The sequence below is a fragment of the Ovis canadensis genome, chromosome 16, assembly GCF_042477335.2.
Source record: "Ovis canadensis isolate MfBH-ARS-UI-01 breed Bighorn chromosome 16, ARS-UI_OviCan_v2, whole genome shotgun sequence".
In the NCBI taxonomy this organism is placed as follows: domain Eukaryota; kingdom Metazoa; phylum Chordata; class Mammalia; order Artiodactyla; family Bovidae; genus Ovis; species Ovis canadensis.
The window spans coordinates 845,206-914,778 of record NC_091260.1 but is presented as its reverse complement, the minus strand read 5'-3'; the positions used below and the strand labels follow the sequence as shown (position 1 = coordinate 914,778).

Sequence of the window (69,573 nt, the reverse complement as noted above, 5' to 3'; positions counted from 1 at the left end):
GCGCCAGCAACTCTGCCAGATCGGGCCTCTGAGCAGAGCTGGAGCTCTGCCGACCTGGAGGCGCACTCGGCTCCAGCCAAGTAGGGCTTGAGCCAAACGAGGCTGGGCTGCCTCTTCTTCCCTCGAGGGGCCTCGCCTCCCCGCGAGCTGTTCACTCGGCTTCCAGGTGGGGGCGCTCAGCGACTCGTGCAGGTCTTGGCTCAGGGGCTGCTTGCCCTGAGCTGGGGCTGTGGGCGGGTGCCCAGGCACGCTGGGCCAGACCCCAACTAGCTGCACACGTCTCTGCTGGGGAGGAGAGCGCTAGGGAAGCTACGTGTGAGAGGCAGCTGCTGGGCGCCCAGGGGGTCAGCCTCCGGGTGTGCGGGGTTGCAGTCCCCTACCAGGGGCCCTGGGAGCCTGGTGCACTCCGTGCGGCGCTGAGTCTTGGCGGCCAAGCAACCGCTGGAGGAGCCCTGCACTGCCCTTCTCTTCCCTCGCACAGAGCTCTTCCTGCTTGAGCCATTGGCAGTGTGCAAGCCACCGGCCCCTAAGCGCTCCCAAAGGACGCCTGGGGCCTAGGTGCAAAGGCAAGGCAGGAGCGGAGCTGAGGCCAGGAAGGCGCCAGTGGCGTCTCCCAGCCTCGCGCAGCCTGCTTCTTCCGGGCAGGAAGCCTAGCAGCGAGGAAAGTCTGGGCAAGGCTCGCCCAGGGCAGAGCAGCCTCGCGCCAGCAACTCTGCCAGATCGGGCCTCTGAGCAGAGCTGGAGCTCTGCCGTCCTGGAGGCGCACTCGGCTCCAGCCAAGTAGGGCTTGAGCCAAACGAGGCTGGGCTGCCTCTTCTTCCCTCGAGGAGGCTGGCCTCCCCGCCAGCTCTTCACTCGGCTTCCAGGTCGGGGCGCACTGCGCCTCCTGCAGGTCTTGGCTCAGGGGCTGCTTGCCCTGAGCTGGGGCTGTGGGCGGGAGCACAGGCACTCAGGGGCAGGCCCCAACCAGCTGCACACGTCTCTGCTGGGGAGGAGAGCGCTAGGGAAGCTACGTGAGGCAGCTGCTGGGCGCCCAGGGAGTCAGCCTCTGGGTGTGCGGGGCTGCAGACCCCAGCCAGGGGCCCTGGGAGCCTGGTGCACTCCGTTTGGCGCTGAGTCTGGGCGGCCAAGCAACCGCTGAAGGAGCCCTGCACTATCTCTTCCTTTCCCGGGCACAGAGCTCTTCGTGCTGGAGCCCTTGGCAGTGTGCAAGACACCGGCCCCTAAGCCCTTCCAAAGGATTCCAGGGGCCTAGGTTCAAAGGCGAGGCAGGAGCGCAGCTGCGGCCAGGAAGCCGCCAGTGGCGAATCCCAGCCTCGCGCAGCCGGCTCCTTCCTGGGCAGGAAGCCTAGCAGCGAGGCAAGTCTGGGCAAGGCTTGCCCAGGGCAGTGCAGCCTCGCGCCAGCAACTCTGCCAGATCGGGCCTCTGAGCAGAGCTGGAGCTCTGCCGACCTGGAGGGGCACTCGGCTCCAGCCAAGTAGGGCTTGGGCCAAACGAGCCTGGGCTACCTCTTCTTCGCTCGAGGGGGCTCGCCTCCTCGCCAGCTGTTCACTTGGCTTCCAGGTGGGGGCGCTCTGCGTCTCCTGCAGGTCTTTGCTCAGGGGCTGCTTGTCCTGATCTGGGGCTGTGGGCGGGACCCCGGCAGGCTGGGCCAGGCCCCAACCAGCTGCACACGTCTCTGCTGGGGAGGAGAGCGCTAGGGAAGCTACGTGTGTGAGGCAGCTGCTGGGCGCCCAGGGAGTCAGCCTCCGGGTGTGCGGGGCTGCAGACCCCATGCAGGGGCCCTGGGAGCCTGTTGCACTCCGTGCAGCACTGAGTCTGTGCGGCCAAGCAACCTCTTGCTGAGCCCTGCAATAGCCCTTCCTTTCCCTGGCACAGAGTTCTTCCTGCTGAAGCCGTTGGCAGTGTGCAAGCCACCGTCCCGTAAGCCCTCCCAAAGGACGCCTGGGGCCTAGGTGCAAAGGCAAGGAGCGAGGGGAGCTGAGGCCAGGAAAGCGCAGTGGCGTCTCCCAGCCTCGCGCAGCCTGCTTCTTCCAGGCAAGAAGCCTAGCAGCGAGGAAAGTCTGGGCAAGGCTCGCCCAGGGCAGAGCAGCCTCGCGCCAGCAACTCTGCCAGATCGGGCCTCTGAGCAGAGCTGGAGCTCTGCCGTCCTGGAGGCGCACTGGGCTCCAGCCAAGTAGGGCTTGAGCCAAACGAGGCTGGGCTGCCTCTTCTTCCCTCGAGGAGGCTCGCCTCCCCGCCAGCTGTTCACTCGGCTTCCAGGTGGAGGCACTCTGCGCCTCCTGCAGGTCCTGGCTCAGGGGCTGCTTGTCTTGAGCTGGGGCTGTGGGCGGGTGCCCAGGCACTCAGGGGCAGGCCCCAACCAGCTGCACACGTCTCTGCTGGGGAGGAGAGCGCTAGGGAAGCTACGTGTGTGAGGCAGCTGCTGGGCGCCCAGGGAGTCAGCCTCCGGGTGTGCGGGGCTGCAGACCCCAGCCAGGGGCCCTGGGAGGCTGGTGCACTCCGTGCGGGGCTGAGTCTGGGCGGCCAAGCAACCGCTGAACGAGCCCTGCACTAACACTTCCCTTCCCTCGCACAGAGTTCTTCCTGCTGAAGCCCTTGGCAGTGTGCAAGCCACCGGCCCCTAAGCCCTCCCAAAAGACTCCTGGGGCCTAGGTGCAAAGGCAAGGCAGGAGCGGAGCTGAGGCCAGGAAGGCGCCAGTGGCGTCTCCTAGCCTCGCGCAGCCTGCTTCTCCGGGCAGGAAGCCTAGCAGCGAGGCAAGTCTGGGCAAGGCTCGCCCAGGTCAGAGCAGCCTCGCGCCAGCAACTCTGTTAGATCGGGCCTCTGAGCAGAGCTGGAGCTCTGCCGTCCTGGAGGCGCACTCGGCTCCAGCCAAGTAGGGCTTGAGCCAAACGAGGCTGGGCTGCCTCTTCTTCCCTCGAGGAGGCTCACCACCCCGCCAGCTGTTCACTCGGCTTCCAGGTGGGGGATCTCTGCGCCTCCTGCAGGTCTTGGCTCAGGGGCTGCTTGCCATGAGCTGGGGCTGTGGGCGGGAGCCCAGGCACTCAGGGGCAGGCCCCAACCAGCTGCACACGTCTCTACTGGGGAGGAGAGCGCTAGGGAAGCTACGTGTGTGAGGCAGCTGCTGGGCGGCCAGGGAGTCAGCCTCCGTGTGTGGGGAGCTGCAGACAAGAGCCACGTGCCCTGGGAGGCTGGTGCACTCCGTTCGGCGCTGAGTCTGGGCGGCCAAGCAACCGCGGGAGGTGCCCTGCACTTGCCTTTCCTTCCCTCTCACAGAGCTCTCCCTGCTGGAACCCTTTGCAGTGTGCAAGCCACTGGCCCCTAAGCCCTCCCTAAGGACCTGGGGCCTAGGTGCAAAGGCAAGGCAGGGGCAGAGCTGAGGCCAGGAAGGGGACAATGGGGTCTCCCAGCCTCGCGCAGCCTGCTTCTTCCGAGCAGGAAGCCTAGCAGCGAGGAAAGTCTGGGCAAGGCTCGCCCAGGGCAGAGCAGCCTCGCGCCAGCAACTCTGCCAGATCGGGCCTCTGAGCAGAGCTGGAGCTCTGCCGTCCTGGAGGCGCACTCGGCTGCAGCCAAGTAGGGCTTGAGCCAAACGAGGCTGGGCTGCCTCTTCTTCCCTCGAGGAGGCTCGCCTCCCCGCCAGCTGTTCACTCGGCTTCCAGGTGGGGGCGCTCTGCGCCTCCTGCAGGTCTTGGCTAAGGGGCTGTTTGCCCTGAGCTGGGGCTGTGGGCGGGAGCCCAGGCACACAGGGGCAGGCCCCAACCAGCAGAACACGTCTCTGCTGGGGAGGAGAGCGCTAGGGAAGCTACGTGTGTGAGGCAGCTGCTGGGCGCCCAGGGAGTCAGCCTCCGGGTGTGCGGGGCTGCAGACCCCAGCCAGGGGCCCTGGGAGCCTGGTGCACTCCGTGCGGCGCTGAGTCTTGGCGGCCAAGCAACCACTGAAGGAACCCTGCACTGCCCTTCTCTTCCCTCGCACAGTTCTCTTCCTGCTTCAGCCCTTGGCAGTGTGCAAGCCACCGGCCCCTAAGCCCTCCCTAAGGACGCCTGGGGCCTAGGTGCAAAGGCAAGGCAGGAGCGGAGCTGAGGCCAGGAAAGCGCAGTGGCGTCTCCCAGCCTCGCGCAGCCTGCTCCTTCCTGGGCAGGAAGTCTAGCAGCGAGGCAATTCTGGGCAAGTTTCGCCCAGGCCAGAGCAGCCACGCGCCAGCAACTCTGCCAGATCTGGCCTCTGAGCAGAGCTGGAGCTCTGCTGACCTGGAGGAGCACTCGGCTCCAGCCAAGTAGGGCTTGAGCCAAACGAGCTGGGCTCCCTCTTCTTCCCTCGAGGAGGCTGGTCTCCCCGCCAGCTCTTCACTCGGCTTCCAGTTCGGGGAGCTCTGCGCCTCCTGCAGGTCTTGGCTCAGGGGCTGCTTGCCCTGAGCTGGGGCTGTGGTCGGGCCCCAGGCACGCAGGGGCAGGCCCCAACCAGCTGCACACGTCTCTGCTGGGGAGGAGAGCGCTAGGGAAGCTACGTGTGTGAGGCAGCTGCTGGGCGCCCAGGGAGTCATCCTCCGGGTGTTCGGGGCTGCAGACAAGAGCCACGGGCCCTGGGAGGCTGGTGCACTCCGTTCGGCCCTGAGTCTGGGCGGCCAAGCAACCGCGGGAGGTGCCCTGCACTTCCTTTCCTTCCTTCTCACAGAGCTCTCCCTGCAGGAAGCCTTGGCAGTGTGCAAGCCACCGGCCCCTAAGCCCTCCCTAAGGACGCCTGGGGCCTAGGTGCAAAGGCAAGGCAGGAGCAGAGCTGAGGCCAGGAATGGGCCAATGGCGTCTCCCAGCCTTGCGCAGCCTGCTTCTTCCGGGCAGGAAGCCTAGCCGTAAGGAAAGTCTGGGCAAGGCTCGCCCAGGGCAGAGCAGCCTCGCGCCAGCAACTCTGCCAGATCGGGCCTCTGAGCAGAGCTGGAGCTCTGCCGTCCTGGAGGCGCACTCGGCTCCAGCCAAGTAGGGTTTGAGCCACACGAGGCTGGGCTGCCTCTTCTTCCCTCGAGGAGGCTCGCCTCCCCGCCAGCTCTTCACTCGGCTTCCAGGTCGGGGCGCACTGCGCCTCCTGCAGGTCTTGGCTCAGGGGCTCCTTGCCCTGAGCTGGGGCTGTGGGCGGGAGCCCAGGCACTCAGGGGCAGGCCCCAACCAGCTGCACACCTCTCTGCTGGGGAGGAGAGTGCTAGGGAAGCTACGTGTGTGAGGCAGCTGCTGGGCTTTCAGGGAGTCAGCCTCCGGGTGTGCGGGGCTGCAGACCCCAGCCAGGGGCCCTGGGAGCCTGGTGCACTCCGTTTGGCGCTGAGTCTGGGCGGCCAAGCAACCGCTGAAGGAGCCCTGCACTAGCCCTTCCTTTCCCTGGCACAGAGCTCTTCCTCCTGGAGCCCTTGGCAGTGTGCAAGACACCGGCCCCTAAGCCCTTCCAAAGGCAGCCAGGGGCCTAGGTTCAAAGGCAAGGCTGGAGGGAAGCTGCGGCCAGGAAGCCGAGGTGGCGAATCCTAGCCTCGCGCAGCCGGCTCCTTCCTGGGCAGGAAGCCTAGCAGCGAGGCAAGTCTGGGCAAGGCTTGCCCAGGGCAGAGTAGCCTGGCGCCAGCAACTCTGCCAGATCGGGCCTCTGAGCAGAGCTGGAGCTCTGCCGACTTGGAGGCGCACTCGGCTCCAGCCAAGTAGGGCTTGAGCCAAACGAGGCTGGGCTGCCTCTTCTTCCCTCGAGGGGGCTCGCCTCCCCGCCAGCTGTTCACTCGGCTTCCAGGTGGGGGCGCTCAGCGACTCGTGCAGGTCTTGGCTCAGGGGCTGCTTGCCCTGAGCTGGGGCTGTGGGCGGGAGCCCAGGAACGCAGGGCCAGGCCCCAACCAGCTGCACACGTCTCTGATGGGGAGGAGAGCGATAGGGAAGCTACGTGTGTGAGGCGGCTGCTGGGCGCCCAGGGGGTCAGCCTCCGGGTGTGCGGGGCTGCAGACAAGAGCCACGGGCCCTGGGAGGCTCGTGCATTCGTGCGGCGCTGAGTCTGGGCGGCTAAGCAACCGCTGCAGAAGCCCTGCACTGCCCTTCTCTTCCCTCGCACAGAGCTCTTCCTGCTTGAGCCCTTGGCATTGTGCAAGCCACCGGCCCCTAAGCCCCCCCAAAGGACGCCTGGGGCCTAGGTGCAAAGGCAAGGCAGGAGCGGAGCTGAGGCCAGGAAGGCGCCAGTGGCGTGTCCCAGCTTCGCGCAGCCGGCTCCTTCCTGGGCAGGAAGCCTAGCAGCGAGGTAAGTCTGGGCAAGGCTTGGGCAGGGCAGAGCAGCCTCACGCCAGCAACTCTGCCAGATCGGGCCTCTGAGCAGAGCTGGAGCTCTGCCGACCTGGAGGCGCACTGGGCTCCAGCCAAGTAGGGCTTGAGCCAAACGAGGCTGGGCTGCCTCTTCTTCCCTCGAGGAGGCTCGCCTCCCCGCCAGCTGTTCACTCGGCTTCCAGGTGGAGGCACTCTGCGCCTCCTGCAGGTCCTGGCTCAGGGGCTGCTTGTCTTGAGCTGGGGCTGTGGGCGGGTGCCCAGGCACTCAGGGGCAGGCCCCAACCAGCTGCACACGTCTCTGCTGGGGAGGAGAGCGCTAGGGAAGCTACGTGTGTGAGGCAGCTGCTGGGCGCCCAGGGAGTCAGCCTCCGGGTGTGCGGGGCTGCAGACCCCAGCCAGGGGCCCTGGGAGGCTGGTGCACTCCGTGCGGGGCTGAGTCTGGGCGGCCAAGCAACCGCTGAACGAGCCCTGCACTAACACTTCCCTTCCCTCGCACAGAGTTCTTCCTGCTGAAGCCCTTGGCAGTGTGCAAGCCACCGGCCCCTAAGCCCTCCCAAAAGACTCCTGGGGCCTAGGTGCAAAGGCAAGGCAGGAGCGGAGCTGAGGCCAGGAAGGCGCCAGTGGCGTCTCCTAGCCTCGCGCAGCCTGCTTCTCCGGGCAGGAAGCCTAGCAGCGAGGCAAGTCTGGGCAAGGCTCGCCCAGGTCAGAGCAGCCTCGCGCCAGCAACTCTGTTAGATCGGGCCTCTGAGCAGAGCTGGAGCTCTGCCGTCCTGGAGGCGCACTCGGCTCCAGCCAAGTAGGGCTTGAGACAAACGAGGCTGGGCTGCCTCTTCTTCCCTCGAGGAGGCTCACCACCCCGCCAGCTGTTCACTCAGCTTCCAGGTGGGGGATCTCTGCGCCTCCTGCAGGTCTTGGCTCAGGGGCTGCTTGCCATGAGCTGGGGCTGTGGGCGGGAGCCCAGGCACTCAGGGGCAGGCCCCAACCAGCTGCACACGTCTCTACTGGGGAGGAGAGCGCTAGGGAAGCTACGTGTGTGAGGCAGCTGCTGGGCGGCCAGGGAGTCAGCCTCCGTGTGTGGGGAGCTGCAGACAAGAGCCACGTGCCCTGGGAGGCTGGTGCACTCCGTTCGGCGCTGAGTCTGGGCGGCCAAGCAACCGCGGGAGGTGCCCTGCACTTGCCTTTCCTTCCCTCTCACAGAGCTCTCCCTGCTGGAACCCTTTGCAGTGTGCAAGCCACTGGCCCCTAAGCCCTCCCTAAGGACCTGGGGCCTAGGTGCAAAGGCAAGGCAGGGGCAGAGCTGAGGCCAGGAAGGGGACAATGGCGTCTCCCAGCCTCGCGCAGCCTGCTTCTTCCGAGCAGGAAGCCTAGCAGCGAGGAAAGTCTGGGCAAGGCTCGCCCAGGGCAGAGCAGCCTCGCGCCAGCAACTCTGCCAGATCGGGCCTCTGAGCAGAGCTGGAGCTCTGCCGTCCTGGAGGCGCACTCGGCTGCAGCCAAGTAGGGCTTGAGCCAAACGAGGCTGGGCTGCCTCTTCTTCCCTCGAGGAGGCTCGCCTCCCCGCCAGCTGTTCACTCGGCTTCCAGGTGGGGGCGCTCTGCGCCTCCTGCAGGTCTTGGCTAAGGGGCTGTTTGCCCTGAGCTGGGGCTGTGGGCGGGAGCCCAGGCACACAGGGGCAGGCCCCAACCAGCAGAACACGTCTCTGCTGGGGAGGAGAGCGCTAGGGAAGCTACGTGTGTGAGGCAGCTGCTGGGCGCCCAGGGAGTCAGCCTCCGGGTGTGCGGGGCTGCAGACCCCAGCCAGGGGCCCTGGGAGCCTGGTGCACTCCGTGCGGCGCTGAGTCTTGGCGGCCAAGCAACCACTGAAGGAACCCTGCACTGCCCTTCTCTTCCCTCGCACAGTTCTCTTCCTGCTTCAGCCCTTGGCAGTGTGCAAGCCACCGGCCCCTAAGCCCTCCCTAAGGACGCCTGGGGCCTAGGTGCAAAGGCAAGGCAGGAGCGGAGCTGAGGCCAGGAAAGCGCAGTGGCGTCTCCCAGCCTCGCGCAGCCTGCTCCTTCCTGGGCAGGAAGTCTAGCAGCGAGGCAATTCTGGGCAAGTTTCGCCCAGGCCAGAGCAGCCACGCGCCAGCAACTCTGCCAGATCTGGCCTCTGAGCAGAGCTGGAGCTCTGCTGACCTGGAGGAGCACTCGGCTCCAGCCAAGTAGGGCTTGAGCCAAACGAGCTGGGCTCCCTCTTCTTCCCTCGAGGAGGCTGGTCTCCCCGCCAGCTCTTCACTCGGCTTCCAGTTCGGGGAGCTCTGCGCCTCCTGCAGGTCTTGGCTCAGGGGCTGCTTGCCCTGAGCTGGGGCTGTGGTCGGGCCCCAGGCACGCAGGGGCAGGCCCCAACCAGCTGCACACGTCTCTGCTGGGGAGGAGAGCGCTAGGGACGCTACGTGTGTGAGGCAGCTGCTGGGCGCCCAGGGAGTCATCCTCCGGGTGTTCGGGGCTGCAGACAAGAGCCACGGGCCCTGGGAGGCTGGTGCACTCCGTTCGGCCCTGAGTCTGGGCGGCCAAGCAACCGCGGGAGGTGCCCTGCACTTCCTTTCCTTCCTTCTCACAGAGCTCTCCCTGCAGGAAGCCTTGGCAGTGTGCAAGCCACCGGCCCCTAAGCCCTCCCTAAGGACGCCTGGGGCCTAGGTGCAAAGGCAAGGCACGAGCAGAGCTGAGGCCAGGAATGGGCCAATGGCGTCTCCCAGCCTTGCGCAGCCTGCTTCTTCCGGGCAGGAAGCCTAGCCGTAAGGAAAGTCTGGGCAAGGCTCGCCCAGGGCAGAGCAGCCTCGCGCCAGCAACTCTGCCAGATCGGGCCTCTGAGCAGAGCTGGAGCTCTGCCGTCCTGGAGGCGCACTCGGCTCCAGCCAAGTAGGGTTTGAGCCACACGAGGCTGGGCTGCCTCTTCTTCCCTCGAGGAGGCTCGCCTCCCCGCCAGCTCTTCACTCGGCTTCCAGGTCGGGGCGCACTGCGCCTCCTGCAGGTCTTGGCTCAGGGGCTCCTTGCCCTGAGCTGGGGCTGTGGGCGGGAGCCCAGGCACTCAGGGGCAGGCCCCAACCAGCTGCACACCTCTCTGCTGGGGAGGAGAGTGCTAGGGAAGCTACGTGTGTGAGGCAGCTGCTGGGCTTTCAGGGAGTCAGCCTCCGGGTGTGCGGGGCTGCAGACCCCAGCCAGGGGCCCTGGGAGCCTGGTGCACTCCGTTTGGCGCTGAGTCTGGGCGGCCAAGCAACCGCTGAAGGAGCCCAGCACTAGCCCTTCCTTTCCCTGGCACAGAGCTCTTCCTCCTGGAGCCCTTGGCAGTGTGCAAGACACCGGCCCCTAAGCCCTTCCAAAGGCAGCCAGGGGCCTAGGTTCAAAGGCAAGGCTGGAGGGAAGCTGCGGCCAGGAAGCCGAGGTGGCGAATCCTAGCCTCGCGCAGCCGGCTCCTTCCTGGGCAGGAAGCCTAGCAGCGAGGCAAGTCTGGGCAAGGCTTGCCCAGGGCAGAGTAGCCTGGCGCCAGCAACTCTGCCAGATCGGGCCTCTGAGCAGAGCTGGAGCTCTGCCGACTTGGAGGCGCACTCGGCTCCAGCCAAGTAGGGCTTGAGCCAAACGAGGCTGGGCTGCCTCTTCTTCCCTCGAGGGGGCTCGCCTCCCCGCCAGCTGTTCACTCGGCTTCCAGGTGGGGGCGCTCAGCGACTCGTGCAGGTCTTGGCTCAGGGGCTGCTTGCCCTGAGCTGGGGCTGTGGGCGGGAGCCCAGGAACGCAGGGCCAGGCCCCAACCAGCTGCACACGTCTCTGATGGGGAGGAGAGCGATAGGGAAGCTACGTGTGTGAGGCGGCTGCTGGGCGCCCAGGGGGTCAGCCTCCGGGTGTGCGGGGCTGCAGACAAGAGCCACGGGCCCTGGGAGGCTCGTGCACTCGTGCGGCGCTGAGTCTGGGCGGCTAAGCAACCGCTGCAGAAGCCCTGCACTGCCCTTCTCTTCCCTCGCACAGAGCTCTTCCTGCTTGAGCCCTTGGCATTGTGCAAGCCACCGGCCCCTAAGCCCCCCCAAAGGACGCCTGGGGCCTAGGTGCAAAGGCAAGGCAGGAGCGGAGCTGAGGCCAGGAAGGCGCCAGTGGCGTGTCCCAGCTTCGCGCAGCCGGCTCCTTCCTGGGCAGGAAGCCTAGCAGCGAGGTAAGTCTGGGCAAGGCTTGGGCAGGGCAGAGCAGCCTCACGCCAGCAACTCTGCCAGATCGGGCCTCTGAGCAGAGCTGGAGCTCTGCCGACCTGGAGGCGCACTCTCCTCCAGCCAAGTAGGGCTTGAGCCAAAGGAGGCTGGGCTGCCTCTTCTTCCCTCGAGGGGGCTCGCCTCCCCGCGAGCTGTTCACTCGGCTTCCAGGTGGGGGCGCTCAGCGACTCGTGCAGGTCTTGGCTCAGGGGCTGCTTGCCCTGAGCTGGGGCTGTGGGCGGGTGCCCAGGCACGCTGGGCCAGGCCCCAACTAGCTGCACACGTCTCTGCTGGGGAGGAGAGCACTAGGGAAGCTACGTGTGAGAGGCAGCTGCTGGGCGCCCAGGGTGTCAGCCTCCGGGTGTGCGGGGTTGCAGTCCCCAACCAGGGGCCCTGGGAGCCTGGTGCACTCCGTTTGGCGCTGAGTCTTGGCGGCCAAGCCACCGCTGGAGGAGCCCTGCACTGCCCTTCTCTTCCCTCGCACAGAGCTCTTCCTGCTTGAGCCCTTGGCAGTGTGCAAGCCACCGGCCCCTAAGCGCTCCCAAAGGACGCCTGGGGCCTAGGTGCAAAGGCAAGGCAGGAGCGGAGCTGAGGCCAGGAAGGCGCCAGTGGCGTCTCCCAGCCTCGCGCAGCCTGCTTCTTCCGGGCAGGAAGCCTAGCAGCAAGGCAAGTCTGGGCAAGGCTCGCCCAGGGCAGAGCAGCCTCGCGCCAGCAACTCTGCCAGATCGGGCCGCTGAGCAGAGCTGGAGCTCTGCCGTCCTGGAGGCGCACTCGGCTCCAGCCAAGTAGGGCTTGAGCCAAACGAGGCTGGGCTGCCTCTTCTTCCCTCAAGGAGGCTGGCCGCCCCGCCAGCTCTTCACTCGGCTTCCAGGTCGGGGCGCACTGCGCCTCCTGCAGGTCTTGGCTCAGGGGCTGCTTGCCCTGAGCTGGGGCTGTGGGCGGGAGCACAGGCACTCAGGGGCAGGCCCCAACCAGCTGCACACCTCTCTGCTGGGGAGGAGAGCGCTAGGGAAGCTACGTGAGGCAGCTGCTGGGCGCCCAGGGAGTCAGCCTCTGGGTGTGCGGGGCTGCAGACCCCAGCCAGGGGCCCTGGGAGCCTGGTGCACTCCGTTTGGCGCTGAGTCTGGGCGGCCAAGCAACCGCTGAAGGAGCCCTGCACTATCTCTTCCTTTCCCGGGCACAGAGCTCTTCCTGCTGGAGCCCTTGGCAGTGTGCAAGACACCGGCCCCTAAGCCCTTCCAAAGGAAGCCAGGGGCCTAGGTTCAAAGGCGAGGCAGGAGCGCAGCTGCGGCCAGGAAGCCGCCAGTGGCGAATCCCAGCCTCGCGCAGCCGGCTCCTTCCTGGGCAGGAAGCCTAGCAGCGAGGCAAGTCTGGGCAAGGCTTGCCCAGGGCAGTGCAGCCTCGCGCCAGCAACTCTGCCAGATCGGGCCTCTGAGCAGAGCTGGAGCTCTGCCGACCTGGAGGCGCACTCGGCTCCAGCCAAGTAGGGCTTGAGCCTAACGAGCCTGGGCTACCTCTTCTTCGCTCGAGGGGGCTCGCCTCCTCGCCAGCTGTTCACTCGGCTTCCAGGTGGGGGCGCTCTGCTTCTCCTGCAGGTCTTTGCTCAGGGGCTGCTTGTCCTGATCTGGGGCTGTGGGCGGGACCCCGGCAGGCTGGGCCAGGCCCCAACCAGCTGCACACGTCTCTGCTGGGGAGGAGAGCGCTAGGGAAGCTACGTGTGTGAGGCAGCTGCTGGGCGCCCAGGAAGTCAGCCTCCGGGTGTGCGGGGCTGCAGACCCCAGCCAGGGGCCCTGGGAGCCTGGTGCACTCTGTGCGGGGCTGAGTCTGGGCGCCGAAGCAACCGCTGGAGGAGCCCTGCTCTAGCCCTTCCTTTCCCTGGCACAGAGCTCTTCCTGCTGTAGCCCTTGGCAGTGTGCAAGCCACGGCCCCTAAGCCCTCCCAAAGGACGCCTGGGGCCTAGGTGCAAAGGCAAGGCAGGAGCGGAGCTGCGGCCAGGAAGGCGCCAGTGGCGTCTCCTAGCCTCGCGCAGCCTGCTTCTCCGGGCAGGAAGCCTAGCAGCGAGGCAAGTCTGGGCAAGGCTCGCCCAGGTCAGAGCAGCCTCGCGCCAGCAACTCTGCCAGATCGGGCCTCTGAGCAGAGCTGGAGCTCTGCCGTCCTGGAGGCGCACTCGGCTCCAGCCAAGTAGGGCTTGAGCCAAACGAGGCTGGGCTGCCTCTTCTTCCCTCGAGGAGGCTCGCCTCCCCGCCAGCTGTTCACCCGGCTTCCAGGTGGGGGCGCTCTGGGCCTCCTACAATTCATGGCTCAGGGGCTCCTTACCCTGAGCTGGGGCTGTGGACGGGAGCCCAGGCACGCAGGGGCAGGCCCCAACCAGCTGCACAGGTCTTTGCTGGGGAGGAGAGCGCTAGGGAAGCTACGTGTGTGAGGAAGCTGCTGGGCGCCCATGGAGTGAGCCTCCGGGTGTGCGGGGCTGCAGACCCCAGCCAGGGGCCCTGGGAGGATGGTGCACTCCGTTCGGCACTGAGTCTGGGCGGCCAAGAAACCGCTGGAGGTGCCCTGCACTTGCCTTTCCTTCCCTCTCACAGAGCTCTTCCTGCTGGAACCCTTGGCAGTGTGCAAGCCACCGGCTCCTAAGCCCTCCCAAAGGACGCCTGGGGCCTAGGTGCAAAGGCAAGGCAGGAGCGGAAATGAGGCCAGGAAGGCGCCAGTGGCGTGTCCCAGCCTCGCGCAGCAGGCTCCTTCCGGGCAGGAAGCCTAGCAGCGAGGCAAGTCTGGGCAAGGCTCGCCCAGGGCAGAGCAGCCTCGCGCCAGCAACTCTGCCAGATCGGGCCTCTGAGCCGAGCTGGAGCTCTGCCGTCCTGGAGGCGCACTCGGCTCCAGCCAAGTAGGGCTTGAGCCAAACGAGGCTGGGCTGCCTCTTCTTCCCTCGAGGAGGCTCGCCTCCCCGCCAGCTGTTCACTCGGCTTCCAGGTGGGGGCGCTCTGCGCGTCCTGCAGGTCCTGGCTCAGGGGCTGCTTGCCCTGAGCTGGGGCTGTGGGCGGGAGCCCATACACGCAGCGCCAGGCCCCAACCAGCTGCACACGTCTCTGCTGGGGAGGAGAGCGCTAGGGAAGCTACGTGTGTGAGGCAGCTGCTGGGCGCCCAGGGAGTCAGCCTCCCGGTGTGCGGGGCTGCAGACTCCAGCCAGGGGCCCTGGGAGCCTGGTGCACTCCGTTTGGCGCTGAGTCTGGGCGGCCAAGCAACTGCTGGAGGTGCCCTGCACTAGCCCTTCCTTTCCCTGGCACAGAGCTCTTCCTCCTGGAGCCCTTGGCAGTGTGCAAACCACCGGCCCCTAAGCCCTCCCAAAGGACGCCTGGGGCCTAGGTGCAAAGGCATGGCAAGAGCAGAGATGAGGCCAGGAAGGGGCCAATGGCGTCTCCCAGCCTCGCGCAGCCTGCTTCTTCCGGGCAGGAAGCCTAGCAGCGAGGCAAGTCTGGGCAAGGCTCGCCCAGGGCAGAGCAGCCTCGCGCCAGCAACTCTGCTTGATCGGGCCTCTGAGCAGAGCTGGAGCTCTGCCGTCCTGGAGGCGCACTCGGCTCCAGCCAAGTAGGGCTTGAGCCAAACGAGGCTGGGCTGCCTCTTCTTCCCTCGAAGGGGCTCGGCTCCCCGCCAGCTGTTCACTCGGCTTCCAGGTGGGGGCGCTCAGCGACTCATGCAGGTCTTCGCTCAGGGGCTGCTTGCCCTGAGCTGGGGCTGTGGGCCGGGGCCCAGGCACCCAGGGGCAGGCCCCCACCAGCTGCACACGTCTCTGCTGGGGAGGAGAGCGCTAGGGAAGCTACGTGTGTGAGGCAGCTGCTGGGCGCCCAGGGAGTCAGCCTCCAGGTGTGCGGGGCTGCAGACCCCAGCCAGGGGCCCTGGGAGCCTGTTGCACTCCGTGCAGCACTGAGTCTGTGCGGCCAAGCAACCTCTGGCGGAGCCCTGCACTAGCCCTTCCTTTCCTTGGCACAGAGTTCTTTTGCTGAAGCCCTTGGCAGTGTGCAAGCCACCGGCCCCTAAGCCCTCCCAAAGGACGCCTGGGGACAAGGTGCAAAGGCGAGGGGGGAGCCGAGCTGAGGTCAGGCAGTCGCCAGTGGCGACTCCCAGCCTCGCGCAGCCTGCTCCTTCCTGGGCAGGAGGACCAGCAGCGAGTCAAGTCTGGGCAAGGCTCGCCCAGGGCAGAGCAGGCTCGCGCCAGCAATTCTGCCATATCGGGCCTCTGAGCAGAGCTGGAGCTCTGCCGTCCTGGAGGCACACTCGGCTCCAGCCAAGTAGGGCTTGAGCCAAAGGAGGCTGGGCTGCCTCTTCTTCCCTCGAGGAGGCTCGCCTCCCCGCCAGCTGTTCACTCGGCTTCCAGGTGGGGGCGCACTGCGCCTCTAGCTATTCTTGGCTCAGGGGCTCCTTGCCCGGAGCTGGGGCTGTGGGCGGGAGCCCAGGCACGCAGGGCCAGGCCCCAACCAGCTGCACACGTCTCTGCTGGGGAGGAGAGCGCTAGGGAAGCTACGTGTGTGAGGCAGCTGCTGGGCGCCCAGGGAGTCAGCCTCCGGGTGTGCGGGGCTGCAGACCCCAGCCAGGGGCCCTGGGAGCCTGGTGCACTCTGTGCGGGGCTGAGTCTGGGCGCCAAAGCATCCGCTGGAGGAGCCCTGCTCTAGCCCTTCCTTTCCCTGGCACAGAGCTCTTCCTGCTGTAGCCCTTGGCAGTGTGCAAGCCACGGCCCCTAAGCCCTCCCAAAGGACGCCTGGGGCCTAGGTGGAAAGGCAAGGCAGGGGCGGAGCTGAGGCCAGGAAGGCGCCAGTGCCGTCTCCCAGCCTCGCGCAGCCGGCTCCTTCCTGGGCAGGAAGCCTAGCAGCGAGTCAAGTCTGCGCAAGGCTCGCCCAGGGCAGAGCAGCCTCACGCCAGCAACTCTGCCTGATCGGGCCTCTGAGCCGAGCTGGAGCTCTGCTGTCCTGGAGGCGCACTCGGCTCCAGCCAAGTAGGGCTTGAGCCAAAAGAGGCTGGGCTGCCTCTTCTTCCCTCTAGGAGGCTCGCCTCCCCACCAGCTCTTCAGTCGGCTACCAGGTGGGGGCGCTCTGCGCCTCCTGCAAGTCTTGGCTCAGGGACTGCTTGCCCTGAGCTAGGGCTGTGGGCAGGAGCCCAGGCACGCAGGGCCAGGCCCCAACCATCTACACACGTCTCTGCTGGGGAGGAGAGCGCTAGGAAAGCTACGTGTGTGAGGCAGCTGCTGGAGGCCCAGGGAGTCAGCCTCCGGGTGTGCGGGGCTGCAGACCCCAGCCAGGGGCCCTGGGAGCCTGGTGCACTCTGTGGGGCGCTGAGTCTGGGCGGCCAAGCAACCGCTGGAGGAGCCCTGCACTAACCCTTCCCTTCCCTCGCATAGAGCTCTTCCTTCTGGAGCCCTTGGCAGTGTGCAATCCCTGGGCCCCTAAGCCCTCACCGAGGACGCCTGGGGCCTAGGTGCAAAGGCGAGGCAGGAGCGGAGCTGAGGCCAGGAAGGCGCCAGTGGCGTCTCCCAGCCTCGCGCAGCCTGCTCCTTCCTGGGCAGGAAGCCTAGCAGCGAGGCAAGTCTGGGCAAGGCTCGCCCAGGGCAGAGCAGCCTCGTGCCAGCAACTCTGCCAGATCGGGCCTCTGAGCAGAGCTGGAGCTCTGCCGTCCTGGAGGCGCACTCGGCTCCAGCCAAGTAGGGCTTGAGCCAAACGAGGCTGGGCTGCCTCTTCTTCCCTCGAGGAGGCTCGCCTCCCCGCCAGCTGTTCACTCGGCTTCCAGGTGCGGGCGCTCTTCGCCTCCTGCAGGTCTTGGCTCAGGGGCTGCTTGCCCTGAGCTGGGGCTGTGGGCCGGAGCCCAGGCACGCAGGGGCAGGCCCCCAACCAGCTGCACACTTCTCTGCTGGGGAGGAGAGCGCTAGGGAAGCCAAGTGTGTAAGGCAGCTGCTAGGCGCCCAGGTAATCAGCCTCCAGGTGTTCGGGGCTGCAGACCCCAGCCAGGGGCCCTGGGAGCCTTGTGCACTCCGGGCGGCGCTGAGTCTCGGCGGCCAAGCAACTGCTGGAGGAGCCCTGCACCTGCCCTTCCCTTCCCTCTCACAGAGCTCTCCCTGCTGGAGCCCTTGGCAGTGTGCAAGCCACCGGCCCTTAAGCCCTTCCCAAGGACGCCTGGGGCCTAGGTGCAAAGGCGAGGCAGCAGCGGGCCTGAGGCCATAAAGGCGTCAGTAGCGTCTCCCAGCTTCTCGCAGCCTGCTTTTACTGCTGGAGCCCTTGCCTCTGCGGCACTCAGCAGCCCCTAATCGCGACTCCAATCCCCGAACTCCACCCTGACCTCAAAACCCTATATCCCAAACCTGTAAACTGAATGCCTAGATCGAATCCCCAAACAATGAACCTGAAACCTGATACCTTAACCCTAACCCGACCTCAAACCAAAACACCTACCCCTTAATCCCAAACCCAAACTCCAATCTCCAAACCGCAACCCCAAACCGCAAACCTCTAACCCCGAAGCCGAACCCCATACCCCAAACCCCAAGCCCCTAATCAGAACAAGAACCCCCAAACTCCGAACCCCAAACCCCTAACTCGAACACCATACCATGAACCCCAACCCATTTCCCGAATCCAAATCTCTAACCCCAAGCACCGAACTCCCAACCTGAACCCGAATCCCCTAACCCAATCCCCTACCTGAACCCTTTACCATAACCCGAAAACAAAACACCAAACCCCTAACCCATAACCTGAACTGCGACCCCCTACCCTAAAACAGAAGCCCCTGTCACTAACCCCTAACCAGAACAGCGAACCCCTTAACCGAACCTCAAACGCCGAACCCCAAACCCCTAACCCGATCCTTGAACCCCTAACTCGAACCCGAACCCCTAACCCGAGCCCCAAACCCAAACCCCGACCCCCAAACCCCATACCACAAACCCCGAACCATGTTGCCCAAACCCCGAATCCATAACTCAAACCCCGAACCCCAAATCTGGAACCCGAACCCCCAACCCCAAACCGCTAACACGAACCCCACACCCAGACCGCACACCCCTAATGCCTTACCGGAAACGCAAACCCATAAAGTGAACCCCAAACCCTGAACCCAAACCCCTAACCTGTACCCCACACCCCACACCCCCAACCCAAACCCCAAACCCCTAACCCAAACTGCGAACACCTAACCCGAATTCTAAACCCCGAAACCCAAACCCCAAAACCCAACCCTCAAACCCAAACTCCAAACCCCTGATCCGAACCCCAAACCCCAAACCCCTAGCCGGAACCCCAAACCTCAAACCCCAAACCGCACACCCCAAACCCCTAAGCCGAACCCCAAACTCCCAACCCCTAACTCCTAACCTGAACAGCAAAACTCGAAACTGCACCTCACACCCCCATCCCCAAACCCTGAACCCAAACCCCCGAAGCCCAAACCCCAAACCTCAAATCTTGACCCCCGATCCACAAATCTCACTTACTGAACCTCTAATCGGAACCCCCAACCCCAATCCTCGAATCCCAATTCCCGAACCCCAAACCCAAACCCCAAACCCCTAATCCGTAACCCAAACTGCAAACCCAAAAACCGAACCCCAAACCCCCAACCCACAACCCTGAACCCAAACCCCAAACCCATAACTGGAACCCCAAACCACGAACCCCTGACCCAAATCCCAGACTCCAAACCCCAAATCCCTAACCCCTAACCAAATCCGCGAACCCCTATCCCAAACCGCGAACCCCAAACCCCAACCCTCAACCCCTAACCTGAAACGCGAACCCCAAACCTCGAACTCCAAACCCCAAACCCGAACCCCGAACCCCTAACCAGAACCCCAAACCCAAACCCAAACCGCGAACCCCAAAACCCAAACCCATAACCCGAATCCCAAACCCAAAACCCCTAACCCGAATCCCAAACCTCCAACCCAAACCGCGAACCCCAAACCCCAAACCCTTCACCCTAACCTCAAACCCAAACCCGAACTGTGAACCCCTAACCCAATCCGAGAGCCCCTAACCTGATCCCCAAACCCCAAACCCAAACCTCAAACCACAAACCCAAACCGCGAACCCCAAACCCTTTACCTGAACCTCAAACCCCAAACCCGAACTGCGAACCCCGAACCTGAACTGAGAACCCATAACCTGATCCCCAAATCTGAAACGCGAACCCCTAACCCGAACCCCAAACCCCAAACCCAAACCGCGAACCCCTAACCCGAACCCCGAACCCCAAACCCCTAAGCTGAACCTTGAACCCCTAATCGGAACCCCAAACTTCAAACTAGAACCGCGAACCCCTAACCCCAAACGCTGAACCCCAAACCACAAACACGAACCCTGAACCCGAACCCTAAGTAGAGAGGGGATTCCCCGCACCCGAACTCTGAACCTGAACCCTAACAAGTTGGGGGGATGCCAGAACCCTAAACCTAACCCTAACAATAAAACTCTAACATAAACATAAACTTTTCTGGCCTAAGCCCCGCCCCTTGCTGTCCCTCACCCCCTAAAAGCAAACGAGGCAAAACTGGGACTTGAATGCCTGACCTACAGAGCCAAGTTGGATGTTTAACTGGTTGTCAGCCTAACCGCTTCGCTAGAGAGGATTACTGGGTTTTGTTTTGCTCCCAGGCGCTCTTCAAGCCTCACCCCGCCACTGCACGCTAATAAAGAACTATGGACCCTATTAGCGCTCACTTTAGCTGTAACCCTAGAGTTAATGCCAACCCTAACCGTAACCCGAACCCTGACCCTGACATGAACCCTAACCCAAACCCGAACTCTAAGAAGAGGGGGGTCCCCGAATTCTAACCTGAACCCGAACCCTAACAAGTGGGGGGGGGTTGCCCGAACCCTAACCCTAAGCTTAACAATAAACCTCTAAAATAAAAAAATTTTCTGGTCTAAGCCCTGGCTCTTGCAGTCCCCTGCCCCTTAAAAGCGAAAAGGTCAGACTGGAGACTTGAACTCCTGATTTACAGGCCATAGCCTACCTGCCTAGTGGCCCACCTAACCCCTATGCTACAGAGGCTTGCTGCTTCCAGCAGGGCTCCCGAACCCTCTTCAAGCCTCGGCCCACCAGGGCAGGCTAATAAAGAACTATGGGCCCTATTAGGGCTCACTTTAAGCTGTAACCCCAACACTAATGCTAACCCTAACCGTAACCCGAACCCTGACCCTGACATGAACCCTAACCCAAACCCGAACTCTTAGAAGAGGGGGGATCCCCAAATTCTAACCCTAACCCTGAACCCGAACCTGAACAAGTTGGGGGGTTGCCCGAACCCTAACCCTAAGCTAAACAATAAACCTCTAAAATAAAAATAAACGTTTCTGGTCTAAGTCCCGCCTGTTGCTGTCCCCCGCCCCCTAAGAGCAAAAGAGTTAAGCTGCGGACTTGAACTCCTGACTTACAGACCATCGTCTGCCTGCTCACCAGCGCACCTAACCGCTACGCTACAGAGGCTTGCTGTTCTGACAGAGCTCCCGGACCCTCTTCAAGCCTCTGCCCGCCAGGGTCTGGCTCTATAGACTATCATGGCTGTCCTAGGTCATCTTTGCTTTCTATAGTCATAGTTTTATCCCTAAATCATAGACAGATCAGCTGAGAAAAAGCTTGGATTGTCTCGGTGGGGTGGATTTGCTTGTCCTTGTGTTTCACCTGGAGGCAGTCGCGGTCCCGCGGGCCTGTCCTGGAAGGGGGCGTGGGGGTGGGGCGCACCGTGAGCGCGTCGGGGGCGGGGCGAGCCTGGGCGGCTGGTCAGGAGCGCGGCTCACGTGAGCGGGTCTGGGGCGGGATGAACATGGCGGCGCCTCGGGGGCCAGGGCTCTCAGGGCTCGCCATTGCAGCTGGGAATGCTCGTTTCGTGGGCTCCTGGGTCCCCGTCGATTGGCATCCAGCGAGCAGAGCGCAGGGCTGTGGGCCACAGGTAAGGGAACTCGGACTGGGCGGAGCAGGGAACCATGTATTCTGCCCTCTTTGTTTGCAGTCTCGGAGCCGACTAAAATGGCGGTCGCAGAAAAGCCTCGCCTTTGAGGTCAAGGGTTTTACTGCTTTACCCCTTTGCATAAAGCTCAGACCCGCGCGGTTTTCCCAAGCAGCCTAGTGTATTGCTTCCTACAGGCCTGGAGAGGATAACAGGCAGGAAGGCCAGGGGTCTCCAGACAGAGAAAATAGACTGCAAGTGTCAGACGTTTTTTTCTCTCTCTTAAGAGGCCGGAGGAGACAAAAGAGTGCTGCATTTTTTTTTCTCCATCTTGATACAAATTTAAAAGGTTTCTCAGAAATTTCTGTGTTGCCATGACCACTCCTGGCTCCACCTGAATTTAACTTTCCTCAAACCTTGAACTAAGCAATGCATTTTTCTTATGGAAATGTTTGTCTTAAGGTATGCTAATGTACTATGTATTTACCCAAGGCTCTGTCTTCAGGTCAGTTTCCCCTAAAGGCTCAGAAAAAACTTGACAAACCAGTATGTTTTACTCATACCTTGTTCTCTTAATCTATGTGAATGAAACTATATATTTGCTTGGAAATCTGCCTTTCTTCAAGATTCATGTCCATCATTTTATGGCCTGGGATGACTCATCTGCTGCCAATGTTATCTCAATGCATGCTGTGGGTGAGGGGCCTGGTGCCATTCTCTGACACATTGTCTTTCTTTCATTAGCAGACTGCTAGTGGCTCTATAACATCTGGCTAAAGACTAGCAGGGGGTACTCTTCCCCCTTTTACTGTCTACGTCAGCAGCTCTCTCGATCTCTTTTATATTTTAATAAAACTTTTTAACAGAAAACCTCTGAGCCATCAAGCTTCGTCACTTGCCCTGGATTGAATTCTCCTCTGGAGTCCAAGAATGCTGGCATCTTTTGTGGTTTAGCAACCACCTTTCAGCCTTTTGAAATTCATATTGAATCTTCATTTCAGATTGAAGATGCATTCCATGGTATTGCCAACTGAAGCCTTTTCATCGCTATGGCATATCTGTCCATGTCTTTAGGGTATTTTTCAGCAATCATGTATCATTTCCAGTGTGCCAGTCTTGTTATCCTCATTCTGTCCATAGCAAAGTCTTTTATTAATGTTGACATGACTGAAAGGGAATCGTTTGTTTAAATTCCTTTTCAGATTGTTATTTGCTGGTGTATACAGATAACACTGTGTCATCATTCATTTGTATCAGTTTGGACAGCTTGATAGTTGTCTTTAGTTTCTTTAATTTCTCATAATTTAAGATGACCCTGTCTCATATATTTACAGTCTCACCCCTAGTCTCAGTCATTTCTTCAAAGAACTGTCCTTTTTTTAAACATTACATTATTTTTGACTGTGCTGGGTCTTTATTGCTCGTTTGTCTAGTTGTAGTGAGCAGAGGCTACCCTCTAGTTGCTGTGCCATGGCTTCTCATTGCAGTGCTTTCTCTGTTTGCAGAACTTGGGCTCTGGAGCATGCAAACTTCAAGAGCTGTTCAAGGGCTTCGTTGCCCCTGGGCGTGTGGAATCTCCTACACAGGAATTGAACCCGTGTTCCCTGCATCGGTAGGCAGATTCTTTACCACCGGGCCATTGGAGATGTTTCCTGTTCCCTTTTATTAGAGAATGATATTTAAAACATACATGTAGGAGCTCAATATGCTCAGCTGACAATACATGGATATATATATATATATCCATGTATTCCAGCTCACCTTTGAACATATTCAGTTAAAGGTAATTTGTGATGTCTCCAACCTGATCCACCACGACATGGACATTGTAACGTTTCCTTTTGTTTATCTGTAACTTTGCATTCCAATGGTAAGATACCTGGCTTCCACCGCTTGTCATACACAGAATTCAGTGCTTGTCCCACGTGGTTACTGAAAAAAAAACTGTCAGATTGTCTTTCAAAGGGGGCTCTGCATGCATTGCACCAGTATCTTGAGTATGTTTTTGTATGATAGTTTACTATCAGTATACCCTCAGTGGCCAGGTGTCTATTTCAGTCGCTACCAATTATGAATGGGCTTGTTTGCTCTAGTGTTCTTGGACAATTCGAATACAGTTTCTTTGTCAGATATGCATTGTTTTAGGAAAACAGTTTTATTGATTGTTGGCTGTGTTGCCTCTTTGTGTGTGGGCTTTTCTCTAGTTTTGGTGAGCATGGGCCATAACTAGTGGTTTGCAGGCTTCTCACTGCAGTGTCTCCTCTTGTTGAGGGGCACAGGCTCACGGGCTTCAGTGGCTGCAGCATGTGAACTCGGCATCGTGGCTTCCAGGATCTAGAGCACAGGCTCGCTCGGCTGTTGTGGCACACGGGCTCCATAGGATGTGGGATCTTCCCATCCTAGGGATCGCACATGCATCTCCAGCACCGGGGGGTGGATTCTTTACTATGGAACCACCAGGGCATATTTTAGACTAGTTTTCCACACATGTATCTAGTGAAAGAGGCCAGGATCAAGAGGCATGGCAGCTGGGAATCCTCAGCCCCAGCTCTGGTGTGCTATCCAAAGCTCTGGGGCCTTTGGTGAGCAGCTCAGCTTCCCTGGGACTGTTTCCTCCCATCAGAAATGCCCTGCTTTTGGACTGTAGCCCACCAAGCTCCTCTGTCCCTGGGATTTCTGAGACCAGAGTACTGCAGGTGGTGCCATTTCCTTCTCTGCTGCTGCTGCTGCTGCTGCTGCTGCTGCTGCTGCTGCTGCTGCGTCGCTTCAGTCGTGCCTGACTCTGCGCGACCCCATAGACAGCAGCCTACCAGGCTCCTCTGTCCCTGGGATTCTCCAGGCAAGAACACTGGAGTGGGTTGCCATGTCCTTCTCCAGTGCATGAAAGTGAAAAGTGAAAGTGAAGCCACTCAGTGAAGTCGTGTCCGTCTCTTAGTGACCCCGGGGTTGCAGCCTACCAGGCTCCTCTGTCCGTGGGATTCTCCAGGCAATGGTACTGGAGTGGGCTGCCATTGCCTTCTCTGATTTCCTTCTCTGCAAGATAGCGTTTTGAAGATATTTTCTCGTGGATATTGCTTTTGATGAAGGAAGGGGGATCCCTTTCAGGGCTTGAGAGTGAGTTCTTGTCTGACACTGGGCAATGAGTTGTCTGAGGAGAGGAGTGCTGTCCAAGCGAGAGGCTTTATTGGGAAGGGCTGCCAGGGTGCAGGGCAGGAGGGTGAGGGAAACGGAGAGAACCACTCTGTCACGTGGCTCACAGTCTCAGGTTTTATGGTCATCGGGCTCATTTCTGGTTTGTCTCTTGCCAGGCATTCTGAATTGGGATCCTTCTTGGGGGCACACGCATCACTCAGCTGAGATGGATTCCAGCGAAGTGGATCCTGGGAGGTTGGTAGGACCTCTGAACTGGAGCCTCCCATCTCCTGACCTCTCCAGAATTCTGGTTGGTGGTAGCTTGTTCGTTCCTTGTTCCTTCCCAGGACCTCCTGTTGTAAGATGATTCCTGCAAGTGTTTTCTTTTCTCTGTTGCCTGGCCAGGGTGGGTGGTCCGTGGTTCATTTAACAGTTTGTTTTTGGTTCTCTCGAGTAAGGTCCTCCACAGGGTAAATGTATGAAATGATAAAAGGCAATGTTTTAAATAATTTATATTCATAATTTGGTAAGTTGGCTTGTTTTGTGTATGTTAGACCTGATCACCAGACCAACGGTCATGTAGAACTTTTGCAGTTTTCTAAAATTCTATAGTTTTTTAAATGGAGTTACCTTGTTGCAAAGTTTGTGTTTATGTTCATATTTTTTTAAAGTTATTTCTTTTAGTTGATTGATCATTGCTTTACAATATTGGTTTGATTTGTCATACATCCACATGAATTAACCATAGGTGTACCTATGTCCTCTTGCTCTTGAATCTCCCTCCCACCTCGCACGCATTCCCACCTCTCCAGGTTACTACTGAGCCCCAGTTTGAGTTCCCTGAATCATACAGCAAATTCCCATTGGTTGTCTATTTACAAATGTAGGTGTACCTGCATCCATGCTGCTCTCTCCATTCATCTCACCCTCTCCCTCTTGTTCCCCACCCTCGTCTGTAAGTCTGTTCTCTATGTCTGCACCTCCATTGCTGCTCTGTGAACAGACTCGTCAGTACCATCCTTCTAGATTCCATGTTTTTCTCTCTTTGACTGACTTCCCTCCCCTTTATTAGAACAAACTCAAATGTGTTCCTTTTTATGGCTGCATTCCATGCAGGCTCTGATTGTTCCTTAGCCATGTTTTGCGGAGGGTCATGGAGCTATTCTGCTCCATTTCAGTTTGGGCTTCCAGTCTGAGTGCTCGCAGCAGAGCTGCTTCTGGGTGAGCCCTCTGAGGTCTGTGAGCACCGGGCTGCCCGCTCTTCTCTTGTGGCCCGCAGGGGGCGCCAAAGGCCCCTCTGACCCGCGGGCCCAGGACGCTTTGCCTTTAGACTCTGCTCCGTGAGCAGCTGGCGGGAGCTTTGTCTCCTCAGGACCATCAGGGCTCAGGCTTCTGGATAACAGGGCTGCATCCAGGCTGAGAGGAGCAGGGTTGCCTCAGTGCCCACCAGCAGGGAGGCGCTGCAAGAGCGAAAAATGAGGATGGAGTAGACGTTTCCTGTGTCCAGCTGAGGGCTGACTGGAGGTCCATCTCAGAGGACTCAGGGGGAAAGAGCTCCGTGTGCAAAGCGGTGGGTTTTCAGTTAGATTTGCGTTAGATGATGTAGAGGATGAACACTGATGTTCTTCCGTGTAGGTGGCCATTTTCCTGTCACTGTTTCTTGAGAAGACTGTCCTTTCCTCTTCGCTCGTTCCTGGTTTGATTTTCAGGAACTGACCATGTACAGGTGGGTTCGTTTCTGGGCTCTCTATTCTCTCCTGGAGTCCATGTGTCTGTGTTCCTGCCAGTTCCTCACTGTGGTGGTCACTACAGCTCCGTGATGTAGTTTGAAGAGGGATAGGAAGATGCCTCCAGCTGTGTTCCTCTTTCTCAGAGTCTTTTTGGCCGTTTAAGGTCCTGTTCAACAGTAGCAGCCTAATATTAGGAATATTTCTATTTCTGTGAAAAATGCCATTGAATATTATTTTGTGATTGCAGTCCGTGTATTTGTTGATGACTTTGGTTGGAATGGACCTTTTAATTCCTCATTGTTCCAGTGCATGAGCGTGGAATAATTTTCTGTGTGTTTGTATTTTCTTTGGTTTCTTTATCAGTGCCTTCTAGTTTTCTGACTACTGGTTTTTTATGTTCTTGATTAAGTTTGTTGCTAGATGTTTTATTTAAGTGGGATTTTCTTAATATTTTTTTCCTGATTGTTATTAGTGTATAGAAATGCAAGTGATTTTTGGACTGTAAAGGGTAGTATTTTATGATTGTAAATTAATCCAAAATGATTCAGCTTTACTGAATGTAGTCTAACAACTTTTTGTGAAGTGATGTGGAACATTTTATCTGTAAGATCTGTTTCTCCTGCAGTAGGTCATCCGGAGGACCCAAGACATGGTGGTTACTAATAGACTTCCCACACTACTTCTTCATTCCACGTGGACTCCTTCACGGGCAGTGAGCATCGCAGCTTCCCTTGAACTTCATCTGGGTAAGTCTTGGCCTGTATCAGAAAGTTTCCTGCCTGTCTGCTCTAAATTTCTTTTGTGGTATTGACATGGTTGTTTTGAAACCTAGTATACTTTCCAGTCATTTAAAATGTACAGAAAATGCCTAGCAATGGGAACAAGTGCTAGCATTTGCCACATCATCTAAAATACTCTATGTGTTTTATCCAAAATGGGTACCTTCTGCAGAACCAGCACATAATCTCCAAAATCAGGAAATCATATGGTACCTACATTATAATGTAATCCACTGCCCCACTTCCACTTTTAGCAATTGTTCAAGTGTATGAATATATCTTTTGTTTCCATCTTCATCCTTTTTTCTTTATTTAGAGTGTTACTGAGATTTTCAGTTATTTGGACAAACTTGATGGATTGAAAGCAGACATGGTGAATAAGGGTTCTGGGTGGCCTTTTCGATGTGGATTTCTTTTTCACTGAAGATGGTTTTAATATTTATTCATGTGGTAACATGTATGAATCCTGCATTCTTTCCCCCCCCCCATAGTAATTAAAAATAAATAATATGCCATTTACCATTTAGATATTTGTAAGCATACAGTGTTGTAGCAGACAACCTTTTCTTGTTTTGCAAACCAGTTTAATAATGTGCACCTTGTGCGTGCTTTGGAGAAACTCAGGAAACTGAGTCAGTGACTGAAATGGCCCAAGATATCACCTTAGATTCCATCTTCATCTGAAAACAAAACAGGCACTTTCTGGTGGTCCAGTGGCTGAGACTGGACACTCCCAAAGAAGGAGGCCCAGGTTCATTCCCTGATCCAAGAGCTAGATCTCCCATGCCACAAAGGAGAATTTGCATGTTGTAGCTAAATATCTGGCTTACCTCAATGAAGGTTGACCTGGCGCAGCCAAATTAAAAAAGAAACAAATATTTTACAGATACAACCAAAGGAAAGGAAGGGTATGGTTGTTGTGCAGATTTACGGCTTAGCTTTCCCTATCGATAGAAAAGAAAAAAGAGTTTCAAAAGACTGTGTCTCATCCTTCTATCTGGCATATAGAGAGGATTCCTTTGAAATGAGATTTCTCTGGTAAATGTGACTCACAGAAGAGCTGTCTTGAACTTGGGTTTCAGAGATGATCATGTGTCCTCTAAAAAAAAAAGTTAATTGGGTCCCACTAATTCTCATGCTGAGGTGGTATATTTTGTGGTAGCATTTGCTCCCCTTCACTTTGGATGTATCCCCATTTGTTTACACTGTCATCTACTGAAGACATCCTGATATTTGAAAGTTTTTAGTTATTACAAGTAGAGCTGTTGTATATAATCATGTGATACTTTTTGTCTGGACGTTTTCAAAGCTGTTTAGTAAGTGCTAGCCATATAGTATTCAGGTCACAGGTGAGCTTTGTTTAGCTGTGGAAAAATCCAGCTATGTTTCTCTGTGGCATGTGGGATCTTCTGGGGTAAGGGATCAAACTAGAGTGTCTTGCATTGTCAGGCAGATTCTTTACCACTGAGCCACCGGAGAAGTTGTGCCCTACCCCCGTTTTTTTTTTTTGAGTTTACTGGATCTAATAGGTGTGCAGTGCTACCTCACTGTTATTTTAGTTTGTAATTTCCTAATGATATGTGATTTTGAGTCTTTTTGATAGGCTTATTTACTATCTTTATATTTTTGTAGGACAGGTGTTTAGGTGTATACATTTTTTATGAGATTGTTCTAGATTTTTTGGTATATTTGGAGTACAATCCTTTATCAGATATGTATTTTATAAATATATTTTCCTGTGGCTTGTGTTTAAGTTTTGTGAATAAGGTTTTTCACAGTTTCAATGTCTAATCCTTTAAAGTTAATGTTATATATGTTTTATATCCTTTTTTGGATAGACTTTAGTGTGTTGTTGTTGTTGTTGTTAAATTTTATAAGCAGAAGTGAGGTACTGTAGATACAGTTTTAAGCTAAGCTGAGGTACCATAGATACAGTTTTGCCTTTTGTCTGTTAAGAAGTTTGAGTGAGTTTGGTGTACACTGTATATAACATTATGTCTACATTCATTTGACTGGATATAGCTTCCAATTATTTGTCTAATTGGTTTTGGAGATATCACGGGAAGTCAGTTTTTCCAAGGGAAACTGAGGTCCATGAAACATGAACTCTTTTCGATCGGTCGGAATCACTCTCTGCTATTTCTGACAGATTTGACTTGTTTGGATATCTCATATGAGTGGAATCACAGAACGTTTGTCTTTTCTTGGTCTGGTTTATTTCACATGATCTAATGACCATAAGGTTTGTCCACATTGTCGCATTGTCAGAATTACTGACTTTGAAGGGCCGAATCAGATTCCATTGTGTGTATACCACAGTTTGTTTATGGAATTGGCTGCCATGGACACTTAGATCACTTCTGTTTGTTTGCCAGTGTGAATCATGCTGTTGTGAGTATGACGGAAGAAGTATCCATTTTTTCAGCCCCCTTTCCCAATCCTTTTGGGTACATAGCTTGAATTGGAATCGAACTATGTATTTATTCCATGTGTTTGTTTTGGAGTCATTTCTGTAATGTCTTGCAGAGTGGCAGCACCATTTAATGTACTTTTTCGTATGGTGGAATACCGTTCAAGCTTCTGAATATACCTTGTGTTGCATATTCAGTCTCCCACCAACGGACACTTGAATGAGTTCTACCTTTGAGCTATTGTGAATGTCACTATGAGTATTTGTGTACCAGTTTTTGTTTGAATTATTAACAAGTACATTACTATATATAAAAGAAGCCACAAGGACCTACTGTACAGTTTAGGAAACTATTAAATATCTTATGATAATGTATAATGGAAGAGAATCTCAAAAGGAATATATGAAAAGCACATAGTAACCATGATACTTATTGTGCCAACACTATGAGTTATCATAGCACTACTCAACGTGTATTTATACATGTCAGTAAAATATTCACATCTGTAAGGATATTATAAAAAATTATATAAAAAATCAAGAATTCAAACAGAGATTAAATAAACTTCCTGTCATTGCTCATCATCATTTATACATTCATACTACCTGTAACACTCATTGTATAAGTGCTGGACTAGCAATTGATGTTCTCGTAAACCAAGAGATTGTGAAGGTGTAAGGAAATATAGCTTATTGAATTCCTTAATGAAGGATTATAGAACTCTATGTCCATGAAGTGAATGAAATTCCATTTTATTGAACCACATTCTTACTAGAGTGATGAGCTTCCACCCCACCCAACGTTAGTTCACAATGAAATCCTGCAGTCCTCTGGCCTCAATGTCTGCTTCCTGCTACCGAGAAAGAAAAGATGAGGAAGTCCTGACAAAACCGATGCTATTTTTCTTTTTCTGATTTGTATTTTATCGCAGGGCTTGGCAAAAAGAGGGCCCAACCTGTTTTTAGAGTTCCATCCCAAGGGTTCCTCTGGCATGTTCCCTATGTTGACAAAGTGCTGATTATTTTCAACAAAGGACAATGATCTGCACTTCACTATCTGTTGCTTGAGCTGGAATAGCGGGCATCCCTTGAAGTGCATTCCTTCATGCTGAAGTAGGCATCCCTGAAGCAATAGTATAAGAGGAACACATTTATCACGTAGACATCGCAGCCCATGCATTTGTAATAATTTTTCAGTTATACCCATCATCATCGGAGGAACTGACTTGTCCCAGTAACAACGAGAGTACCCAGTATAACAGTTCCTTGACTTATGAGTACTTCCTATGAGTACCCTTATGAGTACTTCTTCCAATGTTGTTTCTCCTACTTTGGTCATGAACAGTAGAAGCTGATGGCAGTGGTCCTTGAAATGTATGTCGATTCCTAGGTGGCACAGTTGATAAATAAAAAATCTGCCTACCAGTGCAGGAGGGGGAAGTGATGTGGGTTTGATCCCTGGTTCAGGAAGATAACAATTCATACACATGTTTTATGTGAACCAGTTTGATACTCATGAGTTTTTTCTTCTGTATACAGAAAAACAAATGCTGTTCAAGGACACTGAAAGAACCCTGATGTTGAAAATCAGATCTGTATTGTGAGCAATGCTTAGATATCCATGAGTCGAAGCATAGTATTATGCCTATCATCCTTGTATTTCTCTCAGTGAAATATGTTGAGGAAAACTCTTCATTCGTGGTCTAGATTCACGAAGAAGCTAAATAGCATTCATCCTTTACGTTGACAACTGTGAATTTAAATCTCCTGTGAATCCTATGTGACAACCACACATACCAACATGAGTTATCAGTATTATATCAATATTTTTAGTCCTATTGTATGTCAACTAAAAAAATCAGTATATAATTGTACATGAAGTCAAGACATAAAATCAGTGCAAATACAAAATGTTCCATTCCATCCTTTGAGAAAGGGAGAAAAACATCTCTGTGCTTAGCCTATTGCATTTTTATGTATTAGACCCTTAAGTAGTTTATTCACCACACCCTGTGAATGATTCACAAATCTTCAGAGAAGAAAGGATCATTTCTCTTGAACAATGAGTAGTTCAGCTATTCTCAAAGCAAAGCCATAAGTGAGTCTTATTTTGGGTGAGACCATGAAAACTCAGTGTTTTCATTATGCTTGTGCTTATGATGGGAGGAGGTCTGAGAAAGCACTTCTGAAGGTTTATTCATACCAGTCGTTCTCATATGTATCGAGTCTTTAAAGGTCGAATCACCAAGGTGTTGCTTCTACACTTGTACTAGGCTGAGCAGCAACATTCCCTTTCTCCGTAAGTGCAGTAGACGTGTTCCCAACCTGTCTGTCTTCTGTCCTCTGGAGTATGCATTGCTTGAGCTCATCACAGCCTAGTAGATGGAAATCATCAGGATATTCTGGAAACCCTTTTTATTTCAGTCTGTTCAGGAGGTTACCACTGCTGCAAACCTCTGGATTTTACCAAGCGCTTTTAACAACCTCAGATGAAGGATATAAGTCAACACTGGTGACAGCCACGGGCTTCCATGGCCTATCCATGATTGTTGGCTTTGCTTTCATAATCATCCTGTTTCTTATACCAGCTAAACTGTCAGTGTATTTTTTAATTACCATTTTATCTTTGATGGTTTTTAGAGCTATTATGGATTTTCCTATATATCTTCACTTATCGGTGAGGGTCTTATGTTAGTAGTAGTTATGACAACTGACTTTCTGTCTGTTAGCTGTGGCAGAATAAAAAAAGAATGACCCACTGTATATTATTAATATTATGTATCAATATATTGTTAGTTTTATTGTTTGCAGTCATCCAATTCCAAGTTTCTGAAATAAACTTTCAGAAAAATCACATCCTTTTGAATGCCCATTTGACTGAATAGGAGCACGGAAATGTTCTTCCATAAAATTGTTTACAGTTTCCATTCCGTTTCTCCTGTTTGATGTAGATATTGGCCTTTGGTTCTATCAGTAGCTTTGCAAGTAAAAAAAAAAATTAATTAGAGCTCGTATGGTAATTTTACTGTTAGCAATAAGTTTAGCATAAAATGAACACAGAAGAGGTTACAGTAGACCAAATATGAAAGTCAGTTTAAAAGAAAACATAGTGTTGAATGTTTACAGTAGGAATATAGTTATGAAGTTCCTTTATTATTATTCTATCCTTTCCTTTTGTTTTGCAGGGGTGTTAATGTACAGATTCCAGTACTATGGCTAGAGCGAATAATAGTATCATTATTCTTGAGAGCAACTCTACTAAGTCTTCACGCTCATGTCACTCAAGGTTTTTTAATACCTATTATGTTAGTCGTGTTTGTAGTTTGTGAAGTCACATAAGTTGCATTCATTCAAGCAATAGTATCAAACAGCTATGGCATCAATTATAGATGTGAATCGATATCGAATGTGAATCCATTTCACTGTGACAAGTTATTATTGTAGATATTCTATTCATGCCAGTAACAAAGCTGTGCAGAAATAATACAATGTTTATTAAGAAAATAAGAGTTACTAATTTGTTTTATTATTCTATTTCTTTTAAACAGATTTAATGACAACAGGCTCAACTTTTCATTCACTTGTATGACTATGAGCGGTTTGACCAAGTTGAAGAAGATGACTCGTTTGTAGTCTTCCTCATCAGCTCATTCCATCTACTGGCTTTAAAATCATTTAGTACAGAGCTCACCGTCTAGGTGTTCATCCAGTGTTTTGTTTGCTTATCATGCAGGATCATTTTAAAAGGAAAAGTATGTGTGTATGAGTTAGAGCTCTGATCCCAGGAGTCCATGTAGAAGCTTCCCCTGAGAAATGTATCGTTTTTGCACCAATGCTACTGAAATGTGTGAATGTGGTATACCACGCGTCCCAATAAGTGTAAACAGCGTCATAGGCTACTTATTTGAAATGACCAGTACTCATGACATTCCATTCAACTGAGGACTAAATATAGCCAACGTAGGCTGTGTTTGCCAAATAGACTTTGAAGTATTCTTCACACAGTCCTTCATCGATGCCAGTTTTCAGATCGAAGAAACCCTTGCTCCATGAAGTTTGTGAACACATATACTCATGTTTTGTTTGAGATTTTAAAGTCATTCTTCAGTTTTGTTGGAGGAATGGTTCTGTATATGCCCCGTGGATCCCCAAATCCACTGATGTTCATGTGTCTTGGGGCTTCCCAGGTGGTTCTAGTGGTAAAGAACATGCAGAACATACCCATGCAGGAGACATGGGAGGTATGGATTCCATCCCTGGGGCAGGAAGATCTCCTGAGGGAGAGCATGGCAACCCCCTCCAGTATCTTTGCCTAGAGAATCTCATGGAGAGAGGAGCCTGGTGGGGCCTAGTCCATATGATCCCAAGGAGTTGGACACAATGTAAGTGACTTCGCACAGCACATGATTCGTTGTCATAGCTAATATAATGGAGATGACATAAAAAGAAGCACCAGCGGGCGAAAGTCAATATCCATCACTTTTAAACTTTGGAATGTATTGTGATATTTTACATCCATATTTGTATGACTTGATAGTTGGAGAATCGATGCATGTGAAGGCCTGGTTGTGTTATATGTATGTTGAGGGAAGATATATTTTTATGTGGTTTGACATATAGGTCCCATTTCATTCGTAGACATATGCATACTCATCACTTATCATCATTTTTTTTTTTTGAAAAGACCATTGTTTGGAAAGGTTGTTGTCTAACCATGAAAGATGCTTGAATTCTTGGGCTCCTTAGAGGAAGAATTCAACCCGGGGCCAGTGATGAGGGTTGATCAGTCAGAGCTTTTGTGTCCCAACGTTTTATTAAAGTATAAAAGAGAGAAAGCTTCTGACATAGACATCAGAAGGGGGCAGAAAGAGTGCCCCCCTACTCATCTTTGGCTGGATGTTATCTAGCTACTAGCAGTCTACTCATTAGAGAAAGGAATGGCAGCAGACCCCTCACCCACAAGATATATGGAGATGACCGTGGCACCAGGTGAGTCATCCTGGGCCATAAAACGATTGATATGAGCAAATGGATAGCTTCATTCACATAGATCAGGAGAGCCATGTATGAGTAAAGCATATTGGTTTGTCAAGTCAGTTCTGAGCCTTTAGGCAGAACCTACTTGAAGATAGAGTCTAGGGTAAATACATAGTACATTCACATAGCTTAAGGCAAACCTTTCCATGAGAAAAATGCCTTGGTCAGCTCAAAGTATGAGAAAAGTGAAGTTCAGGCGGAACCAGGTGTCATTATAGCAACACAGAATTGTAAGAGAAAATCTCTGTTTAAATTTGTATCAAGAAGGGGAAAAAAGATAACAGCTTGTTTCCTCCTGCCTCGGAAGTGACAGATAACAACTGTCTGACACTTGCACCCCATTTCCTCCCTTTGGAGACCCCTGGCCTTCCTGGCTGTTACCCTCTCAGTTTCATTCATTGAGCGTTTTCTGCCTTGTGAAACATTGGGCATAGAAGTATGTGTTTATTTAGGGGTATTTCATCCAGTTTCATTTAAATGCATATGTGAATTAGAAAGTTTGACATGCTGTTGCTTTGTATACCGATTGGGAAATGTGAGCCTCCAAGCTTAATTTAGTTTTTCATGTTCATTTTTCTTTTTAGGGGTACAAAGAAAAATAATATGACTGTTAAGATCAGCTTTCGTATTTTTTGCCAAATATGAATTGGGATCACATCGATCAGAGATGAGTCTGTGCATGAAAGCCCTAATAACTAATGCTAATTGACTTCACTACCATGGGATGTTTTCATATCTATTGAGGATTTACTTCATGTATTTCGATTTTAACTTTCTGTCTCACAGCCTTGTTTGTAGATCAAAGCTATTTGAAATTGTCATCTGGTTTCAAATGGCTTGTGAGGTTATTCATGAGTGGTTCATAAAACCGAATGGATTGTACGTAGCCATACTTTGTTGTCATTCTATGAATTTGAAGAATGTCTGAAGAATGTCTGCAGTTATGCCTTAAAGATTCATACAATTGATGTCCAATATTTATCTCAATAGACTTGCTTTCAATTTGTAGTTTCCTATGCGTATGTCTTTCTTTATGGATTTGGGTAGAACTTGTATTGGAACACTGAAAAATCTGTGATATCAACCGTGCTGACCTTTCTGGTGGTCATCATTAAGATTTTCACGCTCTATGGATCCTAGTGGAAACAGGTGCTGTTCATCCTACTTTTGTGAAGATTGAACTCATCGTAGAAAGTGGAATTTGTTGAAATATTTATGGTATAAATAAATCTTGTCTCTATAATTACCCAGAGTCCTGGTGCGTATTTGATGGCTAAGTTATAAAATGTATGAGATAGATGTGATCCATCAATGGCGACTGGATAAGTGGTGGAGAGGTATTTTGGTGATGCAAGAGATTTAAATGATGTGATCATAGTATTTATATCCCTTTTATGTGGATAATGGGTCTTGGATCCATGTTTGAAACCTTACAACCTCGTCTTTTGTTATGCATGGGAAGTGTCAAAAATGAAGAAGATGCGGGTAGGTACTTCAAGGGTAAGTATAGGGCTGAGGGCGTGACTATGATGTGGGTTAGGGTTAGGATGTGGATGGGGGTCCGGTTAGGGTAGGGTAAAGGTTAGAGTTCGTGGAACAGCCCTCCAAACTTGTTAGGGTGAGGGGTGAGGTGTGAGGGTTCAGGATGAGGGTGAGGGTAAGGATTCAGGGTGAGGGTTAGGATTCAGGATGAGGGTGAGGATTCAGGGAGAGGGTGAGGGTGAGGGTTCAGGGAGAGGGTGAGGGTGAGGGTTCAGGGAGAGGGTGAGGGTGAGGGTTCAGGGTGAGGGCGTGGGTGAGGGTAAGGGTTCGGGGTGAGGGTTCAGAGTGAGCGTTCAGGGTGAAGGTGTGGGCCTCACATCTGATACAGGATTGTACTCCAAATATACCCATCCCTTCCCTTGAACAGACCTCTCACTATGGGAGCCCTTGGCAGTGTGGAACCCACCGGCCCCTAAGGCCTCCCAAAGGACGCCTGGGGCCTAGGTGCAAAGGCAATACAGGAGTGGAGCTGAGGCCAGGAAGGCGCCAGTGGCGTCTCCCAACTTTGCAAAGGCTGCTCCTTCCTGGGTAGGAAGCCTAGCAGCGAGGCAAGTCTGGGCAAGGTTCGCCCAGGGCAGAGCAGCCTCGCACCAGGAACTCTGCCAGATCGGGCCTCTGAGCAGAGCTGGAGCTCTGCCATCCTGGAGGCGCACTCGACTCCGCCCAAGCAGGGCTTGCAGCCTAAGGCGGCTGGGCTGCTTCGTCTTCCCCCTAGGAAGCTCGATTCCCGCATGCTGTTCACTCGGCTTCCAGGCGCCGGCTCCCTGCCCCTCCTTACGGTCTAGGATCAGGGGCTGCTTCCCCTGAGCTGGGGCTGTGGGCAGGAGCCCAGACACACAGGTGCAGGACCCAACCACCTGCACACGTCTCTGCTGGAGAGGAGAGCGCTAGGGAACCTACGTGTGTGAGGCAGCTACTGGGCGCCCACGGAGTCAGACTCGAGGTGTGCGGGGCTCCAGAGCCCCGCCAGGGGTCCAAGGAGCCTGGTGCTCACCGTGCGGCGCTGAGTCTGGGCTGTCAAGCAACCGCTGGAGGAGACCTGCACTTGCCCTTCCCTTGCCTCTGACAGAGCTCTCCCTGCTGGAGCCCTTGGCAGTGTGCAACCCACCGGCCCCTAAGCCATCCCCAAGGACGCCTGGTGCAAAGGCAAGGCAGGAGCAGAGCTGAGGCCAGGAAGGCGACAGTGGCATCTCCCAGGCTCAAGGAGCCTGCTCCTTCCATGGCAGGAAGCCTAGCAGCCAGGCAAGTCAGGGCAAGGCTCGGCCAGGGCAGAGCAGCCTCAGACCAGGAACTCTGCCAGATCGGGCCTCTGAGCAGAGCTGGAGATCTGCCATACTGGAGGCGCGCTCAGATCCAGCCAAGCAGGGCTTGAGCCGCACGTGGCTGGGCTGCCTCTTCTTACCTCGAGGAGGCTTGCCACCTTGAATGCTCTTCCTTCGGCTTCCAGGCGCGGAAGCTCTGTGCCTCCTGCAGGTCTTGGCTCAGGGGCTGCTTGCCCTGAGCTGGGGCTGTGGGCGGGAGTCAAGACACGCAGGGGCATACCCCAAACTGCTGCACACTTCTCTGCTGGGGAAGAGAGCGCAAGGGAACGACATGTGAGAGGCAGCTGATCGGCACCCACGGAGTCAGCCTCCAGGTATGCCGGGATGGAGACCCCAGCCAGTGGCCCTGGGAGGTGCGTTTCTTCGTGCGGCGCTGAGTCTCGGCGACCAAGCAACCGCTGGAGGATCCCTGCACTTGCCCTTCTCTTCCCTCGCACAGAGCTCTTCCGGCTTGAGCCCGTGGCAGTGTGCAAGCCACTGGCCCCTAAGCCCTCCCAATGGACGCCTGGGGCCTAGGTGCAAGGGCAAGGCAAGAGCGGAGCTGAGGCCAGGAAGGCGCCAGTGGCGTCTCCCAGCCTCGCGCAGCCGGCTCTTTCCTGGGCAGGAAGCCTAGCAGCGAGGCAATTCTGGGCAAGGCTCGCCCAGGGCAGAGCAGCCTCACGCCAGCAACTCTGCCAGATCGGGCCTCTGAGCAGAGCTGGAGCTCTGCCGTCCTGGAGGCGCACTCGGCTCCAGCCAAGTAGGGCTTGAGCCAAAAGAGGCTGGGCTGCCTCTTCTTCCTTCGAGGGGGCTCGCCTCCCCGCCAGCTGTTCACTCGGCTTCCAGGTGGGGGCGCTCTGCGCCTCCTGCAGGTCTTGGCTCAGGGGCTGCTTGCCCTGAGCTGGGGCTGTGGGCGGGAGCCCAGGCACGCAGGGGCAGGCCCCAACCAGCTGCACACGTTTCTGCTGGGGAGGAGAGCGCTAGGGAAGCTACGTGTGTGAGGCAGCTGCTGGACTCCCAGGGAGTCAGCCTCCGGGTGTGCGGGGCTGCAGACCCCAGCCAGGGGCCCTGGGAGCCTGGTGCACTCCGTGCGGCGCTGAGTCTGGGCGGCCAAGCAACCGCTGGAGGAGCCCAGCTCTAGCCCTTCCTTTCCCTGGCACAGAGCTCTTCCTGCTGGAGCCCTTGGCAGTGTGCAAGCCACCGGCCCCTAAGCCCTCCCCAAGGACGCCTGGGGCCTAGGTGCAAAGGCAAGGCAGGAGCGGAGCTGAGGCCAGGAAGGCGCCAGTGGCGTCTCCCAGCCTCGCTCAGCCGGCTCCTTCCTGGGCAGGAAGCCTAGCAGCGAGGCAAGTCTGGGCAAGGCTTGCCCAGGGTAGAGCAGCCTCGCGCCATCAACTCTGCCAGATCGGTGCTCTCAGCAGAGCTGGAGCTTTGCCGTCCTGGAGGCGCACTCGGCTCCAGCCAAGTAGGGCTTGAGACAAACGACGCTGGGCTGCCTCTTCTTCCCTCGAGGGCGCTCGCCTCCCCGCCAGCTGTTCACTCGGCTTCCAGGTGGGGGCGCTCAGCGACTCGTGCAAGTCTTGGCTCAGGGGCTGCTTGCCCTGAACTGGGGCTGTGGGCGGGAGCCCAGCCACGCAGGGGCAGGCCCCAACCAGCTGCACACGTCTCTGCTGGGGAGGAGAGCGCTAGGGAAGCTACGTGTGTGAGGCAGCTGCTGGGCGCCCAGTGAGTCAGCCTCCGGGTGTGCGGGGCTGCAGACCCCAGCCAGGGGCCCTGGGAGGCTGCTGCACTCCGTTCGGCGCTGAGTCTGGGCGGCCAAGCAACCGCTGGAGGTGCCCTGCACTTGCCTTTCCTTCCCTCTCACAGAGCTCTCCCTGCTGGAACCCTTGGCAGTGTGCAAGCCACCGGCTCCTAAGCCCTCCCTAAGGACGCCTGGGGCCTAGGTGCAAAGGCAAGGTAGGAGCGGAAATGAGGCCAGGAAGGCGCCAGTGGCGCCTCCCAGCCTCGCGCAGCCTGCTTCTTCTGGGCAGGAAGCCTTGCAGCGAGGCAAATCTGGGCAAGGCTCGCCCAGGGCAGTGCAGCCTCGCGCCAGCAACTCTGCCAGATCGGGGCTCTGAGCAGAGCTGGAGCTCTGCCGTTCTGGAGGCGCACTCGGCTCCAGCCAAGTAGGGCTTGAGCCAAACGAGGCTGGGCTGCCTCTTCTTCCCTCAAGGAGGCTCACCTACCCGCCAGCTGTTCACTCGGCTTCCAGGTGGGGGCGCTCTGCGCCTCCTGCAGTTCTTGGCTCAGGGGCTGCTTGCCCTGAGCTGGGGCTGTGGGCGGGAGCCCAGGCACGCAGGGGCAGGTCCCAACCAGCTGCACACGTCTCTGCTGGGGAGGAGAGCGCTAGGGAAGTTACGTGTGAGAGGCAGCTGCTGGGCGCCCAGGAGTCAGCCTCAGGGTGTGCGGGGCTGCAGACCCCAGCCAGGGACCCTGGGAGCCTTTTGCACTCCGTGCGGCGATGAGTCTGGGCAGCCCAGCAACCGCTGGATGAGCCGTGCACTAGCCCTTCCCTTCCCTCGCACAGAGCTCTTCCTACTGGAGCCCTTGGCAGTGTGCAAGCCACCGGCCCCTAAGCCCTCCCAAAGGACGCCTGGGGCCTAGGAGGCCAGGAAGGCGCCAGTGGCGTCTCCCAGCCTCGCGCAGCCTGCTCCTTCCTGGGCAGGAAGCCTAGCAGCGAGGCAAGTCTGGGCAAGGCTCGCCCAGGGCAGAGCAGTCTCGCGCCAGCAACTCTGCCAGATCGGGCCTCTGAGCAGAGCTGGAGCTCTGCCGTCCTGGAGGCGCACTCGGCTCCAGCCAAGTAGGGCTTGAGCCAAACGAGGCTGGGCTGCCTCTTCTTCCCTCGAGGAGGCTCGGCTCCCCTCCAGCTGTTTACTCGGCTTCCAGGTGGGGGCGCTCTGCGCCTCCTGCAGGTCTTGGCTCAGGGGCTGCTTGCCCTGAGCTGGGGCTGTGGGCGGGAGCCCAGGCACGCAGGGGCAGGCCCCAACCAGCTGCACACGTCTCTGCTGGGGAGGAGAGCGCTAGGGAAGCTACGTGTGTGAGTCAGCTGCTGGGCGCCCAGGGAGTCAGCCTCCATGTGGGCGGGGATGCAGACCCCAGCCAGGGGCCCTGGCAGCCTGGTGCACTCCGTGCGGCGCTGAGTCTGGGCGGCCAAGCAACCGCTGGAGGAGCCCGGCACTAGCCCTTCTCTTCCCTCGCACAGAGCTCTTCTGGCTTGAGCCCTTGGCAGTGTGCAAGCCACTGGCCCCTAAGCCCTCCCAATGGACGCCTGGGGCCTAGGTGCAAGGGCAAGGCAGGAGCGGAGCTGAGGCCAGGAAGGCGCCAGTGGCGTCTCCAAGCCTCGCGCAGCCGGCTCCTTCCTGGGCAGGAAGCCTAGCAGCGAGGCAAGTCTGGGGAATGTTCGGCCAGGGCACAGCAGCCTCGCGCCAGCAACTCTGCCAGATCGGGCCTCTGAGCAGAGCTGGAGCTCTGCCGTCCTGGAGGCGCACTCGGCTCCAGCTAAGTAGGGCTTGAGCCAAAAGAGGCTGTGCTGCCTCTTCTTCCTTCGAGGGGGCTCGCCTCCCCGCCAGCTGTTCACTCGGCTTCCAGGTGGGGGCGTTCTGCGCCTCCTGCAGGTCTTGGCTCAGGGGCTGCTTGTCCTGAGCTGGGGCTGTGGGCGGGAGCCCAGGCACGCAGGGGCAGGCCCCAACCAGCTGCACACGTTTCTGCTGGGGAGGAGAGCGCTAGGGAAGCTACGTGTGTGAGGCAGCTGCTGGGCTCCCAGGGAGTCAGCCTCCGGGTGTGCGGGGCTGCAGACCACAGCCAGGGGCCCTGCGAGCCTGGTGCACTCCGTGCGGCGCTGAGTCTGGGCGGCCAAGTAACCGCTGGAGGAGCCCGGCACTAGCCCTTCCTTTCCTTCGCACAGAGTTCTTCCTGCTGGAGCCCTTGGCAGTGTGCAAGCCACCGGGCCCTAAGCCCTCCCAAAGGACGCCTGGGGCCTAGGTGCAAAGGCAAGGCAGGAGCGGAGCTGAGGCCAGGAAGGCGCCAGTGGCGTCTCCCAGCCTCGCGCAGCCGGCTCCTTCCTGGGCAGGAAGCCTAGCAGCGAGGCAAGTCTGGGCAAGGCTCGCCCTGGGAAGAGCAGCCTCGCGCCAGCAACTCTGCCAGATCGGGCCTCTGAGCAGAGCTGGAGCTCTGCCGTCCTGGAGGCGCACTCGGCTCCAGCCAAGCAGGGCTTGAGCCAAACGAGGCTGGGCTGCCTCTTCTTCCCTCAAGGAGGCTCACCTCCCCGCCAGCTGTTCACTCGGCTTCCAGGTGGGGGCGCTCTGCGCCTCCTGCAGGTCTTGGCTCAGGGGCTACTTGCCCTGAGCTGGGGCTGTCGGCGTGAGCCCAGGGACGCAGGGGCAGGCCCCAACCAGCTGCACACGTCTCTGCTGGGGAGGAGAGCGCTAGGGAAGCTACGTGTGTGAGGCAGCTGCTGGGCGCCCAGGGAGTCAGCCTCCGGGTGTGCGGGGCTGCAGACAAAAGCCACGGGCCCTGGGAGGCTGGTACACTCCGTTCGGCGCTGAGTCTGTGCGGCCAAGCAACCGCTGGAGGTGCCCTACACTTGCCTTTCTTTCCCTCTCACAGAGCTCTCCCTGCTGGAACCCTTGGCAGTGTGCAAGCCACCGGTCCCTAAGCCCTCCCTAAGGACGCCTGGGGCCTAGGTGCAAAGGCAAGGCAGGACCAGAGCTGAGGCCAGGAAGGGGCAAATGGCGTCTCCCAGCCTCGCGCAGCCTGCTTCTTCCGGGCAGGAAGCCTAGCAGCCGGGCAAGTCTGGGCAAGGCTCGCCGAGGGCAGAGCAGCCTCGCGCGAGCAACTCTGCCAGATTGGGCCTCTGAGCAGAGCTGGAGCTCTGCCGTCCTGGAGGCACACTCGGCTCCAGCCAAGTAGGGCTTGAGCCAAACGAGGCTGGGCTGCCTCTTCTTCCCTCGAGGGGGCTCGCCTCCCCGCCAGCTGTTCACTAGGCTTCCAGGTGGGGGGGCTCAGCGACTCGTGCAGGTCTTCGCTCAGGGGCTGCTTGCCCTGAGCTGGGGCTGTGGGCGGGAGCCCAGGCACGCAGGGGCAGGCCCCAACCAGCTGCACACGTCTCTGCTGGGGAGCAGAGCGCTAGGGAATCTTCGTGTGTGAGGCAGCTGCTGGGCGCCCAGGGAGTCAGCCTCCGGGTGTGCGGGGCTGAAGACCCCAGCCAGCGGCCCAGGGAGCCTGGTGCACTCCGTGCGGCACTGAGTCTGGGCGGCCAAGCAACCGCTGGAGGAGCCCAGCACTAACCCTTCCCTTCCCTCGCACAGAGCTCTTCCTGCTGGAGCCCTTGGCATGTGCAAGCCACCGGCCCCTAAGCCCTCCCAAAGGACGCCTGGGGCCTAGGTCCAAAGGTGAGGCAGGAGCGGAGCTGAGGCCAGGAAGGCGCCAGTGGCGTCTCCCAGCCTCGCGCAGCCTGCTCCTTCCTGGGCAGGAAGCCTAGCAGCCAGGCAAGTCTGGGCAAGGCTCGCCCAGGGCAGAGCAGCCTCGCGCCAGCATCTCTGCCAGATCGGGCCTCTGAGCAGAGCTGGAGCTCTGCCGTTCTGGAGGCTCACTCGGCTCCAGCCAAGTAGGGCTTGAGCCAAACGAGGCTGTGCTGCCTCTTCTTCCCTCGAGGAGGCTCGCCTCCCCGCCAGCTCTTCACTCGGCTTCCAGGTGGGGGCGCTCTTCGCCTCTTGCAGGTCTTGGCTCAGTGGCTGCTTGCCCTGAGCTGGGGCTGTGGGCCGGAGCCCAGGCACGCAGGGGCATTCCCCCAACCAGCTGCACACGTCTCTGCTGGGGAGGAGAGCGCTAGGGAAGCCAAGTGTGTAAGGCAGCTGCTAGGCGCCCAGGGAATCAGCCTCCAGGTGTGCGGGGCTGCAGACCCCAGCCAGGGGCCCTGGGAGCCTGGTGCACTCCGTGCGGCGCTGAGTCTGGGCGGCCAAGCAACTGCTGGAGGAGCCCTGCACTTGCCCTTCCCTTCCCTCTCACCGAGCTCTCCCTGCTGGAGCCCTTGACAGTGTGCAAGCCACCGGCCCTTAAGCCCTTCCCAAGGACGCCTGGGGCCTAGGTGCAAAGGCAAGGCAGGAGCGGAGCTAAGGCCAGAAAGGCGCCAGTAGCGTCTCCCAGCTTCTCGCAGCCTGCTTTTACTGCTGGAGCCCTTGCCTCTGCGGCACTCAGTAGCCCCTAATCGCGACTCCAATCCCGGAACTCCACCCTGACCTCAAAACCCTATATCCCAAACCTGTAAACTGAATGCCTAGCTCGAATCCCCAAACAATGAACCTGAAACCTGATACCTTAACCCTAACCCGACCTCAAACCAAAACACCTACCCCTTAATCCCAAACCCAAACTCCAATCTCCAAACCGCAACCCCAAACCGCAAACCTCTAACCCCGAAGCCGAACCCCAAACCCCAAGCCCCTAATCAGAACAAGAACCCCCAAACTCCGAACCCCAAACCCCTAACTCGAACACCATACCATGAACCCCAACCCATTTCCCGAATCCAAATCTCTAACCCCAAGCACCGAACTCCCAACCTGAACCCGAATCCCCTAACCCAATCCCCTACCTGAACCCTTACCATAACCCGAAAACGAAACACCAAACCCCTAACCCATAACCTGAACTGCGACCCCCTACCCTAAAACAGAAGCCCCTGTCACTAACCCCTAACCAGAACAGCGAACCCCTTAACCGAACCTCAAAGGCCGAACCCCAAACCCCTAACCCGATCCGTGAACCCCTAACTCGTACCCGAACCCCTAACCCGAGCCCCAAACCCAAACCCCGACCCCCAAACCCCATACCACAAACCCCGAACCATGTAGCCCAAACCCCGAATCCATAACTCAAACCCCGAACCCCAAATCTGGAACCCGAACCCCCAACCCCAAACCGCTAACACGAACCCCACACCCAGACCGCACACCCCTAATGCCTTACCGGAAACGCAAACCCATAAAGTGAACCCCAAACCCTGAACCCAAACCCCTAACCCGTACCCCACACCCCACACCCCCAACCCAAACCCCAAACCCCTAACCCAAACTGCGAACACCTAACCCGAATTCTAAACCCCGAAACCCAAACCCCAAAACCCAACCCTCAAACCCAAACTCCAAACCCCTGATCCGAACCCCAAACCCCAAACCCCTAGCCGGAACCCCAAACCTCAAACCCCAAACCGCACACCCCAAACCCCTAAGCCGAACCCCGAACTCCCAACCCCTAACTCCTAACCTGAACAGCAAAACTCGAAACTGCACCTCACACCCCCATCCCCAAACCCTGAACCCAAACCCCCGAAGCCCAAACCCCAAACCTCAAATCTTGACCCCCGATCCACAAATCTCACTTACTGAACCTCTAATCGGAACCCCCAACCCCAATCCTCGAATCCCAATTCCCGAACCCCAAACCCAAACCCCAAACCCCTACTCCGTAACCCAAACTGCAAACCCAAAAACCGAACCCCAAACCCCCAACCCACAACCCTGAACCCAAACCCCAAACCCATAACTGGAACCCCAAACCACGAACCCCTGACCCAAATCCCAGACTCCAAACCCCAAATCCCTAACCCCTAACCAAATCCGCGAACCCCTATCCCAAACCGCGAACCCCAAACCCCAACCCTCAACCCCTAACCTGAAACGCGAACCCCAAACCTCGAACTCCAAACCCCAAACCCGAACCCCGAACCCCTAACCAGAACCCCAAACCCAAACCCAAACCGCGAACCCCAAAACCCAAACCCATAACCCGAATCCCAAACCCAAAACCCCTAACCCGAATCCCAAACCTCCAACCCAAACCGCGAACCCCAAACCCCAAACCCTTCACCCTAACCTCAAACCCAAACCCGAACTGTGAACCCCTAACCCAATCCGAGAGCCCCTAACCTGATCCCCAAACCCCAAACCCAAACCTCAAACCACAAACCCAAACCGCGAACCCCAAACCCTTTACCTGAACCTCAAACCCCAAACCCGAACTGCGAACCCCGAACCTGAACTGAGAACCCATAACCTGATCCCCAAATCTGAAACGCGAACCCCTAACCCGAACCCCAAACCCCAAACCCAAACCGCGAACCCCTAACCCGAACCCCGAACCCCAAACCCCTAAGCTGAACCTTGAACCCCTAATCGGAACCCCAAACTTCAAACTAGAACCGCGAACCCCTAACCCCAAACGCTGAACCCCAAACCACAAACACGAACCCTGAACCCGAACCCTAAGTAGAGAGGGGATTCCCCGCACCCGAACTCTGAACCTGAACCCTAACAAGTTGGGGGGATGCCAGAACCCTAAACCTAACCCTAACAATAAAACTCTAACATAAACATAAACTTTTCTGGCCTAAGCCCCGCCCCTTGCTGTCCCTCACCCCCTAAAAGCAAACGAGGCAAAACTGGGACTTGAATGCCTGACCTACAGAGCCAAGTTGGATGTTTAACTGGTTGTCAGCCTAACCGCTTCGCTAGAGAGGATTACTGGGTTTTGTTTTGCTCCCAGGCGCTCTTCAAGCCTCACCCCGCCACTGCAGGCTAATAAAGAACTATGGACCCTATTAGCGCTCACTTTAGCTGTAACCCTAGAGTTAATGCCAACCCTAACCGTAACCCGAACCCTGACCCTGACATGAACCCTAACCCAAACCCGAACTCTAAGAAGAGGGGGGTCCCCGAATTCTAACCTGAACCCGAACCCTAACAAGTGGGGGGGGGTTGCCCGAACCCTAACCCTAAGCTTAACAATAAACCTCTAAAATAAAAAAATTTTCTGGTCTAAGCCCTGGCTCTTGCAGTCCCCTGCCCCTTAAAAGCGAAAAGGTCAGACTGGAGACTTGAACTCCTGATTTACAGGCCATAGCCTACCTGCCTAGTGGCCCACCTAACCCCTATGCTACAGAGGCTTGCTGCTTCCAGCAGGGCTCCCGAACCCTCTTCAAGCCTCGGCCCACCAGGGCAGGCTAATAAAGAACTATGGGCCCTATTAGGGCTCACTTTAAGCTGTAACCCCAACACTAATGCTAACCCTAACCGTAACCCGAACCCTGACCCTGACATGAACCCTAACCCAAACCCGAACTCTTAGAAGAGGGGGGATCCCCAAATTCTAACCCTAACCCTGAACCCGAACCTGAACAAGTTGGGGGGTTGCCCGAACCCTAACCCTAAGCTAAACAATAAACCTCTAAAATAAAAATAAACGTTTCTGGTCTAAGTCCCGCCTGTTGCTGTCCCCCGCCCCCTAAGAGCAAAAGAGTTAAGCTGCGGACTTGAACTCCTGACTTACAGACCATCGTCTGCCTGCTCACCAGCGCACCTAACCGCTACGCTACAGAGGCTTGCTGTTCTGACAGAGCTCCCGGACCCTCTTCAAGCCTCTGCCCGCCAGGGTCTGGCTCTATAGACTATCATGGCTGTCCTAGGTCATCTTTGCTTTCTATAGTCATAGTTTTATCCCTAAATCATAGACAGATCAGCTGAGAAAAAGCTTGGATTGTCTCGGTGGGGTGGATTTGCTTGTCCTTGTGTTTCACCTGGAGGCAGTCGCGGTCCCGCGGGCCTGTCCTGGAAGGGGGCGTGGGGGTGGGGCGCACCGTGAGCGCGTCGGGGGCGGGGCGAGCCTGGGCGGCTGGTCAGGAGCGCGGCTCACGTGAGCGGGTCTGGGGCGGGATGAACATGGCGGCGCCTCGGGGGCCAGGGCTCTCAGGGCTCGCCATTGCAGCTGGGAATGCTCGTTTCGTGGGCTCCTGGGTCCCCGTCGATTGGCATCCAGCGAGCAGAGCGCAGGGCTGTGGGCCACAGGTAAGGGAACTCGGACTGGGCGGAGCAGGGAACCATGTATTCTGCCCTCTTTGTTTGCAGTCTCGGAGCCGACTAAAATGGCGGTCGCAGAAAAGCCTCGCCTTTGAGGTCAAGGGTTTTACTGCTTTACCCCTTTGCATAAAGCTCAGACCCGCGCGGTTTTCCCAAGCAGCCTAGTGTATTGCTTCCTACAGGCCTGGAGAGGATAACAGGCAGGAAGGCCAGGGGTCTCCAGACAGAGAAAATAGACTGCAAGTGTCAGACGTTTTTTTCTCTCTCTTAAGAGGCCGGAGGAGACAAAAGAGTGCTGCATTTTTTTTTCTCCATCTTGATACAAATTTAAAAGGTTTCTCAGAAATTTCTGTGTTGCCATGACCACTCCTGGCTCCACCTGAATTTAACTTTCCTCAAACCTTGAACTAAGCAATGCATTTTTCTTATGGAAATGTTTGTCTTAAGGTATGCTAATGTACTATGTATTTACCCAAGGCTCTGTCTTCAGGTCAGTTTCCCCTAAAGGCTCAGAAAAAACTTGACAAACCAGTATGTTTTACTCATACCTTGTTCTCTTAATCTATGTGAATGAAACTATATATTTGCTTGGAAATCTGCCTTTCTTCAAGATTCATGTCCATCATTTTATGGCCTGGGATGACTCATCTGCTGCCAATGTTATCTCAATGCATGCTGTGGGTGAGGGGCCTGGTGCCATTCTCTGACACATTGTCTTTCTTTCATTAGCAGACTGCTAGTGGCTCTATAACATCTGGCTAAAGACTAGCAGGGGGTACTCTTCCCCCTTTTACTGTCTACGTCAGCAGCTCTCTCGATCTCTTTTATATTTTAATAAAACTTTTTAACAGAAAACCTCTGAGCCATCAAGCTTCGTCACTTGCCCTGGATTGAATTCTCCTCTGGAGTCCAAGAATGCTGGCATCTTTTGTGGTTTAGCAACCACCTTTCAGCCTTTTGAAATTCATATTGAATCTTCATTTCAGATTGAAGATGCATTCCATGGTATTGCCAACTGAAGCCTTTTCATCGCTATGGCATATCTGTCCATGTCTTTAGGGTATTTTTCAGCAATCATGTATCATTTCCAGTGTGCCAGTCTTGTTATCCTCATTCTGTCCATAGCAAAGTCTTTTATTAATGTTGACATGACTGAAAGGGAATCGTTTGTTTAAATTCCTTTTCAGATTGTTATTTGCTGGTGTATACAGATAACACTGTGTCATCATTCATTTGTATCAGTTTGGACAGCTTGATAGTTGTCTTTAGTTTCTTTAATTTCTCATAATTTAAGATGACCCTGTCTCATATATTTACAGTCTCACCCCTAGTCTCAGTCATTTCTTCAAAGAACTGTCCTTTTTTTAAACATTACATTATTTTTGACTGTGCTGGGTCTTTATTGCTCGTTTGTCTAGTTGTAGTGAGCAGAGGCTACCCTCTAGTTGCTGTGCCATGGCTTCTCATTGCAGTGCTTTCTCTGTTTGCAGAACTTGGGCTCTGGAGCATGCAAACTTCAAGAGCTGTTCAAGGGCTTCGTTGCCCCTGGGCATGTTGGATCTCCTACACAGGAATTGAACCCGTGTTCCCTGCATCGGTAGGCAGATTCTTTACCACCGGGCCATTGGAGATGTTTCCTGTTCCCTTTTATTAGAGAATGATATTTAAAACATACATGTAGGAGCTCAATATGCTCAGCTGACAATACATGGATATATATATATATATCCATGTATTCCAGCTCACCTTTGAACATATTCAGTTAAAGGTAATTTGTGATGTCTCCAACCTGATCCACCACGACATGGACATTGTAACGTTTCCTTTTGTTTATCTGTAACTTTGCATTCCAATGGTAAGATACCTGGCTTCCACCGCTTGTCATACACAGAATTCAGTGCTTGTCCCACGTGGTTACTGAAAAAAAAACTGTCAGATTGTCTTTCAAAGGGGGCTCTGCATGCATTGCACCAGTATCTTGAGTATGTTTTTGTATGATAGTTTACTATCAGTATACCCTCAGTGGCCAGGTGTCTATTTCAGTCGCTACCAATTATGAATGGGCTTGTTTGCTCTAGTGTTCTTGGACAATTCGAATACAGTTTCTTTGTCAGATATGCATTGTTTTAGGAAAACAGTTTTATTGATTGTTGGCTGTGTTGCCTCTTTGTGTGTGGGCTTTTCTCTAGTTTTGGTGAGCATGGGCCATAACTAGTGGTTTGCAGGCTTCTCACTGCAGTGTCTCCTCTTGTTGAGGGGCACAGGCTCACGGGCTTCAGTGGCTGCAGCATGTGAACTCGGCATCGTGGCTTCCAGGATCTAGAGCACAGGCTCGCTCGGCTGTTGTGGCACACGGGCTCCATAGGATGTGGGATCTTCCCATCCTAGGGATCGCACATGCATCTCCAGCACCGGGGGGTGGATTCTTTACTATGGAACCACCAGGGCATATTTTAGACTAGTTTTCCACACATGTATCTAGTGAAAGAGGCCAGGATCAAGAGGCATGGCAGCTGGGAATCCTCAGCCCCAGCTCTGGTGTGCTATCCAAAGCTCTGGGGCCTTTGGTGAGCAGCTCAGCTTCCCTGGGACTGTTTCCTCCCATCAGAAATGCCCTGCTTTTGGACTGTAGCCCACCAAGCTCCTCTGTCCCTGGGATTTCTGAGACCAGAGTACTGCAGGTGGTGCCATTTCCTTCTCTGCTGCTGCTGCTGCTGCTGCTGCTGCTGCTGCTGCTGCTGCTGCTGCTGCTGCGTCGCTTCAGTCGTGCCTGACTCTGCGCGACCCCATAGACAGCAGCCTACCAGGCTCCTCGGTCCCTGGGATTCTCCAGGCAAGAACACTGGAGTGGGTTGCCATGTCCTTCTCCAGTGCATGAAAGTGAAAAGTGAAAGTGAAGCCACTCAGTGAAGTCGTGTCCGTCTCTTAGTGACCCCGGGGTTGCAGCCTACCAGGCTCCTCTGTCCGTGGGATTCTCCAGGCAATGGTACTGGAGTGGGCTGCCATTGCCTTCTCTGATTTCCTTCTCTGCAAGATAGCGTTTTGAAGATATTTTCTCGTGGATATTGCTTTTGATGAAGGAAGGGGGATCCCTTTCAGGGCTTGAGAGTGAGTTCTTGTCTGACACTGGGCAATGAGTTGTCTGAGGAGAGGAGTGCTGTCCAAGCGAGAGGCTTTATTGGGAAGGGCTGCCAGGGTGGAGGGCAGGAGGGTGAGGGAAACGGAGAGAACCACTCTGTCACGTGGCTCACAGTCTCAGGTTTTATGGTCATCGGGCTCATTTCTGGTTTGTCTCTTGCCAGGCATTCTGAATTGGGATCCTTCTTGGGGGCACACGCATCACTCAGCTGAGATGGATTCCAGCGAAGTGGATCCTGGGAGGTTGGTAGGACCTCTGAACTGGAGCCTCCCATCTCCTGACCTCTCCAGAATTCTGGTTGGTGGTAGCTTGTTCGTTCCTTGTTCCTTCCCAGGACCTCCTGTTGTAAGATGATTCCTGCAAGTGTTTTCTTTTCTCTGTTGCCTGGCCAGGGTGGGTGGTCCGTGGTTCATTTAACAGTTTGTTTTTGGTTCTCTCGAGTAAGGTCCTCCACAGGGTAAATGTATGAAATGATAAAAGGCAATGTTTTAAATAATTTATATTCATAATTTGGTAAGTTGGCTTGTTTTGTGTATGTTAGACCTGATCACCAGACCAACGGTCATGTAGAACTTTTGCAGTTTTCTAAAATTCTATAGTTTTTTAAATGGAGTTACCTTGTTGCAAAGTTTGTGTTTATGTTCATATTTTTTTAAAGTTATTTCTTTTAGTTGATTGATCATTGCTTTACAATATTGGTTTGATTTGTCATACATCCACATGAATTAACCATAGGTGTACCTATGTCCTCTTGCTCTTGAATCTCCCTCCCACCTCGCACGCATTCCCACCTCTCCAGGTTACTACTGAGCCCCAGTTTGAGTTCCCTGAATCATACAGCAAATTCCCATTGGTTGTCTATTTACAAATGTAGGTGTACCTGCATCCATGCTGCTCTCTCCATTCATCTCACCCTCTCCCTCTTGTTCCCCACCCTCGTCTGTAAGTCTGTTCTCTATGTCTGCACCTCCATTGCTGCTCTGTGAACAGACTCGTCAGTACCATCCTTCTAGATTCCATGTTTTTCTCTCTTTGACTGACTTCCCTCCCCTTTATTAGAACAAACTCAAATGTGTTCCTTTTTATGGCTGCATTCCATGCAGGCTCTGATTGTTCCTTAGCCATGTTTTGCGGAGGGTCATGGAGCTATTCTGCTCCATTTCAGTTTGGGCTTCCAGTCTGAGTGCTCGCAGCAGAGCTGCTTCTGGGTGAGCCCTCTGAGGTCTGTGAGCACCGGGCTGCCCGCTCTTCTCTTGTGGCCCGCAGGGGGCGCCAAAGGCCCCTCTGACCCGCGGGCGCAGGACGCTTTGCCTTTAGACTCTGCTCCGTGAGCAGCTGGCGGGAGCTTTGTCTCCTCAGGACCATCAGGGCTCAGGCTTCTGGATAACAGGGCTGCATCCAGGCTGAGAGGAGCAGGGTTGCCTCAGTGCCCACCAGCAGGGAGGCGCTGCAAGAGCGAAAAATGAGGATGGAGTAGACGTTTCCTGTGTCCAGCTGAGGGCTGACTGGAGGTCCATCTCAGAGGACTCAGGGGGAAAGAGCTCCGTGTGCAAAGCGGTGGGTTTTCAGTTAGATTTGCGTTAGATGATGTAGAGGATGAACACTGATGTTCTTCCGTGTAGGTGGCCATTTTCCTGTCACTGTTTCTTGAGAAGACTGTCCTTTCCTCTTCGCTCGTTCCTGGTTTGATTTTCAGGAACTGACCATGTACAGGTGGGTTCGTTTCTGGGCTCTCTATTCTCTCCTGGAGTCCATGTGTCTGTGTTCCTGCCAGTTCCTCACTGTGGTGGTCACTACAGCTCCGTGATGTAGTTTGAAGAGGGATAGGAAGATGCCTCCAGCTGTGTTCCTCTTTCTCAGAGTCTTTTTGGCCGTTTAAGGTCCTGTTCAACAGTAGCAGCCTAATATTAGGAATATTTCTATTTCTGTGAAAAATGCCATTGAATATTATTTTGTGATTGCAGTCCGTGTATTTGTTGATGACTTTGGTTGGAATGGACCTTTTAATTCCTCATTGTTCCAGTGCATGAGCGTGGAATAATTTTCTGTGTGTTTGTATTTTCTTTGGTTTCTTTATCAGTGCCTTCTAGTTTTCTGACTACTGGTTTTTTATGTTCTTGATTAAGTTTGTTGCTAGATGTTTTATTTAAGTGGAATTTTCTTAATATTTTTTTCCTGATTGTTATTAGTGTATAGAAATGCAAGTGATTTTTGGACTGTAAAGGGTAGTATTTTATGATTGTAAATTAATCCAAAATGATTCAGCTTTACTGAATGTAGTCTAACAACTTTTTGTGAAGTGATGTGGAACATTTTATCTGTAAGATCTGTTTCTCCTGCAGTAGGTCATCCAGAGGACCCAAGACATGGTGGTTACTAATAGACTTCCCACACTACTTCTTCATTCCACGTGGACTCCTTCACGGGCAGTGAGCATCGCAGCTTCCCTTGAACTTCATCTGGGTAAGTCTTGGCCTGTATCAGAAAGTTTCCTGCCTGTCTGCACTAAATTTCTTTTGTGGTATTGACATGGTTGTTTTGAAACCTAGTATACTTTCCAGTCATTTAAAATGTACAGAAAATGCCTAGCAATGGGAACAAGTGCTAGCATTTGCCACATCATCTAAAATACTCTATGTGTTTTATCCAAAATGGGTACCTTCTGCAGAACCAGCACATAATCTCCAAAATCAGGAAATCATATGGTACCTACATTATAATGTAATCCACTGCCCCACTTCCACTTTTAGCAATTGTTCAAGTGTATGAATATATCTTTTGTTTCCATCTTCATCCTTTTTTCTTTATTTAGAGTGTTACTGAGATTTTCAGTTATTTGGACAAACTTGATGGATTGAAAGCAGACATGGTGAATAAGGGTTCTGGGTGGCCTTTTCGATGTGGATTTCTTTTTCACTGAAGATGGTTTTAATATTTATTCATGTGGTAACATGTATGAATCCTGCATTCTTTCTCCCCCCCCCCATAGTAATTAAAAATAAATAATATGCCATTTACCATTTAGATATTTGTAAGCATACAGTGTTGTAGCAGACAACCTTTTCTTGTTTTGCAAACCAGTTTAATAATGTGCACCTTGTGCGTGCTTTGGAGAAACTCAGGAAACTGAGTCAGTGACTGAAATGGCCCAAGATATCACCTTAGATTCCATCTTCATCTGAAAACAAAACAGGCACTTTCTGGTGGTCCAGTGGCTGAGACTGGACACTCCCAAAGAAGGAGGCCCAGGTTCATTCCCTGATCCAAGAGCTAGATCTCCCATGCCACAAAGGAGAATTTGCATGTTGTAGCTAAATATCTGGCTTACCTCAATGAAGGTTGACCTGGCGCAGCCAAATTAAAAAAGAAACAAATATTTTACAGATACAACCAAAGGAAAGGAAGGGTATGGTTGTTGTGCAGATTTACGGCTTAGCTTTCCCTATCGATAGAAAAGAAAAAAGAGTTTCAAAAGACTGTGTCTCATCCTTCTATCTGGCATATAGAGAGGATTCCTTTGAAATGAGATTTCTCTGGTAAATGTGACTCACAGAAGAGCTGTCTTGAACTTGGGTTTCAGAGATGATCATGTGTCCTCTAAAAAAAAAAGTTAATTGGGTCCCACTAATTCTCATGCTGAGGTGGTATATTTTGTGGTAGCATTTGCTCCCCTTCACTTTGGATGTATCCCCATTTGTTTACACTGTCATCTACTGAAGACATCCTGATATTTGAAAGTTTTTAGTTATTACAAGTAGAGCTGTTGTATATAATCATGTGATACTTTTTGTCTGGACGTTTTCAAAGCTGTTTAGTAAGTGCTAGCCATATAGTATTCAGGTCACAGGTGAGCTTTGTTTAGCTGTGGAAAAATCCAGCTATGTTTCTCTGTGGCATGTGGGATCTTCTGGGGTAAGGGATCAAACTAGAGTGTCTTGCATTGTCAGGCAGATTCTTTACCACTGAGCCACCGGAGAAGTTGTGCCCTACCCCCGTTTTTTTTTTTGAGTTTACTGGATCTAATAGGTGTGCAGTGCTACCTCACTGTTATTTTAGTTTGTAATTTCCTAATGATATGTGATTTTGAGTCTTTTTGATAGGCTTATTTACTATCTTTATATTTTTGTAGGACAGGTGTTTAGGTGTATACATTTTTTATGAGATTGTTCTAGATTTTTTGGTATATTTGGAGTACAATCCTTTATCAGATATGTATTTTATAAATATATTTTCCTGTGGCTTGTGTTTAAGTTTTGTGAATAAGGTTTTTCACAGTTTCAATGTCTAATCCTTTAAAGTTAATGTTATATATGTTTTATATCCTTTTTTGGATAGACTTTAGTGTGTTGTTGTTGTTGTTGTTAAATTTTATAAGCAGAAGTGAGGTACTGTAGATACAGTTTTAAGCTAAGCTGAGGTACCATAGATACAGTTTTGCCTTTTGTCTGTTAAGAAGTTTGAGTGAGTTTGGTGTACACTGTATATAACATTATGTCTACATTCATTTGACTGGATATAGCTTCCAATTATTTGTCTAATTGGTTTTGGAGATATCACGGGAAGTCAGTTTTTCCAAGGGAAACTGAGGTCCATGAAACATGAACTCTTTTCGATCGGTCGGAATCACTCTCTGCTATTTCTGACAGATTTGACTTGTTTGGATATCTCATATGAGTGGAATCACAGAACGTTTGTCTTTTCTTGGTCTGGTTTATTTCACATGATCTAATGACCATAAGGTTTGTCCACATTGTCGCATTGTCAGAATTACTGACTTTGAAGGGCCGAATCAGATTCCATTGTGTGTATACCACAGTTTGTTTATGGAATTGGCTGCCATGGACACTTAGATCACTTCTGTTTGTTTGCCAGTGTGAATCATGCTGTTGTGAGTATGACGGAAGAAGTATCCATTTTTTCAGCCCCCTTTCCCAATCCTTTTGGGTACATAGCTTGAATTGGAATCGAACTATGTATTTATTCCATGTGTTTGTTTTGGAGTCATTTCTGTAATGTCTTGCAGAGTGGCAGCACCATTTAATGTACTTTTTCGTATGGTGGAATACCGTTCAAGCTTCTGAATATACCTTGTGTTGCATATTCAGTCTCCCACCAACGGACACTTGAATGAGTTCTACCTTTGAGCTATTGTGAATGTCACTATGAGTATTTGTGTACCAGTTTTTGTTTGAATTATTAACAAGTACATTACTATATATAAAAGAAGCCACAAGGACCTACTGTACAGTTTAGGAAACTATTAAATATCTTATGATAATGTATAATGGAAGAGAATCTCAAAAGGAATATATGAAAAGCACATAGTAACCATGATATTTATTGTGCCAACACTATGAGTTATCATAGCACTACTCAACGTGTATTTATACATGTCAGTAAAATATTCACATCTGTAAGGATATTATAAAAAATTATATAAAAAATCAAGAATTCAAACAGAGATTAAATAAACTTCCTGTCATTGCTCATCATCATTTATACATTCATACTACCTGTAACACTCATTGTATAAGTGCTGGACTAGCAATTGATGTTCTCGTAAACCAAGAGATTGTGAAGGTGTAAGGAAATATAGCTTATTGAATTCCTTAATGAAGGATTATAGAACTCTATGTCCATGAAGTGAATGAAATTCCATTTTATTGAACCACATTCTTACTAGAGTGATGAGCTTCCACCCCACCCAACGTTAGTTCACAATGAAATCCTGCAGTCCTCTGGCCTCAATGTCTGCTTCCTGCTACCGAGAAAGAAAAGATGAGGAAGTCCTGACAAAACCGATGCTATTTTTCTTTTTCTGATTTGTATTTTATCGCAGGGCTTGGCAAAAAGAGGGCCCAACCTGTTTTTAGAGTTCCATCCCAAGGGTTCCTCTGGCATGTTCCCTATGTTGACAAAGTGCTGATTATTTTCAACAAAGGACAATGATCTGCACTTCACTATCTGTTGCTTGAGCTGGAATAGCGGGCATCCCTTGAAGTGCATTCCTTCATGCTGAAGTAGGCATCCCTGAAGCAATAGTATAAGAGGAACACATTTATCACGTAGACATCGCAGCCCATGCATTTGTAATAATTTTTCAGTTATACCCATCATCATCGGAGGAACTGACTTGTCCCAGTAACAACGAGAGTACCCAGTATAACAGTTCCTTGACTTATGAGTACTTCCTATGAGTACCCTTATGAGTACTTCTTCCAATGTTGTTTCTCCTACTTTGGTCATGAACAGTAGAAGCTGATGGCAGTGGTCCTTGAAATGTATGTCGATTCCTAGGTGGCACAGTTGATAAATAAAAAATCTGCCTACCAGTGCAGGAGGGGGAAGTGATGTGGGTTTGATCCCTGGTTCAGGAAGATAACAATTCATACACATGTTTTATGTGAACCAGTTTGATACTCATGAGTTTTTTCTTCTGTATACAGAAAAACAAATGCTGTTCAAGGACACTGAAAGAACCCTGATGTTGAAAATCAGATCTGTATTGTGAGCAATGCTTAGATATCCATGAGTCGAAGCATAGTATTATGCCTATCATCCTTGTATTTCTCTCAGTGAAATATGTTGAGGAAAACTCTTCATTCGTGGTCTAGATTCACGAAGAAGCTAAATAGCATTCATCCTTTACGTTGACAACTGTGAATTTAAATCTCCTGTGAATCCTATGTGACAACCACACATACCAACATGAGTTATCAGTATTATATCAATATTTTTAGTCCTATTGTATGTCAACTAAAAAAATCAGTATATAATTGTACATGAAGTCAAGACATAAAATCAGTGCAAATACAAAATGTTCCATTCCATCCTTTGAGAAAGGGAGAAAAACATCTCTGTGCTTAGCCTATTGCATTTTTATGTATTAGACCCTTAAGTAGTTTATTCACCACACCCTGTGAATGATTCACAAATCTTCAGAGAAGAAAGGATCATTTCTCTTGAACAATGAGTAGTTCAGCTATTCTCAAAGCAAAGCCATAAGTGAGTCTTATTTTGGGTGAGACCATGAAAACTCAGTGTTTTCATTATGCTTGTGCTTATGATGGGAGGAGGTCTGAGAAAGCACTTCTGAAGGTTTATTCATACCAGTCGTTCTCATATGTATCGAGTCTTTAAAGGTCGAATCACCAAGGTGTTGCTTCTACACTTGTACTAGGCTGAGCAGCAACATTCCCTTTCTCCGTAAGTGCAGTAGACGTGTTCCCAACCTGTCTGTCTTCTGTCCTCTGGAGTATGCATTGCTTGAGCTCATCACAGCCTAGTAGATGGAAATCATCAGGATATTCTGGAAACCCTTTTTATTTCAGTCTGTTCAGGAGGTTACCACTGCTGCAAACCTCTGGATTTTACCAAGCGCTTTTAACAACCTCAGATGAAGGATATAAGTCAACACTGGTGACAGCCACGGGCTTCCATGGCCTATCCATGATTGTTGGCTTTGCTTTCATAATCATCCTGTTTCTTATACCAGCTAAACTGTCAGTGTATTTTTTAATTACCATTTTATCTTTGATGGTTTTTAGAGCTATTATGGATTTTCCTATATATCTTCACTTATCGGTGAGGGTCTTATGTTAGTAGTAGTTATGACAACTGACTTTCTGTCTGTTAGCTGTGGCAGAATAAAAAAAGAATGACCCACTGTATATTATTAATATTATGTATCAATATATTGTTAGTTTTATTGTTTGCAGTCATCCAATTCCAAGTTTCTGAAATAAACTTTCAGAAAAATCACATCCTTTTGAATGCCCATTTGACTGAATAGGAGCACGGAAATGTTCTTCCATAAAATTGTTTACAGTTTCCATTCCGTTTCTCCTGTTTGATGTAGATATTGGCCTTTGGTTCTATCAGTAGCTTTGCAAGTAAAAAAAAAAATTAATTAGAGCTCGTATGGTAATTTTACTGTTAGCAATAAGTTTAGCATAAAATGAACACAGAAGAGGTTACAGTAGACCAAATATGAAAGTCAGTTTAAAAGAAAACATAGTGTTGAATGTTTACAGTAGGAATATAGTTATGAAGTTCCTTTATTATTATTCTATCCTTTCCTTTTGTTTTGCAGGGGTGTTAATGTACAGATTCCAGTACTATGGCTAGAGCGAATAATAGTATCATTATTCTTGAGAGCAACTCTACTAAGTCTTCACGCTCATGTCACTCAAGGTTTTTTAATACCTATTATGTTAGTCGTGTTTGTAGTTTGTGAAGTCACATAAGTTGCATTCATTCAAGCAATAGTATCAAACAGCTATGGCATCAATTATAGATGTGAATCGATATCGAATGTGAATCCATTTCACTGTGACAAGTTATTATTGTAGATATTCTATTCATGCCAGTAACAAAGCTGTGCAGAAATAATACAATGTTTATTAAGAAAATAAGAGTTACTAATTTGTTTTATTATTCTATTTCTTTTAAACAGATTTAATGACAACAGGCTCAACTTTTCATTCACTTGTATGACTATGAGCGGTTTGACCAAGTTGAAGAAGATGACTCGTTTGTAGTCTTCCTCATCAGCTCATTCCATCTACTGGCTTTAAAATCATTTAGTACAGAGCTCACCGTCTAGGTGTTCATCCAGTGTTTTGTTTGCTTATCATGCAGGATCATTTTAAAAGGAAAAGTATGTGTGTATGAGTTAGAGCTCTGATCCCAGGAGTCCATGTAGAAGCTTCCCCTGAGAAATGTATCGTTTTTGCACCAATGCTACTGAAATGTGTGAATGTGGTATACCACGCGTCCCAATAAGTGTAAACAGCGTCATAGGCTACTTATTTGAAATGACCAGTACTCATGACATTCCATTCAACTGAGGACTAAATATAGCCAACGTAGGCTGTGTTTGCCAAATAGACTTTGAAGTATTCTTCACACAGTCCTTCATCGATGCCAGTTTTCAGATCGAAGAAACCCTTGCTCCATGAAGTTTGTGAACACATATACTCATGTTTTGTTTGAGATTTTAAAGTCATTCTTCAGTTTTGTTGGAGGAATGGTTCTGTATATGCCCCGTGGATCCCCAAATCCACTGATGTTCATGTGTCTTGGGGCTTCCCAGGTGGTTCTAGTGGTAAAGAACATGCAGAACATACCCATGCAGGAGACATGGGAGGTATGGATTCCATCCCTGGGGCAGGAAGATCTCCTGAGGGAGAGCATGGCAACCCCCTCCAGTATCTTTGCCTAGAGAATCTCATGGAGAGAGGAGCCTGGTGGGGCCTAGTCCATATGATCCCAAGGAGTTGGACACAATGTAAGTGACTTCGCACAGCACATGATTCGTTGTCATAGCTAATATAATGGAGATGACATAAAAAGAAGCACCAGCGGGCGAAAGTCAATATCCATCACTTTTAAACTTTGGAATGTATTGTGATATTTTACATCCATATTTGTATGACTTGATAGTTGGAGAATCGATGCATGTGAAGGCCTGGTTGTGTTATATGTATGTTGAGGGAAGATATATTTTTATGTGGTTTGACATATAGGTCCCATTTCATTCGTAGACATATGCATACTCATCACTTATCATCATTTTTTTTTTTTTGAAAAGACCATTGTTTGGAAAGGTTGTTGTCTAACCATGAAAGATGCTTGAATTCTTGGGCTCCTTAGAGGAAGAATTCAACCCGGGGCCAGTGATGAGGGTTGATCAGTCAGAGCTTTTGTGTCCCAACGTTTTATTAAAGTATAAAAGAGAGAAAGCTTCTGACATAGACATCAGAAGGGGGCAGAAAGAGTGCCCCCCTACTCATCTTTGGCTGGATGTTATCTAGCTACTAGCAGTCTACTCATTAGAGAAAGGAATGGCAGCAGACCCCTCACCCACAAGATATATGGAGATGACCGTGGCACCAGGTGAGTCATCCTGGGCCATAAAACGATTGATATGAGCAAATGGATAGCTTCATTCACATAGATCAGGAGAGCCATGTATGAGTAAAGCATATTGGTTTGTCAAGTCAGTTCTGAGCCTTTAGGCAGAACCTACTTGAAGATAGAGTCTAGGGTAAATACATAGTACATTCACATAGCTTAAGGCAAACCTTTCCATGAGAAAAATGCCTTGGTCAGCTCAAAGTATGAGAAAAGTGAAGTTCAGGCGGAACCAGGTGTCATTATAGCAACACAGAATTGTAAGAGAAAATCTCTGTTTAAATTTGTATCAAGAAGGGGAAAAAAGATAACAGCTTGTTTCCTCCTGCCTCGGAAGTGACAGATAACAACTGTCTGACACTTGCACCCCATTTCCTCCCTTTGGAGACCCCTGGCCTTCCTGGCTGTTACCCTCTCAGTTTCATTCATTGAGCGTTTTCTGCCTTGTGAAACATTGGGCATAGAAGTATGTGTTTATTTAGGGGTATTTCATCCAATTTCATTTAAATGCATATGTGAATTAGAAAGTTTGACATGCTGTTGCTTTGTATACCGATTGGGAAATGTGAGCCTCCAAGCTTAATTTAGTTTTTCATGTTCATTTTTCTTTTTAGGGGTACAAAGAAAAATAATATGACTGTTAAGATCAGCTTTCGTATTTTTTGCCAAATATGAATTGGGATCACATCGATCAGAGATGAGTCTGTGCATGAAAGCCCTAATAACTAATGCTAATTGACTTCACTACCATGGGATGTTTTCATATCTATTGAGGATTTACTTCATGTATTTCGATTTTAACTTTCTGTCTCACAGCCTTGTTTGTAGATCAAAGCTATTTGAAATTGTCATCTGGTTTCAAATGGCTTGTGAGGTTATTCATGAGTGGTTCATAAAACCGAATGGATTGTACGTAGCCATACTTTGTTGTCATTCTATGAATTTGAAGAATGTCTGAAGAATGTCTGCAGTTATGCCTTAAAGATTCATACAATTGATGTCCAATATTTATCTCAATAGACTTGCTTTCAATTTGTAGTTTCCTATGCGTATGTCTTTCTTTATGGATTTGGGTAGAACTTGTATTGGAACACTGAAAAATCTGTGATATCAACCGTGCTGACCTTTCTGGTGGTCATCATTAAGATTTTCACGCTCTATGGATCCTAGTGGAAACAGGTGCTGTTCATCCTACTTTTGTGAAGATTGAACTCATCGTAGAAAGTGGAATTTGTTGAAATATTTATGGTATAAATAAATCTTGTCTCTATAATTACCCAGAGTCCTGGTGCGTATTTGATGGCTAAGTTATAAAATGTATGAGATAGATGTGATCCATCAATGGCGACTGGATAAGTGGTGGAGAGGTATTTTGGTGATGCAAGAGATTTAAATGATGTGATCATAGTATTTATATCCCTTTTATGTGGATAATGGGTCTTGGATCCATGTTTGAAACCTTACAACCTCGTCTTTTGTTATGCATGGGAAGTGTCAAAAATGAAGAAGATGCGGGTAGGTACTTCAAGGGTAAGTATAGGGCTGAGGGCGTGACTATGATGTGGGTTAGGGTTAGGATGTGGATGGGGGTCCGGTTAGGGTAGGGTAAAGGTTAGAGTTCGTGGAACAGCCCTCCAAACTTGTTAGGGTGAGGGGTGAGGTGTGAGGGTTCAGGATGAGGGTGAGGGTAAGGATTCAGGGTGAGGGTTAGGATTCAGGATGAGGGTGAGGATTCAGGGAGAGGGTGAGGGTGAGGGTTCAGGGAGAGGGTGAGGGTGAGGGTTCAGGGAGAGGGTGAGGGTGAGGGTTCAGGGTGAGGGCGTGGGTGAGGGTAAGGGTTCGGGGTGAGGGTTCAGAGTGAGCGTTCAGGGTGAAGGTGTGGGCCTCACATCTGATACAGGATTGTACTCCAAATATACCCATCCCTTCCCTTGAACAGACCTCTCACTATGGGAGCCCTTGGCAGTGTGGAACCCACCGGCCCCTAAGGCCTCCCAAAGGACGCCTGGGGCCTAGGTGCAAAGGCAATACAGGAGTGGAGCTGAGGCCAGGAAGGCGCCAGTGGCGTCTCCCAACTTTGCAAAGGCTGCTCCTTCCTGGGTAGGAAGCCTAGCAGCGAGGCAAGTCTGGGCAAGGTTCGCCCAGGGCAGAGCAGCCTCGCACCAGGAACTCTGCCAGATCGGGCCTCTGAGCAGAGCTGGAGCTCTGCCATCCTGGAGGCGCACTCGACTCCGCCCAAGCAGGGCTTGCAGCCTAAGGCGGCTGGGCTGCTTCGTCTTCCCCCTAGGAAGCTCGATTCCCGCATGCTGTTCACTCGGCTTCCAGGCGCCGGCTCCCTGCCCCTCCTTACGGTCTAGGATCAGGGGCTGCTTCCCCTGAGCTGGGGCTGTGGGCAGGAGCCCAGACACACAGGTGCAGGACCCAACCACCTGCACACGTCTCTGCTGGAGAGGAGAGCGCTAGGGAACCTACGTGTGTGAGGCAGCTACTGGGCGCCCACGGAGTCAGACTCGAGGTGTGCGGGGCTCCAGAGCCCCGCCAGGGGTCCAAGGAGCCTGGTGCTCACCGTGCGGCGCTGAGTCTGGGCTGTCAAGCAACCGCTGGAGGAGACCTGCACTTGCCCTTCCCTTGCCTCTGACAGAGCTCTCCCTGCTGGAGCCCTTGGCAGTGTGCAACCCACCGGCCCCTAAGCCATCCCCAAGGACGCCTGGTGCAAAGGCAAGGCAGGAGCAGAGCTGAGGCCAGGAAGGCGACAGTGGCATCTCCCAGGCTCAAGGAGCCTGCTCCTTCCATGGCAGGAAGCCTAGCAGCCAGGCAAGTCAGGGCAAGGCTCGGCCAGGGCAGAGCAGCCTCAGACCAGGAACTCTGCCAGATCGGGCCTCTGAGCAGAGCTGGAGATCTGCCATACTGGAGGCGCGCTCGGATCCAGCCAAGCAGGGCTTGAGCCGCACGTGGCTGGGCTGCCTCTTCTTACCTCGAGGAGGCTTGCCACCTTGAATGCTCTTCCTTCGGCTTCCAGGCGCGGAAGCTCTGTGCCTCCTGCAGGTCTTGGCTCAGGGGCTGCTTGCCCTGAGCTGGGGCTGTGGGCGGGAGTCAAGACACGCAGGGGCATACCCCAAACTGCTGCACACTTCTCTGCTGGGGAAGAGAGCGCAAGGGAACGACATGTGAGAGGCAGCTGATCGGCACCCACGGAGTCAGCCTCCAGGTATGCCGGGATGGAGACCCCAGCCAGTGGCCCTGGGAGGTGCGTTTCTTCGTGCGGCGCTGAGTCTCGGCGACCAAGCAACCGCTGGAGGATCCCTGCACTTGCCCTTCCCTTCGCTCTCACAGAGCTCGCCCTGCCTGAGCTCTTGGCAGTATGCAAGCCACCGGCCCCTAAGCATTACCCACGGACGCCTGGGGTCTAGGTTCAAAGGCAAGGCAGATGCGGAGCTGAGGTCAGGAAGGCGCCAGTGGCGTCTCCCAGGCTCACGCAGCCTGCTCCTTCCTGGGCAGGAAGCCTAGCAGTGAGGTAAGTCTGGGCAAGGCTCGCCCAGGGCAGAGCAGCCTCGCGCCAGCAACTCTGCCAGATCGGGCCTCTGAGCAGAGCTGGAGCCCTGCCGTCCTGGAGGCACACTCGGCTCCAGCCAAGTAGGGCTTGAATCAAAGGAGGCTGGACGGCCTCTTCTTCCCTCGAGGAGGCTCGCCTCCCCGCCAGCTCTTCACTCAGCTACCAGGTGGCGGCGCTCTGAGCCTCCTGCAGCTCTTGGCTCAGGGGCTGCTTGCCCTGAGCTGGGGCTGTGGGCGGGAGCCCAGGCACGCAGGGGCAGGCCCCAACCAGCTGCACACGTCTCGCCTGGGGAGGAGAGCGCTAGGGAAGCTACGTGTGTGAGGCAGCTGCTGGGGGCCAGGGAGTCAGCCTCGGGGTGTGCGGGGCAGCAGACCCCAGCCAGGGACCCTGGGAGCCTTTTGCACTCCGTGCGGCGCTGAGTCTGGGCGGCCAAGCAACCGCTGGAGGAGCCCTGCACTAACCCTTCCCTTCCTTCGCACAGAGCTCTTCCTGCTGGAGCCCTAGCCACGGGCCCCTAAGCTCTCCCCAAGGACGCCTGGGGCCTAGGTGCAAAGGCGAGGCAGGAGCGGAGCTGAGGCGAGGAAGGAGCCGGTGGCGTCTCCCAGCCTCGCGCAGCCGGCTCCTTCCTGGGCAGGAAGCCTAGCAGCGAGGCAAGTCTGGGCAAGGCTCGCCCAGGGCAGAGCAGCCTCGCGCCATCAACTCTGCCAGATCGGGGCTCTGAGCAGAGCTGGAGATCTGCCATCCTGGAGGCGCACTCGGCTCCAGCCAAGTAGGGCTTGAGCCAAAGGAGGCTGGGCTGCCTCTTCTTCCCTCGAGGGGGCTCGCCTCCCCGCCAGCTGTTCACTCGGCTTCCAGGTGGGGGCGCTCAGCGACTCGTGCAGGTCTTGGCTCAGGGGCTACTTGCCCTGATCTGGGGCTGTGGGCGGGATCCCAGGCACGCAGGGGCAGGCCCCAACCAGCTGCACACGTCTCTGCTGGGGAGGAGAACGCTAGGGAATCTACGTGTGAGAGGCAGCTGCTGGGCGCCCAGGAGTCAGCCTCAGGGTGTGCGGGGCTGCAGACCCCAGCCAGGGACCCTGGGAGCCTTTGCACTCCGTGCGGCGATGAGTCTGGGCAGCCCAGCAACCGCTGGATGAGCCGTGCACTAGCCCTTCCCTTCCCTCGCACAGAGCTCTTCCTACTGGAGCCCTTGGCAGTGTGCAAGCCACCGGCCCCTAAGCCCTCCCAATGGACGCCTGGGGACAAGGTGCAAGGGCAAAGCAGGAGCGGAGCTGAGGGCAGGAAGGCGCCAGTGGGGGCTCCCAGCCTCGCGCAGCCGGCTCCTTCCTGGGCAGGAAGCCTAGCAGAGAGGCAAGTCTGGGCAAGGCTCGCCCAGGGCAGAGCAGCCTCGCGCCAGCAACTCTGCCAGATCGGGCCTCTGAGCAGAGCTGGAGCTCTGCCGTCCTGGAGGCGCACTCGGCTCCAGCCAAGTAGGGCTTGAGCCAAACGAGGCTGGGCTGCCTCTTCTTCCCTCGAGGAGGCCGCCTCCCCGCCTGCTGTTCACTCGGCTTCCAGGTGGGGGCGCTCTGGGCCTCCTACAATTCTTGGCTCAGGGGCTCCTTACCCTGAGCTGGGGCTGTGGGCGGGAGCCAAGCACGCAGGGGCAGGCCCCAACCAGCTGCACACATCTCTGCTGGGGAGGAGAGCGCTAGGGAAGCTACGTGTGTGAGTCAGCTGCTGGGCGCCCACGGAGTCAGCCTCCGGGTGTGTGGGGCTGCAGACCCCAGCCAGAGGCCCTGGGAGCCTGGTGCACTCCGTGCATCGCTGAGCCTGTGCGTCCAAGCAACCTCAGGCGGAGCCCTGCACTAGCCCTTCCTTTCCCTGGAACAGAGCTCTTCCTGCTGGAGCCCTTGGCAGTGTGCAAGCCACCGGCCCCTAAGCCCTCCCATAGGACGCCTGGGGCCTAGGTGCAAAGGCAAGGCAGGGGCGGAGCTGAGGCCAGGAAGGCGCCAGTGCCACCTCCCAGCCTCGACCAGCCGGCTCCTTCCTGGGCAGGAAGCCTAGCAGCGAGGCAAGTCTGGGCAAGGCTCGCCCAGGGCAGAGCAGCCTCGCGCCAGCAACTCTGTCAGATCGGGCCTCTGAGCAGAGCTGGAGCTCTGCCGTCCTGGAGGCGCACTCGGCTCCAGCCAAGTAGGGATTGAGCCAAACGAGGCTGGGCTGCCTCTTCTTCCCTCGAGGAGGCTCGCCTCCCCGCCAGCTGTTCACTCGGCTTCCAGGTGGGGGCGCTCTGCGCCTCCTGCAGGTCTTGGCTCAGTGGCTGCTTGTCCTGAGCTGGGGCTGTTGGAGGGAGCCCAGGCACGCAGGGGCAGGCCCCAACCAGCTGCACACGTCTCTGCTGGGGAGGAGAGCACTAGAGAAGCTACGTGTGTGAGGCAGCTGCTGGGCGCCCAGGGAGTCAGCCTCCGGGTGTGCGGGGCTGCAGACCCCAGCCAGGGGCCCTGGGAGGCTGGTGCACTCCGTGCGGGGCTGAGTCTGGGCGGCCAAGCAACCGCTGGAGGAGCCCTGCATTAACCCTTCCCTTCCCTCGCACAGAGTTCTTCCTGCTGGAGCCCTTCGAAGTCTGCAAGCCACCGGCCCCTAAGCCCTCCCAAAGGACTCCTGGGGCCTAGGTGCAAAGGCAAGGCAGGAGCGGACCTGAGGCCAGGAAGGCGCAAGTGGCGTCTCCCAGCCTCGCGCTGCCTGCTTCTTCCGGGCAGGAAGCCTAGCAGCGAGGCAGGTCTGGGCAAGGCTCGCCCAGGGCAGAGCAGCCTCGCGCCAGCAACTCTGCCAGATCGGGCCTCTGAGCAGAGCTGGAGCTCTGCCGACCTGGAGGCGCACTTGGCTCCAGCCAAGTAGGGCTTGAGCCAAACGAGGCTGGGCTGCCTCTTCTTCCCTCGAGTTGGATCACCACCCCGCCAGCTGTTCACTCGGCTTCCAGGTGGGGGCGCTCTGCGCATCCTGCAGGTCTTGGCTCAGGAGCTGCTTGCCCCGAGCTGGGGCTGTGGGCGGGAGCCCAGGCACTCAGGGGCAGGCCCCAACCAGCTGCACACGTCTCTGCTGGGGAGGAGAGCGCTAGGGAAGCTACGTGTGTGAGGCAGATGCTGGGCGCCCAGGGAGTCAGCCTCCGGGTGTGGGGTGCTGCAGACAAGAGCCACGGGCCCTGGGAGGCTGGTGCACTCCGTTCGGCGCTGAGTCTGGGCGGCCAAGCAACCGCGGGAGGTGCCCTGCACTGCCCTTTCCTTCCCTCTCACAGAGCTCTTCCTGCTTGAGCCCTTGGCAGTGTGCAAGCCACCGGCCCCTAAGCCCTCCAAAGGACGCCTGGGGCCTAGGTGCAAAGGCAAGTAGGAGCGGAGCTGAGGCCAGAAAGGCGCCAGTGGCGTCCCACAGCCTCGCGCAGCCTGCTTCTTCCGGGCAGGAAGCCTAGCAGCGAGGCTAGTCTGGGAAAGGCTCGCCCAGGGCAGAGCAGCCTCGCGCCAGCAACTCTGCCTTATCGGGCCTCTGAGCAGAGCTGGAGCTCTGCCATCCTGGAGGCGCACTCGGCTCCAGCCAAGTAGGGCTTGAGCCAAACGAGGCTGGGCTGCCTCTTCTTCCCTCGAGGGGGCTCGCCTCCCCGCCAGATGTTCATTCGGCTTCCAGGTGGGGAGGCTCAGCGACTCGTGCAGGTCTTGGCTCAGGGGCTGCTTCCCCTGATCTGGGGCTGTGGGCGGGATCCCAGGCACGCAGGGGCAGGCCCCAACCAGCTGCACACGTCTCTGCTGGGGAGGAGAACGCTAGGGAATCTACGTGTGAGAGGCAGCTGCTGGGCGCCCAGGAGTCAGCCTCAGGGTGTGCGGGGCTGCAGACCCCAGCCAGGGACCCTGGGAGCCTTTGCACTCCGTGCGGCGATGAGTCTGGGCAGCCCAGCAACCGCTGGATGAGCCGTGCACTAGCCCTTCCCTTCCCTCGCACAGAGCTCTTCCTACTGGAGCCCTTGGCAGTGTGCAAGCCACCGGCCCCTAAGCCCTCCCAATGGACGCCTGGGGACAAGGTGCAAGGGCAAAGCAGGAGCGGAGCTGAGGGCAGGAAGGCGCCAGTGGGGGCTCCCAGCCTCGCGCAGCCGGCTCCTTCCTGGGCAGGAAGCCTAGCAGAGAGGCAAGTCTGGGCAAGGCTCGCCCAGGGCAGAGCAGCCTCGCGCCAGCAACTCTGCCAGATCGGGCCTCTGAGCAGAGCTGGAGCTCTGCCGTCCTGGAGGCGCACTCGGCTCCAGCCAAGTAGGGCTTGAGCCAAACGAGGCTGGGCTGCCTCTTCTTCCCTCGAGGAGGCCGCCTCCCCGCCTGCTGTTCACTCGGCTTCCAGGTGGGGGCGCTCTGGGCCTCCTACAATTCTTGGCTCAGGGGCTCCTTACCCTGAGCTGGGGCTGTGGGCGGGAGCCAAGCACGCAGGGGCAGGCCCCAACCAGCTGCACACATCTCTGCTGGGGAGGAGAGCGCTAGGGAAGCTACGTGTGTGAGTCAGCTGCTGGGCGCCCACGGAGTCAGCCTCCGGGTGTGTGGGGCTGCAGACCCCAGCCAGAGGCCCTGGGAGCCTGGTGCACTCCGTGCATCGCTGAGCCTGTGCGTCCAAGCAACCTCAGGCGGAGCCCTGCACTAGCCCTTCCTTTCCCTGGAACAGAGCTCTTCCTGCTGGAGCCCTTGGCAGTGTGCAAGCCACCGGCCCCTAAGCCCTCCCATAGGACGCCTGGGGCCTAGGTGCAAAGGCAAGGCAGGGGCGGAGCTGAGGCCAGGAAGGCGCCAGTGCCACCTCCCAGCCTCGACCAGCCGGCTCCTTCCTGGGCAGGAAGCCTAGCAGCGAGGCAAGTCTGGGCAAGGCTCGCCCAGGGCAGAGCAGCCTCGCGCCAGCAACTCTGTCAGATCGGGCCTCTGAGCAGAGCTGGAGCTCTGCCGTCCTGGAGGCGCACTCGGCTCCAGCCAAGTAGGGATTGAGCCAAACGAGGCTGGGCTGCCTCTTCTTCCCTCGAGGAGGCTCGCCTCCCCGCCAGCTGTTCACTCGGCTTCCAGGTGGGGGCGCTCTGCGCCTCCTGCAGGTCTTGGCTCAGTGGCTGCTTGTCCTGAGCTGGGGCTGTTGGAGGGAGCCCAGGCACGCAGGGGCAGGCCCCAACCAGCTGCACACGTCTCTGCTGGGGAGGAGAGCACTAGAGAAGCTACGTGTGTGAGGCAGCTGCTGGGCGCCCAGGGAGTCAGCCTCCGGGTGTGCGGGGCTGCAGACCCCAGCCAGGGGCCCTGGGAGGCTGGTGCACTCCGTGCGGGGCTGAGTCTGGGCGGCCAAGCAACCGCTGGAGGAGCCCTGCATTAACCCTTCCCTTCCCTCGCACAGAGTTCTTCCTGCTGGAGCCCTTCGAAGTCTGCAAGCCACCGGCCCCTAAGCCCTCCCAAAGGACTCCTGGGGCCTAGGTGCAAAGGCAAGGCAGGAGCGGACCTGAGGCCAGGAAGGCGCAAGTGGCGTCTCCCAGCCTCGCGCTGCCTGCTTCTTCCGGGCAGGAAGCCTAGCAGCGAGGCAGGTCTGGGCAAGGCTCGCCCAGGGCAGAGCAGCCTCGCGCCAGCAACTCTGCCAGATCGGGCCTCTGAGCAGAGCTGGAGCTCTGCCGACCTGGAGGCGCACTTGGCTCCAGCCAAGTAGGGCTTGAGCCAAACGAGGCTGGGCTGCCTCTTCTTCCCTCGAGTTGGATCACCACCCCGCCAGCTGTTCACTCGGCTTCCAGGTGGGGGCGCTCTGCGCATCCTGCAGGTCTTGGCTCAGGAGCTGCTTGCCCCGAGCTGGGGCTGTGGGCGGGAGCCCAGGCACTCAGGGGCAGGCCCCAACCAGCTGCACACGTCTCTGCTGGGGAGGAGAGCGCTAGGGAAGCTACGTGTGTGAGGCAGATGCTGGGCGCCCAGGGAGTCAGCCTCCGGGTGTGGGGTGCTGCAGACAAGAGCCACGGGCCCTGGGAGGCTGGTGCACTCCGTTCGGCGCTGAGTCTGGGCGGCCAAGCAACCGCGGGAGGTGCCCTGCACTGCCCTTTCCTTCCCTCTCACAGAGCTCTTCCTGCTTGAGCCCTTGGCAGTGTGCAAGCCACCGGCCCCTAAGCCCTCCAAAGGACGCCTGGGGCCTAGGTGCAAAGGCAAGTAGGAGCGGAGCTGAGGCCAGAAAGGCGCCAGTGGCGTCCCACAGCCTCGCGCAGCCTGCTTCTTCCGGGCAGGAAGCCTAGCAGCGAGGCTAGTCTGGGAAAGGCTCGCCCAGGGCAGAGCAGCCTCGCGCCAGCAACTCTGCCTTATCGGGCCTCTGAGCAGAGCTGGAGCTCTGCCATCCTGGAGGCGCACTCGGCTCCAGCCAAGTAGGGCTTGAGCCAAACGAGGCTGGGCTGCCTCTTCTTCCCTCGAGGGGGCTCGCCTCCCCGCCAGATGTTCATTCGGCTTCCAGGTGGGGAGGCTCAGCGACTCGTGCAGGTCTTGGCTCAGGGGCTGCTTCCCCTGAGCTGGGGCTGTGGGCGGGAACCCAGGCACTCAGGGGCAGGCCCCAACCAGCTGCACACGTGTCTGCTGGGGAGGAGAGCGCTAGGGAAGCTACGTGTGTGAGGCAGCTGCTGGGCGCCCAGGGAGTCAGCCTCCGCGTGTGCTGGGTTGCAGACCCCAGCCAGGGGCCCTGCGAGCCTGGTGCACTCCGTGGGGCGCTGAGTCTGGGCGGCCAAGCAACCGCTGGAGGAGCC

The 69,573-nt window shown here is 54.3% G+C and overlaps 2 long non-coding RNA genes across 2 annotated transcripts; both read left to right on the top strand.

Moving 5' to 3' along the window:
• The first annotated feature begins 20,262 nt into the window (after positions 1 to 20,262).
• On the top strand, positions 20,263 to 34,747 carry LOC138421893 (uncharacterized). Its single transcript, XR_011249675.1, has 6 exons — positions 20,263 to 20,412; positions 21,915 to 22,021; positions 23,718 to 23,851; positions 25,897 to 26,017; positions 32,009 to 32,842; positions 34,082 to 34,747. It is a non-coding gene; the product is annotated as an uncharacterized lncRNA (long non-coding RNA).
• Positions 34,748 to 46,044: 11,297 nt separating this feature from the next.
• LOC138421791 (uncharacterized) lies at positions 46,045 to 60,557 on the top strand. Its single transcript, XR_011249640.1, has 4 exons — positions 46,045 to 46,215; positions 49,530 to 49,663; positions 51,709 to 51,829; positions 57,822 to 60,557. It is a non-coding gene; the product is annotated as an uncharacterized lncRNA (long non-coding RNA).
• The last annotated feature ends 9,016 nt before the right edge of the window (positions 60,558 to 69,573 follow it).